Below are 72,089 nucleotides of genomic sequence, written 5' to 3'. Positions count from 1 at the left end.
GTACATAAATACCACCTAGGGGAGGGTGAGTGATGGATGGCATGCGATTTTCCATTTTGCCCCTCTATGAGGTACTTACGTGCTGAAATTATAGTATTGAATAACAACAAAAAAATACCAAAAATGCCTTAGTTTTTTTTTTTTTTTCTTTTTCCTTGGGAAAAAAAAAATGTTCTGTTTATCCTCCCATGACAGAAAGGCAGCTTGGTAAAGTGAAGTTAACAGGGAATTGAGATTTCTTGGCTTTTGCCTTAGGGTCTGCCAACAAAGTGACCAACATTGTGTCCTGGACAGCTTCTCTTCCCTTGTGTTCGGTTTCCAAACCCTAGAGAAGGAAAGGTCCATGCTTTGGCTTATGCACTCCCTGTCACTCCTGTTTATTAACACAGATCCATGCTGAGCTTCTACTTAGGCTTGGTCTCTGAGTGCTTAGGAGAACCCAGTTAGGAGAACCCACTGATCCATTATACTTAGGCTACAGATACTCAAAGCGTAGCTTCTGTTTGAGCAGACGTTTTGAGCTAAAGATCATGTTTGGGAATCGGGAGAGGAGGGATAGGATTAACACATAGGGCTGATAGCAGAAATAGAGCTTCCTTATCCTGACAGTTTGGCTTTCTTTATAGGTGACCAAAAAGACTAAATGAACAGCAGTAAGGCAGCCTCTTAACAGGCTGATGTGCCTATTAATCCAGAGCATGAATCACACAGATAAGAAGTAGCAGGGCCAGCATTTGACCTTAGTTGGTCTTGTTCTGGTATAAGCCTGCTTAGCCACAAAGCTATTTTACCTTACAGTTTAAGGGAGAACGTGTCTGCCTCCAGTTCTGCTTCCTTAGACTCTCTTAGCAGGACTGATTTCCTTCCATAACTGTATACCTTAAGGCTGGAGAAGCAATAGATTCTCTTCTGTAAAACCCTCTCCCTCGCACACCCCTGCCAGTGCAGCCATGGCAAGGATCCTCAGAGGTGGGTAATGTGCATGCATATGGTCTGCCCTTTGGTCTACATCATTCAGACAACAGGAACAACTGGTTGTATTTATCCTACAGGAGATTTAGGACTTCTTTTTAACTGTTACTTGGTCTTCTTCCCTAGAATCCTAATTCTCTCCATGACTATGGAGCAGAACAGCAGGGGACCTATCTGATGACCTTGCTTCCTTAAGTGAAGCTGAGTATCAGTTGCCTTCATTAGCAGATAAAGGGTAGATGGAGACTCTGCAGAGCCTTTTAGCCCCGCTAATTTTGATCCCTTCTCCCCAGTCCCAGGCTGTGCCTGCTGACTCAAGCCCTAGCCTAGATCCTGACCCTTGGATGAAGCAACCTTGTATGGCTCCATGGCCGTGCTTGTTGGCTCTTGTTTTCACAGGCTTTGGTCCTTAGCACTTTACACATGGCTGTTGGCTCAATCCCAAATCTCATTCCAGCTTATTTGCCTTCTGGCTGCTTTTAGCAAAATACCAACATCCCAACTGGGCCCAGCAACTTAGAATCCAGCCCAAGCCACTGGCCCACTCTACCTCTGATCCCTACAGATGGGGTATTATCCTTAGATAATACCTCCCAACTGTCATCCTAATAATCTTCCAAGAATTAATCCTAAATATTTGATAAGAGGAAAGTTAAAAACACTGACCTAATAGACTCCCTTTTGGAAATTGTGTGCTTTTTTCCCAACACCAACAACCAATATTTCAATTCTCCAACACCAACTGGGGGTCCAATAATTCGATTCAATTCTGACACTGACTATCTGAAGTTAGTGCAGATCCCATAGAGTAAGGGCTCAGTCCCACAAGACTGCCCTCATTTTAGATGCCAGGTCCTCATCTTAGAAGCCGGCTCAAGTGCAATCCCCAGACCACCCACACTTCCATCCAGCTAACTACAAATGTGTGGGTTCCCACAACCCCCTATTTGGGTTCCATAATCTGCTAGAACAACTTACAGAACTCAAGAAAGCATTCATGATTACTGGTTTCTTATAAAGGATACAACATAAAAAGAGACAGATGCATCAGACAGGGTTTTGGGGGAGGGGTGCAGTATGTAGTATAGAGTTTTCATGCCCTTTTAGTGTGGCCCATCTTCCCAACACATCCTTGTCTTCACCAACTCAGAAGCTCCCCTAACCCTATCCTTTAGAAGTTTTTAGAGAAGTGTCAGTGTATAGATGTGATTGATTAAACTATTAGCCATTGTGACCTGACTCAATCTTTAGCTCCTTTCTCTTCTAGGAGAAGTCAAGGGGTAGGACTGAGGGTCCCAATCCTCAGATCCTGGCTTGACCTTAATGGCAACAGGCCCCCATTCCTCAGCTCCCGAGTCATCTCAGTAAAACATAAAAGACAGTCATCACTCAGGTGGGTTTTAGGAGCATTATGTCAGGAAACGGGACAAAGACCAATTAAAAAAAATTGTTATACCACAGAAACCTAATAAAAGTTTAAACTTATGATGAATTAAAGCTAGCCAAGAGGAACCTATGTCATTGGTCAGAGGAGAAATGCTTCTCCAATCTGCAGGACCCTGGGGCAGCAAGAGCGACAAGGGGTTCAGTGGAGGATCTAGAACAGTTGCATTGAACACAGAGATACTGGCAGTCCCCAAGAGTTCCTGAGGACCTATTATATACCAGGTGCTAGTCAAAGCTGTGAGATTACACCTGGGAGCAAGATAAAGCACCTGTCCTCCAGCAGCAATGGTCTAGTTGCAGGAGACATGAAATTCTCATGCTGTGTCTTCAGGTTGCCCTAGGAGACTCATTCCAGCTGCAGGGTGAGGCATCTCAGAAGGAAAATGTGGGTGAGAGGAACAGGTGCCACAGGGAAGTGCCAAGAATTGAAAAAGAAAGTATTGAATCCATTAATTGGGCCTAATGGGAAGAAACAGGGTGAGTGACCTCACTATGGGACTTGGAAGTCCAAGACCTGTATCTCAGTTCCCTCTACCAGAGAACCCAAGCCATAGGAAGCCCACATGAACTTGGACCCCTCTGAAAATCGCTGGCACCCTTTAAGGTCACTACCGAGCGAAGAGGGACACCAATTCCACCATCTGTCCAGATCTTGTACCTTCTCCCTGTTGTCACATCACTGAAAGCACACTGACTGACCTGTGGATTGTTCCTTCAACAAATCAAGCACATTCTTGACTCAGGACATTTGCACCAGATGTTCCCTTCCAAAACTCTTTCTTCCAGTAGTGAAGTAGTTCACTCCCACCTTGCATTTAGATCTCAACTCAAGCATAGCTCAGAGTGGCAGAATTCTCTGCCTACTGTGTATCAGATATACTTTCCTCCCCTACACAATGTATTTCTACGCTCTCACTGTGGGCTTCCTTTTCCTATTACAACTTGATTAATATCTGTTTGTACCATCTCCCTATTTCTAAGACAACTTTACCTGAAAAGTTCTTCAATTATTTTATTTATGACAAGTACCTAACACAATGTACTTACCTAACTATTTGATAAATAACAGTTGTTTGAATACATACGGATAGTTGTGTTCTATGCAATGTGACTCTGGAACTCTGGTCAAAGATGACTGGACTAAAGAAGGAACAATGGCTTCTTACAGCCAATTCACAGGGTGGCTGGCGGACTGAGAGCTTTGTCCCACTGGAGGTATGTACTCATCACATCTTTTGTCTTTTGGATTGAAATGAGAGGTACTGAGGTAGAGGCCACTGGGACAGGAAGTATTTGTAGAAAGGCAATTGATAGGTCCCATTAGAGTATGGCTGTACAGGTTTCTTCTGCTGAGGACATAAAAAAAGTACTCAAGAGTTCCAGCTCATGGAAAGCACTGGGTCATGAGGCCCAGAGGTACTGTGGTTTCTGCTCTTTCCAGCTATTTTTTGAACCCATCCGAGCTTGTATAAGTGGCTGAGAACCCAGTTTTCCTTTTGTAATGTGTCTCCCTGCACTAACCCCTCCATGCTTTGAGTAAATTGAAAAGGTCTCTTGTTTCTTGGAAACAAAGAAATCCTAACAATATTTTCATACTTCATGTGGATTTTCAGGCCTGGTAATGCCAAGATATGTTTGGGTTACAGAGAGAAGAAATGGAGAGTCAATGAATAAAGGGACAAAGTCTAATTAGAGGGAAGGAAGTTAATGAACACCTCTTGAGGATATACTACTAATTGTGGGTGTAAATGGTCACATTTGACTTTCACATACACACAGTTAGGGTGGTTTGGGATATAAAAAACAAAAAACCTCTTTGAACTGGTTTAAAGTATAAGGGAATTTTTCCCAGGTACGGGGAGTCCAGGTCTAGTGTAGGTATAGAGCATGATTAGGGACTGAGCTTCCATTGTCCCCCATTCTTTTGTCCCCATTTGGTGTGACAGCTTCATACTCAGAGTAGCTTCCCCTATTGTAAAGGGTTCTAGACATCTGAGGCAGCATGCTTTCAGGGGCAGAGAGAGAAGTCTACTCCCCCATGTCACAGCCAACCAATACCTACCCCAAAGTCTGGGTTTTTGAATTACTTGTTCTACAGGGGAACAAGATGACCATTAGTGACTATAATGGCTCAAGTACTCTTGAATGTGGGGGTCTTCTCTACCCCTTCAAGTCACAGAAGTTGGATAGGGTAGAATTGGATACTTGAATCAAAGATAGATTGTTTTTGGAGAAAGGAAGTGAGGAAGGGTGTATTGTCACCATTCCACTGATGAGGAAATCGAACATAATTAAGTATCATGTTTATACTACAGGAACTGACCACTCAACTAACTGACCCCGGGCCAGTCTATTTTAAACCCTGTAGGTATTGCATAAGGGATAAAGGAGGGAGGGGGCAAGAGAGGAGGGAGGAATAAAAAAAGGAAAAATAGGAAACAGAGAACAAGCAAGAAATAAGGAAGTCAAAAGCTTCCTTCCCCAGCAGGCCTTGCTATGCACCCAGGCCAGCTTAAGAACCAACTGTCACCATGTGGTTTTCCAGTTCATTACTCCTTGGCATCAGCAAGTTCTCATTGGTGAGAAGAAAACAATGACTTTAAAAGGCTCATAAAGATTCTTGGACATCAACAGAGGCTTCCCCAAACATAATTTCATTACATTTGGAGAAAAGGGAATCTGCTTTTTTCAGAGACAATCTTCACTTCCAGATATATTAATTTACAAATGAACAGAAAGCAAGTGTCCTGTGGTTGGCTGAACTCCAGATATTAGGGGAAGAAAATAGCTAGAATCATTCAACTAAAGTCAAACATAACAGAGATTTCCATGCCTGACTTTTAAAGAAGCTTCTAGATTTATGATTTCATTCTGAAGTTGGATCTCTTGGTACCTGAGGCTGGAAATATTTTAAGAGGGAAGAAGTTTTCCTTCGGTCCTATGGGACAGCCTGGCCTATTTCTTTCTGCTGCAATATCAACAATATTTGGGTGTCCTGGGGTGGTATTGAGTGTGAACTGGGGACTGACAGTGGGGAAAGGCTGTGGGCCACAGCACCAAGGCCAAGGGTGGTGGTCAATAGCGTGAGCATGTAGGCCTGATAATACAGGTGAGTTGAGTTTATAAGGCTCTAGACAGCAGGTCTTGCTGAATACTCAAAGTCAAGCCTGCAGGTGATTTGGTTGTTTGTGGAAGAGTCCCACATCTGACCAGTGTTGTGGGAACCTGTATTTCCCAGAAGATATCTGGAAGGAGCTAGGTAGGTGTTGAGAGCCCTTGGTAATTATGAAAAGATTCTGGGAAGATTAAGGACACCACTGTCCAGAAGGAATATTTCATATCTAATGCTCAAAGTCCTGTTATACTACTACATTCATTGGTTGGCAGCCAAATTTTCTTCCAAACACATCTGAATTTGAATCTTAAACATATACTTTATTGGCTTAATCATGCACTTCAGTTCCCTTAGCTGCAGAATGGAGATCACATATCCAACTCATATGATTTCTGGGGGTTGGGTTGTTGTCAGGGGTAAAAGAATGGAGTAAGCAAAATGCTTAAAGGTTGAATTATACATGGAAAATAATAACAATTAATAATTTTAAAAAAACCCTCTAATAATTAATGTAATTATTAATAACACCAAAACCAACATATTAGTTTGCTTGTGATGTCATGACAAAATACGATAGAAGTGAACAGCTTAAGTAACAGAAAGTTGTCTCTTATAGTTCTGAAAGCTGGAAATCCAAGCTCAAGTTGTCAGCTCACTCAGCTTCTGGTTAGGGGCCTCTTCCCAGCTGGCAGACGGCTGCCTTCTTGCTGCATTCTCTCATGGCAGAGACAGGGGGTGGGGAGGAGAGAGAGAGTGAGAGAGGAGAGAAAGATCTCTTCTGTCTGTTTTTTAAGGGCACTAAATTTTATCAGACCCAGCCTCAGGAACTAACTATTTCCCTTTCTCCTAGTACCATCACAATGAGGGTTAGGACTTCAACATATGCATTTTGAGAGTATACAAACATTCAGTCTGTGACTATGCGTGAGCACGTGCACACACACACACACACACACACACAGACACACACGTCCCTACAATTTTCCTTGACTGAGACTATCAGGTTTTCCAAGGCTTCCAAAAGTCCTTAGTATGGCATCATAAGAGGAAGGATTAATCACATCTAAAAGGGTACACTTGAGCTTATGTTCTCCAGAGTTCCCTCCAGGGATTTGTCAAAGTTTGTGTGATCCACACTGTTTGTGTAAATCTGATCCAAAGTTTCTGTAAATCCACACTGAGTATTCTATAAGCATCACTGCCCAGAAGAAACTTTGGACTGAGAAATGACAGAAGCTCCTTCCCCTGGTAATCCATGCAACTTGTCCTGGGATTGCCATGAAAAGCTTTCATGCTTAAATTGCCTCATTTTATTGGCCAGAGAGTTGTGGAGATCATTTGTTGTGGAGATCACCCCTCCCAAGACCATTGCCATCTTCTTTCCTTTTCTATTATTTAAATTACTAAGTTATTTTCTCCAAGGAAGTGGAGAACCATTTCCAATTCATTTTTAGCTACCTGACACTTATACCCACAAATCCAACTTTGGTGTCTATGGTAAACATTACTAATATTTCATAAATATCTTTTCTACAAAATCCTAAAGAAGCCACAACATCATTTAATACAGAGCTCCACACAAACTGCTGCCAATCAACACTTGCAAATCAGTATAAAACCAGTTTCCTATATATGTTGAAGTACCACCTGGTGGGCTTATATGATGGGAGCATTCACATCTTTGATGTGGTGGAGTGTCAGAAATGTCAAAAATATTTAGGGTACCTAGGTGGCTCTATTAGTAAAACTGTCTGAAACTTTCATCTCAGGTCTTGATCTCAGGGTCATAAGTTCAAACCCCAAGTCGGGCTCCCTTAAGAAAAAAATCACTGGGAAACCTGGGTGGTTCAGTAAATCAAGAGTCTGACTCTTGACTTTGACTTAGGTCATGATCTCAGAGTCCTGGATTGATTTGAGCCCTCTGTTGGGCTCTGTGCTGAGTGGAGCTTGCTTAAGATTCTCTCTCTCCCAGGGCACCTGGGTTGCTCAGTGGGTTAAGCCTCTGCCTTTGACTGAGGTCATGATCTCAGGGTCCTGGGATTGAGCCCCACGTCAGGCTCTCTGCTCAGTGGAGAGCCTGCTTCCCACTCTTTTTCTGCCTGCTTCTCTGCCTACTTGTGATCTCTCTCTCTCTCTGTCAAATAAATAAATAAAATCTTAAAAAAAAAAAAAAAGATTCTCTCTCTCCCTCTCCTTCTACCATTCCCCCTGCTTTCTCTTTCTCTCTCAAATAAATATATAAACATTTAGATAAAAAGAGAAATTTCAGAAATATTAGATTAATGGAAAGATTACAGATGTTAGAATTTGATAATTACTTGAATCCTGATGTGTCACATATAACTCTACAGCTTTGAGTAAATCAAGACAATCCTTTATGACTTCATTGTATCATATGATGGTAATAAAAATATTATCTAACTACAGATATGGTCTCAGGTGATATTGTCTGCCAAGCCTTTGGTACAAGATGGAGTAAGTATAAATATTAGCTCTTTTCTACCATAAGCTACTCTCATATCCTGTGTGGGCTATGTTTGCACTCCTGATAAATAATTAATTAAACATTCCTAGAGTTAAAGAACCATAACACATAAAACTTTCTGTTAGTATCAATACTTTGAAGAAAGGTCCAATTCTGGAACATCAGAGTATCTTGTATTGCATTTATACTAATGGCAATAACAATTACAACTCTGAAAGAACATTTTAGAATATTCTGAAGTGTTGGAGAGCATTCAAAATTAGGCAGATACGATTCTTGAAATGAGAGATAAATGAACTTAATTCTACACATAATCAGCTTTTTCTGTGTAGATGTTGGTGAAGAAAACTCAGACATAAAAAAATAGTGTTACTGGGCAAAAGAGAAAGATTGCATGGAGCACTGGGTGTGGTGAATAAACAATGAATTCTGGAACGCAGATAAGAAATAAAATAAAATAAAATAAAATAAAATAAAATGGAAAAAAAAAGGAGAGAAAGAGGTGTGAATTTAAGACTGGAAATTGATGGGAATTTGAATGGAATGGAATGACTCACATTTGGAAAGCCCTGAATTCTACATACCAACTATTTTCTAAATCTTTCACTCTTCCTAAAATTCATATTAAAGAGAAAGGCACCTAGAAATCACATGAAGCCCAGCAAAAACCAACAGCCGAGAGCTAAAGAACTGTGAAGTTTTAAGCAGTTACTCAGTACTGGGAAGACATAATTTGGAAGTGATGTGTCATCAAATTACAGGAGTTTAGTAAAAACTATGAGTTTTTTACTGAAAAGACAGAAGTACTGTGCTTAAGAACAAAGACTAAATCCAGGGACCAAAGAAACAAAATAAAGTAAACTGACACTAGAAAGACATAAATTCAATCTAAGAAGACCTACTGTAATTTCGTTACCTTCCAGGGAAAAAACAAAACAACAACAACAACAAAAATCTCAACATTATTATGGGGAATATAACAAAATCCAGAGTGTCTATATGAATCCACAATATCATGTGTGCAATAAATATTCCCTAGCATAACTAGAAGCTAGGAAATATAGTTAATAATAAAGAGAAAACATAGACAAGAGAAGCAGACGGGCAGATGACTCAGGTATGAGATTCATAGAAGGGATTTTAATACAGATATTATAATTTTCTCAAAGAAAGCACAAAAAAGAAAAGCACAAAAGAATCAGTAAATAGTTGATTGAGCATTCTGAGGAAAGACATAAAAGCTATAAGAAATAACCTAATGGGAATTTTAGAATAGAGAAATATAATATATGAAATAATGATGCAATAATAAACCTAAATTTAGTTTGATACATCAGGGAAAGAACTGGTCAGTGGATCAGTGTAATGTGGATTCCTATGGTAGAAGAAAATACTGAAACAATTTTAACAGAGTTTCAGGAACATGTGGAATGGTATGAAATTGACTACTATGGATGTAATCAAAGTTCTAGAAAGAGAGGAGAAAGAAAGAGGTGGAAAAATAAATGAAGAAATAATGACCAGAAATGTTCAAATTTGGAGGAAAAAAAATCATTCATAGGTCCAGGAGGCTCAGGAAATCACAAGGAGATAACATAGTCAAACTACAAACAATCGATAAAGAGAAAATCCTGAATTATCCACGGAAAAATGTATATTAATTACAGGGGAATAAATATAATAATGATGACTAACTTTTAATTAGACATGATGGAGGTCAGGAGGCAGTGAAATTTCATCTTTGAAGTGCTGAAAAAAGATCTGTTGATTCAGAGTTCCATATCCAATAAAAATATCCTCAAAAGTAAAAGTATAATTAAGGTATTTCATATATATATATATATATATATATATATATATATATATATATAAAATCTGAGTAAATTCATCACCAGCAAACTCACAGAATAGAGATTATGAGACAAATTTCCTCAGGCAGAAGACAATAATACCAGGTTAAAATTCTGATTTACAAAAAGTAAGGAGGAGTGCCAAAAGTAGTTTATATAAGGCAAAATAAAACTGAACATTTTAAATCAATTTTTAATAACTTCAATAAATAATTGAATGTGTAAAGCAAAAAAATATACAAATATTGTGACATTTACAACATAAGCAGAAGTAAAATATATGACAATAGCAGCATAAAAATGTAAAAAATATTGCATTATATGTTTCTTACCTTATATTTAGAGTGATATAATACTTGTAAATAGACTGGGAGAAGTTATGCAACATTATGGTAATAAAACAACATTAAAATGATTAGAAAATAGATAAATCCAGTGGATGCTAACTAAGAAAAATGGAATAAAAACAATATTCAGTTAATTAAAAAGGCAGGTGTGAAGAAGAGAAATAAAACAGATGGGACAAATGGAAAATAAATGGAAATATATTTAAATGTAACCATGCTGATAGTTACACTAAATACAAATGGATCAAACATGCCAAATAAAAAGTAAATATTCTTGTAATGGATGAAAAAGCAAAAACCAACCTTATATTTACAAAGAAACCCTTCAAATATAAGACACTAATCTGTTAAAAAGAAATAGATACAAATGAAAATGAAAGAGAAATATTAAAATATGTGAAATACAGCTTAAGCAGCTCAGAGGAAAATTTATAGTCAATTTCTTATCCTAGAAATAAAATTAATAATCTAAGCTTCCATCTTAGGAAAGTAGAAAAAGAAGAGAAACTCAGCCAAAGTAAGAAGTAAAAACTAAAAGCTGATCAATACATATGAATACCAACATCAGAAATAAAAAGTAAGATATATTATAGATTCTTCAGTTCCACGAACATCAAGAGAATAATAAGGAAATAAATGCAATAACTTTCTTGCAATAAATTTGACATTTGGAAGAGATGGGCAGCATTTTTAAAGACAAAAACTATGAAAGCTTAGAAAAGGAGGAATAGAAAACTCGACTGTGTCTACATGTATTAAATAAACTGAGTTAAGGAGGGTATGTGATCTGATGAGCACTAGGTATTATGCAACTAATGAATCATTGAAAACTGCATAAAACTGATGACATACTATATGTTGGCTAATTAAATTTATATGAAAATAAAATAATAAAATAAATAAATAAAATTAATATTTCAAAATATCCCACAAACAAAATGTTGGATTCAGATTGTTGCACTAATTAATCTTAACAAATGTTAAGTTCACAATTAATCACTGTATACATGCAGTCTTAGAAAATAGAGGAGAAGTGGGGCATCTGGGTGGCTCAGTGGGTTAACTATCTGTATTCAGCACAGGTCATGATCATAGGGTCCTAGGATTAAGCCTTGCATCATGTTCCCTTGTCATGTTTCTCCTTCTCCCTTTGTTGCTCCCCACCCCCTCTCTGATTGTCAAATAAATAAAATCTTAAAAAAAGAAAATAGAGGAGAAGCAAAGATTTTTCAATTAATTTTATTATGTCCAAATATCTCTGATAAATAAATCAGACAAAAATATTACCAAAAAGGAGTCAGTAACTCAGAAACATAAGTGTAGAAATTCATAATGATTTTTTTTTTTGAAAATCAAATCCAGCAATATATAAGAAAGGACAATACAACATGGGCAAGAGGGATTTATTTATTTTTTTTTAATTTTTTTTAAATTTTTTAAGAGGGATTTATTGTAAGAATGCAAGGTTAGTTTAATATTTGAAAACCAATTAATGAAATTTACCACACGCACGAGAAAGGTTTTAAGTAAACTTAGCAGCCACTCATGATTAATTTAAAAAAAAAAAAATCTCACAAGTTAGAAAGAAAGAAAAGAAACTTCCTTAATCTATAAAGGGCATTTATGAAAATACTCATACGAAGTAAATAACTAAGGTAATTCTTACTTAATTAATTATTTGTTGTTTTGTAACTAAGATTAGAAATACAATAAGGATGTTCACTTTTGGCACTTCTTTTAACATCATACTATTGGTCCTTGCAAATACTGGGCCTGAAAAATAAATAAGGGGCATTAAGTTGGGCACACAAGAAGTTAAATTGTCTTTATTCATAGATGACTTGATTGTTCACATCAATAATCCTAAAAAATTTCAAAAACAAATCAAAACCAAAAATACTTGTATTAATGAGTGAATATAGCAAGGTCACTGGATACGAGACCAAAATAAAACTTGTGAATTTCTATATACTAGAAAGAAACAATTAGAAAATGACATTAACATGGAGGACTTTGGGAGATGGAGAGAAGTGAGTTGGGGGAAATTGGTGAGGGAGACGAACCATGAGAAATTGTGGACTCTGAGAAACAAACTGAGGGTTTTGGAGGGGAGGGAAGTGGGGGCTTGGGTGAGTCTGGTGGTGGGTATTACGGAGGGCACATATTGCATGGAGTGCTGGGTGTGGTGATTAAACAATGAATTTTGGAACACTGAAAAAAAATTAAATTTAATTAAAAAAAGAAAATGAAGTTTGAAAATCTATTTTTAATAGCATTAAAAGTCACAAAATACTAAAAAGATTATAGTCTGATAACAAGCAAGACATTTACTCTGAAAACTGATGAACATTACTGAGACAGAGACTTAAATGGAGAGATGTACTACACTCACAGAATGGGAAGACCCACTGATGTGTCGATTCTTTTCAGATTGGCTGATGGATGTAACACACTCTGGATTAAAATTATGGATCATTTTATTATAAAAAATTGACAAGCTAATAAAACCTATATGGAAATGTAAACAATCCTTTTAAAAAATTTATTTATTTTTTAAAATTTCTTTTCAGTGTTCCAGAATTCATTGATTATGCACCACACCCCATGCTCCATGCAAAACAATCTTTAAAGAAAATAATGGAGTTAGAGGACTCACACTCTAGTTATGAATCTTTCTAAGCTACATTATTCTAATTATTGTGTTATTAGAGTAAGAACAGAAAAATATGAGAGCTCAGTAAGAAATCCAGAAATAGATCCACAAATGTATAGTCAATTGATTTTTGGCCAAGTTATTGCACAATATAGTGGGGAAAAAGAAAGTCTTCTCAAGAAATGATGCTAGAAAAATCAGACAGTTACATGAGATGATTAAGGGAGCTTACCTCACACTACACACAAAAATTATTTTGAGATGAATGCAAGCCAAAAGTCTAAATATTCTAGAAGAAAACAAAAGAACAAAGTTGTGATCTTCTTCCTTTGAATACAAAAAGGACTAAACTTGGGGGGGGGGCAGGAATCACCAAATTTGACTTTATCTAAATGAATTACTTCTAGTCACCAAAAGATACCAGTAAGAAAATAAAAAGACAAACCACAGACTGGGAAAAATCATTGTAGTACATATATCTGATAAAGGACTTACATCCAGAATATATAAAGAACCTCTGCATATCAAAGTAAAAAGATCACAATCCAGTGAAACTGGGCAAGAGGCAAATATCCATTTCACAAACAAGAGGAACATTAGGACAAGAGGACATTAAAAAGTGCTCAAAATATTTGTCATCTGAGAAACAGATATTAAAACCACAATAAAATCCAACATAGACACAGAATAACTGAAATTAGATCCCTCACAACTCCAGACAGCAACGAGGATGTATAGAAACTGGATCACATACATTTTGGGAGGAATGTAAAAAGTTAAAACCATTTTGGGGGGTACCTGGGTGGCTCAGTCAGTTAAGCAACTGCCTTTTGCTCAGGTCATGATCCCGGGGTCCTGGGATTGAGCCCTGTATCGGGCTCCCAGCTCCACAGGGAGTCTGCTTCTCCCTCTGACTTTCTCCCATCTCAAGCTCTCTCTCACTCTCTGTCTGTCAAGTAAATAAATAAATAAAAATCTTTAAAAATACAAACAAACAAAAAATCATTTTGGGGAACATTGGAACAGTTCCTTTGTTAAGCTTTCACCTATTCTACGACCCAGCCACTATTCCTAGAGATTTATGCAAGAGAAGTGATAACATAGGTCCACAAAAAGATATGTATCAACATTTTCAAAGAAACTCTATTGATTATAGGCAGAAAATAGAAACAATCTCAATGTTTACCATCGCGGCATAGAAAAATAGGTACTCATAGAAAACTATGATAAAAAAACAATAAAAGACTAATCCCCCCCCCCCAAAAAAAAAGGCCACTGTGGGTAAATATCGGAAACATTATATTCAGTGAAAGAAACCAGATGTAAACAATGCATCATTTCCTTCATAAAAAAAAAAAAAAATCACCTGGAGTTTAAATTCAAATTTAAGGATTGGCACAAATACACTTGGGAATAGAAATTAGAGTAGCTTTTTTTTTTTTTTTAAGATTTTATTTATTTATTTGACAGACAGAGATCACAAGTAGGCAGAGAGAGGAGGAAGCAGGCTCCCCGCTGAGCAGAGAACCCGATGTGGGGCTCGATCCCAGGACCCTGAGATCATGACCTGAGCCAAAGGCAGAGGCTTTAACCCACTGAGCCACCCAGGTGCCCCTAGAGTAGCTTTTAACTAAGAGAATACATGGGAACTGACTGCCAATGATCATGAAGAAATGCTCTGGGAGGTTGAAATTTTCCATATCTTCTTTGGTGCATTATTATTATTATTATTATTCTTTTTTCTGGGGAACACATGACCAAAGAGTGAGTAGCCTAAAACATAGACACAATTCTGTAATTTTTGCAGGGCTTAGTGGGGTGGATCTTGGACTCTGTAAAATGTGTTGGGATGACCAGATGTCTGGACTGTTGTCTTACAACATGGCGATTACAGAAGCAGACTTCTTGAGGGCTATGTCTGAACCAATCACAGCCTTATTTCTGCCACATTCTATTGGTCAAATGAAGTCCTGTTCAGATCCCGAGGGAGAGAAACAGATTCCATCTCTTGATGTGGTGTGGCAGGTACATATAAGGAGAGGAGGGCCTGCTGGTAGATCTTTGGAGAATGTTTCACAGAGTTTAAACGTTTGTTCTATGGGTGTACATAATCATCTCAGTTTATCCAACTCTACTTTTAATATTTGTACATCCTATTGCACCAAATTAAAGCAGATGCACCATGGAGTTGGCAGGGATGATTTAAGTTCTAGAGCATGTTAAAAAAAAAAAAAAAAAAAAAGGACAAAGCGTCTGTGAATGTGTATCAAAGTTCACCTGTTTCCTGAATATTTATTCAGTTAAATTCTTTTTTTCCAGGATCGGTTAAAAGGACTAAAGATAGTCTGAACACCAAAGAGAAAATTAAAATTGTTCATTTGTTTTCAAGAGTTAAAATGTATTTGTTTTCAAAGAGGTAAAATGTATTCCTTAGTTACTTGAACAAACTAATCAAAACTTGTTGTGATTTGAATATGCTGGGAGAGACAGGTCTTCCAAGGTTTGTCCTGTTTTCCTCCCTTGACTTTCAGGGATGTGGAAGAAGCAACAAAGTCTAGTTTGGGGAAACAGAAGCAACAGAGATAAATGGTCTGCACTGAACCCTGCCACTCACTGATTGTTTGAGCTTGGATAAGCGGAGTAACTTTTCTGTGACTCAGTTTCCCCAACTGTAAAAGAAACAGCTGATAAAGTTGCCATCAGAATTAAGAGGGGGTCAGGGTGAAGAGATTAGCATGGTGAAAGTCAGTATGTGAGGCAGTAGGAGTATGATGAAAGGTAAAATCCTAAAAAAAAAAAAAAAAAGAAAGAAAAGAAAAGAAAAATAGAAGTCTTGTAACAAAGGAGCTACAGATCTTCTCAACCACACTTGTGGAGCCCTCCCTCCATTGAGGGCACCACAGTCACACACACACAACTGCTCTGTCTCTGAGGCGCCCAGTGGACCACAGTAGATTTTAAATATCTGAATTCTTGTCTTCATAGGATGATGTGTGGAAATGCAGATCACCCCAAGAAAGACCTTTATAATTATGAGGGCTATGAAAGAACGGGTTCCCCAGGAAGGCGTGAGTCTCTAATCACCGTAGGTATTGAACGAGAGAAGGTATGGTAACGTTTCAAATTTTGCTCCTTAATGTTGCCAGAAGAAAGTGTGCTTGAAATTTGGTTCACCCTCTAACTATGTTTGTGCCTTTGCATAGGTCAGCCTAGTGAACCTCAGTTTCATCACCTGTAGAATGTCGATAATGATCACATCGAAGCGCTGCCTTCAGAACTAGCGGTGATATATATCAGGTACCTCATCCTTCGGGGAGGCTCGATGTGCTCATCATCATGATGCTTACTGTTGTGAACGCCCTATTGTGCTTCAAGCCCTGTGCAGGAATTTGCAGCCTGCTGGGCATGCACATGTGACAAGGTGTCATTACATACAGGATGGCAAAAGTTGTGTGAAATGTGGAAGCAATTCTGCAAGTGCTACAAGAAAAAAACTGCCTGCGTAATTATGAAGTCAAACAAAAAAATTAAAAACAAAGAAAGCTCAGTGTATTCGATTATTAAATTTGGAAGATTAGATGGGGCGCCTGGGTGGCTCCGTCGGTTGGGTGTGACTCTTGATTTCAGCTCAGGTCACAACCTCAGGATCACGAGACCAGGGTTCCTTGCTCCCCATGGAGGCTGCTTGAGATTCTCTCTCCCCTCTGTCCTCTGCTCCTGCCCCTGGTCACACACACATGTGTGCTCTCTCTCTAAAATAAATAAATAAAATCTTTTGAAAAAAATCATCACGACGCTTGAAAATCGCTCTGGGATGTTTATATTTGGCATGCTTGTAACTGCGGGCTTGGGCTATTGAACCTGGTGATGGTTGTAACAGGAAGAGAACTGACTTCGAAGCCAAAAAGATGACGGTTCGAGTATCAGCCATCGTTTTGTCTGTGTGACCTCGGATCATCAGTAGATATATTCTGTGCTTCAGAGTCCCGATGCGTTCGGTGGGAGCAATACGACCGCTCTCAGCATGTGGGTGGGAGCGTGATGGGGGCTAATACACATAGGGTCATTCCGCACAGAGGCAGACATAGCAGCATCTATGTCTGGTCCCCCCTTTTATGAGATGACGTGCAACCTACAGCAGTTAGGGTGCCTTTAGTTCAAGTAACAGAGTAACTAAGAGCGTCTTGAACCATCAGAAGGTAGTCTTTATCTCACAGAATCAGTCCAAAGCTAGGTGAACACAATTGATAGACTCAGGGGCTCAATGCCATCAGCAAAACCCAGGCTTTTCCTGTGGTTCTGCTCAGCCATCCTTCCCTGGTTGGGGGCATCCCTCATCTGCCCTACAAGATGACTAGGGGACCTCCAGACATCATGGCCTTGCACAAAGATATCCAGGAGGAAGGGGATTTTCTCCTGTGTGTCCGATATGTCTTCTGGTAATGCAGAGGCTTCCCAGTATTTTGAACTCAGGACCCCAATAAGTGTTTATATGATGTATATATGTATATGTCTTTTTAAGTGATATATATATATATATATATTTGTGTATTTATATACATATATAATTAGTTTTATTTCCATTGTAGTAATTATATATGTATATATAAAAATACATACAAATACATAAATATACATATATATTTACTGCAAGAGAGATAAAACTAATCATTTAAAAGCATTTATTTATTTTAAAAATAACAAAAGCAAACCCACTGTATGTTAATGAAAGTAACATTTTAATGGCAAGCAACCATAGTTTCTAAACCAAAAACTATAGGTTTTATAATTGTTTTTAAATAAATAGTGAGAAGTGGTTTCACCTTTCTTTATTTCTTTTTTTCTTTCTTTCTTCTTTCCTCCCTCCCTCCCTCTCTCCTTCTTTCTTTTTTTCTTTTTCTTTCTTTCCACTTCTTTCCTCTCTTCCTTCCTCCCCTTCTCTCACTCTCCCTCCCCCCTCCTCCTTCCCTTGCTCCTTCCCTCTCTCTCTCTTTTCTTTCTCTTTCTGTCTTTCATTCTTTCTTTCAAACCTCTTTAATATCTGGTTCAATAAAACACAGCCACATTCGCATACCAGCTTCTGCCTGCAGGCTCTTGGCATTGCTGTATTGGTTCAAGTATATGATAAAAATCTGGCCTGACACAGACATGGAGATGGGAAAAGGAGAAAGATTTTAGTAGTCTTTCCGGAAAATTCTAGATATTTTTCTTTTCTATTACACCAAAACTCAACAACTGGTGTTCTTAAAATTGCAGTGTGGACTCTGAAACCATACTGATGAACTTTTCTTTTTTTTTTTTTCTTTTTTTTTTTTAGATTTTATTTATTTATTTGACAGACAGAGATCACAAGTAGGCAGAGAGGCAGGCAGAGAGAGAGGAGGAAGCAGGCTCCCTGCTGAGCAGAGAGCCCGATGCGGGGCTCGATCCCAGGACCCTGGGATCATGACCTGAGCCAAAGGCAGAGGCTTTAACCCACTGAGCCACCCAGGTGCCCCTCATATTTTGATTCATTATCTCTCACACTCTGACTGGATAGTTCACCTATGCATAATCCTGTAATGTCGTGCATTGGTTGTTTGGAAAATACTGCTTTACTGAGTTACACGGAACTTCCAAATGTTGACACATTTCATTATACAGTATTTAAAAACAAGTCATTGCTCATCTCATCTTCAAAAAAAAAAAAAAAAGTCTTCAATCGTCAGGAAGCTGTCACGCTCATGGTGGAAGGTACATATTTGCAAAAAATTCCATTTTTTTTTTCTTAAAAGTTCAAATTTTGTCATTGGCAACAAATACTTTCAATGGTTGAGCACTAACCTGGAGGACCCATTGTGGTCATTTTTACAGAAATATCCGCCAAGCACTCGAGTTTAAGGCTGTAGTCTGTCAGTTATTCTTTCAGGTAAAAACGAGGAGCCGTGGAAAAAGCTGGTTTGATTCGTGACTCAATTGTGCATGTGCTTTCCGGAGCACACGAGTGCGGCAGACGTGCCCTCTGCATTCTGCCCAGTGTGTTATGCAGAATATTAACAAGATTAAACTTGCGGGTCGAAATTTGATACCGTTGATATTTATGGCTTCATCAAAGATGAAACAAAACAAACTTTTTTTTTTTTTTAGCTATGAGTGTGTGGCATTGAATGCACTGAGCACGGGACAGGTGGGTGCCTCCCCCACCCCGATTCATGCTGAAGCTCCTGCAGTTTTCCCTCCCTGCCTTCTGCACCCTCAGCGCCCATTTCAACACCGCGACATGAGCACTAGCATCTTGGTATCACGAAACGACGGTGCCAGTTTTGAATCCTGGAAGCGTCCCACTTTGAGAGCCGCTGTGTTACTTAATAGGTAAGAAACACCAGCTTTATGTAAGCACACCTCCTAAAAGAAGCAGTAAAATTGTATAGCAAGGGGTTGGTTGAATAAATCTCATTGGAACATCCTCTATGTGGTCTTCTGTAACATAAGGCTGCCTATTAAAAAAAAATATGTATGTAACAATTGATATCTTCTTTTATTAAAATGTTAACAAATTTTTATTGTAGAAATTTTGACATATTAAAAAGCCAGGATAAAAAAAATTAAATGATGATTCCCCAGCTAGAGATAAACCCTGTTACTGTTTTACTGAGCATCTTTTCTTTCTTCCTATGCATTTATAGTATTTTGCAGTTTGCCTTTCTCTCTCTCTTCCTTTCTTCCTTCCCTTCTTCCTCCCTTCTCTCCTTCCTTCCTTCCTTTCTCTCTTTCTTTCTTACCTAACATTGTCTCATGAACATTTTTTTCATATCATTAAATATTTATGGACGGCATCACTCTAAATTATTCATTTCCCCTTCTGACAGGACATCACATTCTGCCTGCAGTGCGGTGGTGCTGGGTTGCCTGGTGAGACAGTTTTGAGAACTGGTGGCCTGGCATGTTAGGAATTCTTCCTCATGATGATTGCTTTCACTGATGAAGGTGCCATCCTGGGTCCTTGTGGCCTTTTGGCAACTGCTGGTTACTCATGGACATCTCATGTTCCGGGGGGCATGTCCCTGTCTTCAAATTTTTTTTTTTTTTTTTTAATCCTCACAATCCCTTAGGTGCTGTTACACTTGCCTAGCTGGGCAAGGCATCCTCCGAGTCTTTCTAACACCAGTTTCTCCTTCTTGATGTCTTTCTCATGTTGGTACAAATCATCCCCCTTTAAATGGTATTTTCTCCTCCGCGCCTTTAAACCCTGAATTTCCATGATGCCCTTTTGTTCCTATTGCAAACCTAAGCACTGAGGTCGACAGTAAGGGTCCCCCACCTGCCTCCAACCTTGATTTTCCTTCTCCTTTTTACCTAGACCCCCACTTCCCTCCGGTCCCCTGGGGACTACAGCTCACACTGGGCCAGCTTGTGTTTTTCTAAAATTTCCACAACATTTTCAGTTCTCCATGTTCTTCCAGAAAATTTGTATTGTTCCCCAGAAAAGGTAGAAAAAAATATTTTCCTTCCCTTGAAAGTGGGTGGGGCTTTTGTGGTTACCTTGACTGTGGCTGGAATGACTACTGCATTGGTTCCGAGGCTCAGTTAGAAAAGTAGGGACGATTTCCTCCTGGCTGTCTCTTGGGATATATATATCTTTGGAGCCCTGGGTCAACATCTAAGAAGACTGGCTGTCCTGAAGTCTTCTTGCTGGAGAGACCACACGGAGATAGAGAGAGGATCGGGTGCCTCAAAAGCCTCCTCTGTTGCTGGCACCCACTTTTGGAGTCTCCCAGGCCAGTGGTACAAGTGAGCAAACCTAAGGATTCCAGTTCTTGGCGTGGAACTGACCTGCTATCCCTGAGTAAAGCACACACACACTGGCCCCACTGAGCCCTGCCCTCACCACAAATTTTGTGAGCAAAATAAATGCTACCTTTGCTTAAACCACTAGATTTTGGATTTTTTTGGCATGGATTTTAATGTAGTGATGGATAACCAGAGCATACATCCTGCCCCTTCTTGCCATCCTTCTATAGCAGATAAGAACTCCCTTCTACAGTCATCCAACCCCCAGCCCGTCTTAAATACTCAGGCCATGTTCTCACATAAAACCATCTACACGATCTCTTTCCCGGTTCTAATAGCCCTGTGTTCCTCAAACGGTTATGCACTTGGTCTGTCTTCTGCCCATGCTCTTATATTTTTATTCTCTTAAAGAAATATTATTTGACTCCGATGAAGTAATGTATTTAATATCTGCATGTTAAGAAGCATAATAAAAAATGAGCAATACCAAGACAGAATATTACCAGTACCATAATGGATACCTCACCATTGCTCTGTGAATACTCTCCCAGAGAATTTTGGATCTGCCATACTCTCTTCAAAAATTATCTGTATTGGGCATCTGGGTGGCTCAGTGGGTTAAAGCCTCTGCCTTCGGCTCAGGTCATGATCCCAGGGTCCTGGCATTAAGCCCCACGTCGGGCTCTCTGCTCAGCAGCGAGCCTGCTTCCCTTCCTCTCTCTCTGCCTGCCTCTCTGACTACCTGTGATCTCCGTCTGTCATATTAAATAAAAAATCTTTAAAAAATATCATCTGTATTTATTCCTAAATGATGCATTTTTTTCATTATTTTGAATTTCATGTAAACGGAATCTTTCTCTCCATAATAGGTTTTAGCTATCACTCTTCAACCTACCTTATGCTTTAAGATATTGCTATGCTATAGAAATTTCCTCATGGCATGGAAGAATTAAAATTGTCAAAATGTCCATACCACCCCAAGCAATCTATAGATTGTTTTATCAAAATACCAACAGCAGGGCCACCTGAGTGGCTCAGTTAGCTCAGCAACCAACTCTTGATTTCAGCTCAGCTTGTGATCTCAGGGTCCTGAGGTAGAGCCCCTCATTGGGCTCCATGCTTAGCAGGGAGTCTGCTGGAGAGTCTCTCTCTCCCTCTGCCCCTCCCTCTGCTTGTGCTTGCACTCTCTTTTTCTCTCTCTAAAATAAATACATAAATTATTTTTTTAAATACCCGCAGCATTATTCACAGAGCTAGAACAAATAATCTTCAAATTTGTATGGAACAAAGACCCCAAATACCCAAAGAAATCTTGAAAAAGAAGGAAAAAGCTAGAGTTATCACAATCCCAGACCTGAAGATAAACTGTAAAGTTGTAGTAATCTAAACAATATGGTACAGACAAATATAGACCAATGGAACAGGGTAAAGAGCCCATAAATAAACCTACTCATATATGGTTGATTAATTTATGGCAAAAGAGGCAAGAATACATAATGGAGAAAATACAGTCTCTTCAAAAAGTGGTGCTGGGAAAACTGGACAGCTTTATGCAAAAGAATGAAACTGGACCCTTTTCTTATGTCATGCACAAAAATAAACTCAAAATGAACTAAAGACCTGAATGTGAGACCTGAAACCATAACCCACTCCCCCCACCACGCTGACAAAAATTAGATGGTAATCTCTGGGACCTGGACCTTAGCAACATATTTATGGATCTGTCTCCTTATGCATGAGAAACAAAAGTAAAAATAAGTTCTTGGGTATACACCAGCATAAAAAGGTTTTGGACTGTCAAGGAAACCACCAACAAAACAAAAATTCAACCTAGTGAATGGGAGAAGATATTTGCAGATGACATATCTGATAAGCTGTTACTATCCAAAATATATAAAGAACTTACAGAACTCAACACAAACAAAAACCAAATAATTCAATTAAAAAATGGGCAGAAGATCTAAATAAACTTTTTTCCAAAGAAGACAAAAGAAGGCCAACAGACACATGAAAAGAAGCTCAACATCACTCATCAGCAAGAAAATGCAAATCAAAACCACAATAAGATATTACTTCACACCAATCCATAATGGCTGGTATCAAAAAGACAAGAAATAACAAATGTTGATGAGGATGTAGAAAAAAGGAACCCTTGTGCACTGGTGGTGGGAATGTACAATGATACAACCACTGGGGAAAACAGTATGGCAGTCCCTTAAAAAATTAAAAATAGATTACTGCATATCCCAGTAATTCCACTACTGGGTATTTATCCAAAGAAAATGAAAATAGTAACTCAAAATGATATAGGCCTCCCTATGTTTATCACAGCATTATTTACAATAGCCAAGTTTTGGAAGTAATCTTAAGTAATCTAAATGTCTATTGGTAGATAAATGGATAAACAAGAGATGGTATATATATGTAATTATATATATATATACACACACACACACACACACCTATACACATATTGGTATATATACTATATATACACATATGTACATATATAAAATGGTGTTATATATACCATGTCGATGTTATATATGGTGTGTGTGTGTGTGTGTATAAAATATAATCTCTATATACCTATAATCTATATTATACACACACACACCATATAATGGAGTATTATGGAATACTGAGTATAATAGAATATTATAATGGAGTATAATATTATAATGGAATATTACTCAGCCATAAAAAATATGAGATCTTGCCATTTGCAACAATATGCATGGACCTGAAGGATATTATGCTAAGTGAAATGAGTCAGACCAAGAAAGACAAATACACAATTTCATTTATATGTCAAGTCTAAACAACAAAACAAACAAAACAAAAACAAATAGAAACAGACTCATAAATACAGAGAACAAACTGGTGATTGCCAGAGTTGGGAAGGGGAGGAGGGATAGTGAAACAGGTGAACCTCTAGTTCTAAAGTAAACAAGTCACAGAGATGAAAAGCACAGCATAGGGAATATAGTCAATAATACTGTAAAAAGATTGTAGGGTGACAGATGGTGACTATACTTATTGTGGTGAGCATAGCATAATGCATATAATTGTCGAATCACTATGCTGTACACTTGAAACTAATATAATATTGTATGTGAACTATGCTTCAATAAAAAAGAGATGTATCTATGTGTGTAGCAGTGATTCCTTTCCCTAGTGCTTAATAATCCATTGGGTGAATATACCTCCGTGTATTTATTTATTGATGGGCACTTGAATTGGGTCGGGTCCATGGTTTTTGCTACTGTGAAGAGTGTTGAATAAACATTCTTACACATGTCCTAGGTCACAGGTTCAAAAGTATCTATGCCTGAGAATACAATGTAGCATACTTGGAAATGGAAATGTTCAATCTTAGGAGATCGTGCCAGACTTCTTACCAAAGGGGTTGTGCCAATTCCACTCCCAGTAGAAAGACAGGAATATAATCACCAACAATTGGCATCATGAATATCTTACTTTTTGTCTCTCTAGTAGTTGTAAATGGTCTAATTTATATTAAACTGGTTACAATTTAGACTGAACATCTAAAGATACAGATATACATGAATTATTTTCTAGGTTGGATGTGGAGGAGAATGGCATACTTGGAGAGGGCATGGAAAATCTGTGATTTCCCCATACCTTGCCCTGTGGATCTCTTTCTTATTGATTCATATCCTTTAATAAACTGGTAAACATATTACATATTAATATAATGTATTGTTAATTACATATAGCTCGACATATTGTATATAGCATCCATTTAATTATACATGGATATATTATATACATTACTAATTATATGGAGATACTTATTTATCTATGTGTTTTCTATTTTCATTTATTTATTTATGTTTCTTTATTTAGTGTTTTCTTTCTTTCAATGGGACTGTTCAATGCTTGTATCCACATTTTTGCTGAATTTCCATATTTTCTTATTAACTTGGATTCAGGTGTCATACATTTTGGATACGGGTCTTCTGTTTGCTTTGTGCGATTTGACATTCTCAGTTGGTGACTTCTCTTTTCACTACCCGTCTGGTGCCTTTGGATGAACAGAAATGTTGGGTTTTAATGTAACTGCATCCTTTATGTCACTGTGTCTTTCTTAGTGGAGACTGGGGGGAGACTTATGTAAGACTTATGCTTGAACCTTATAAAATCATTTTAACATTTTTAATGTGATCACTTACATTTTGGTCTTCAGCACGTGAGGAGTGCTTCTAAGGGAGGCATGCATTATAAAGTAGGCATGCATTTTCATTTTTCCCCATATGAATAACCAAATAATCAACACCATTCATGCGTTGATAATTTCCCCCCAGTTACCCAAAGTGCATTCCTTGTTAAATTCCAACTTTTAACATAAGGATCCCTGTCTGGGCTCTTTCTTCTGTTACACTGAACAATTTGCAATATTACATGGTCTTTGTTACTATACATATGCTATAGAGCTAGAAGTCTGGTAGGGCAAGCTACCCCACCTGACTACTTTCTCAGAGCACCCTAGATACTTTCAGGCTTTTGTACTTCCATATAGATTTTAGCATCAGCTTGCCAAATTCTAGAACAATCTTTTGGGGATTAGATTGGATTGCATTGACTCTATAGATTACCTTGAGAAGATTTAACATTTTAAATACAGAGCCTTTAAATTGCTAAAGATGATATATCTATCCATTTATCTGGGTCTTTAAAAAGGCTTCAATAAAGTTTTATTTTAATACAGGTGCACATCTTTTACAGAATTATTTATATGTATCATATGCTTTTATTGCTATTGAAAATAAATAGTACCTTTATTTTTTCTGCTTGGATATAGAAATGCAATTTAAAAATATATTGATTTCATATGTAGCCTTTTCTCTGAACTCTTATTTTTAACAATCCATAGATACTTTAGAGTTTGCTATATTGACGATCATGAGCCATAAAATAATGTTTTTCTTTTCTTTTCTTTCTATATGTTAATCTTTTCCCTTATTCTGTTGGCTGGGATTTATACAGCAATGTGGAATAGAAACAGAGGAAGTGACCTTCTTGTCTTGTTCATAATTTGAAAGACACTCCTTCTAACAATTCAGCATGAAGAATATTTGTCATACATTTTGGGTAACTATGTCTTATCACATTAAAGGAATTCCCTTCTATTCCTTGTTTGCAAATAGCTTTTTAAAAAAATCATACATGGGCTTTATTATTTATGTTTCATGCCTGTACCATATAAGCTTTTGCAAATGACTTTTTTCACTGAGGTTAAGGCCTTTGAGATACACGTACGTTGTTGTGGGTACCAAGATTTCAGTCCTTTTTACTGTTGAGGAGCATTCCACTACATGGATGCATTTACTAGTCTGCTTATACACTCACCCATTGAAGGGCACTGGGGTAGTTTCGAGTTTGGGTAATTATGATGAACGGGTCTGCTAAAAACATTCACACATAGGTTTCTGTGTGCACGTTTTCATTTCTTTGTAGGATTAATACTTGGGAGTGAGGTTGCTAGGTCATGTGGTAAGTATATATGAAACTTCATCAGAAATTGCCAAAGTGTTTTCCAAAATGAACATGAACTTTTGTCTCCACCAGCACATGGGAGACTGCCAGTTGCTGTTCATCCTCCCCAGCGCTTGGTCTTGTTTTAATTGTAAAAAGTGTGCAGTAGTGTCCCACGTGCTTTTAATTTCCATTCTCTATTGATTAATGATGTCAAGCACGGAGTCTTGCGTTTATCTGTCATTGGTATAGCCTGTTTTGTGACTGTTCAAGTCTTCTGCCCATTTTTAAACTGGATTATGTTCTTACTGTTGAGTTTTGAGAAATCTTTACATATTGCAAATACTAGTTTTTTTATTTTTGTTTATCTCATTATCTCTCCCAGTCTTTTGTCTATGTTTTTATTCTCTCAACGCTTACTTTGATAAAGCCTAATTTATCATTTTTTTCCTTTTATAGATCATGATTTTATTACCTAATCCTGTAAGAATTAATCCCATGATTTCTTCTGATAGGTTAAATGGTTTACATTTAGATCTTTGATCTGGTTAGAGTTATTTTTTTTTAAGATTTTATTTATTTATTTGACACAGAGAGAGAGAGATCACAAGTAGGCAGAGAGCCTGATGGGGGGTGGGGGGGAGGTTTGATCCTAGGACCCTGAGATCATGACCAGAGCCAAAGGCAAAGGCTCAACCCACCGAGCCACCCAGGCGCCCCAGGTTAGAGTTAATTTTTGTGAAAGGGTGAGAATGAGGTCAAATTACTTTTTTTCTTTTTGCATCTGGATGTCCAGTATTTCCAAAATTATTTATTGATCAGACTATCCTTTCTCCATGGAATGGCCTTTGCAATCTTTATAGTACATGGAGGAGCATTTTGTAGATCCCTCTGGATTTTTCTGCAAAGAAAATTTTAATCTCTTCCTTTTGAAACTGTATTTCTATTATTACCTCCTCTTGTTTCTTTGCACTTGCTGGGCTTCCTAGCTGAAGCAGAGTGGTGGACAGACTTCCTTGCCTCATTCCCCACCTGTGGGGAAGGAATTCAATCTTTTCAACATTAAGTACGAAGTTAGCTACAGGCTTTTTTGGTCAATTCTCTTTTCCAGATTAAGGAAGAGCCTTTCTATTCCTAGTTTGCCGAGCATTTTTTAAAAAAATTATGAAAAGATGTTGAATTTTGTCAAGTTCTGTTTTCTGTATCAATTAATATGTTCATGTAGTTTTTCTTCTTTTCTATATTAAAATTGGGGATGCAATCAGGGTGTATTCTAACTTGTACATATTTCTGGATTTGATTTGCTAAAATTTTGTGGAGGACTTTTGCTTCTATATTTATGAACAACATTGTTCTATGGTTTCCTTTGCCTGCTTTTGGGAGCAGGGTAATACTGGACTCATAAAATTAGTTGGGAAGTGTTTCTTCTCTTCTACTTTCTGAAATAGATTGTAGAGAATATTTAATTTCTTCTTTAAATGTTGGGCAGAATTTGCCAGTGATATAATTTTGGCCTGGATTTTTTTCCCCAGAAGGTTTCTATGAAATCAAATACTTTCATAGAAGAAAAGAATGGAGTGCCTGGGTGGCTTAGTCAGTTAAGCCAGAGGACTCTTGATTTTGCCTCAGGTCATGATCTCTGGTGTTGAGATCCTGCCCTGCCTCAGCCTCTGCACTCAGCAGGGAGCCTGCTTGTCCCTCTCCCTCCCCCCACTTGCAAGAATGCTCTCTCTGTGTCAAATACATAAATTAAAAAAAATCACTTTTAGAAGATTTTATCCATTGATATTAGAGAGACAAAGAGCATGAGCTGAGGGGTGGGAGGGCATTCATTTGCCATATATATTTTAAAGATAGTAAGCAGAAAATATTAACCCATTTGCCAAAACTTTTATTACTATTTTTGTTGCTCTTCCTTTATTCTCAATGTTCCAAGTTTTTCTCTAGGATCTTTTTCCTTCCATTTGAAGAACTTTCTTTGGCATTTTTTTTTTTAAAGACAGTCAGCTTTTGACCCATTCATTTAGTTTCCTTTCCTCTGAGAATGTCTTTATTTTATCTTCGTTCCTAAAAGATACTTTCCCTGACTATGGATTCCTGGATTGGCAGCTCTTCTCTTCCAGCAAAATGAAAATGAAAATGTTGCCCACTTCCTACTGGCCTCCATGGCTTTACAGGAGAAACTTCCCATCATTCACACGATTGTTCTTTGTGAGGTAACGTGCCGTGTGTCTCTGGCTGCTTTCAGAATTTTTCCTTTGTCTGACATTTTCAACTGTTCGGTTATGATGTGTCTGAGAATGATTTCTTCAATCAGTTTCACTGGAGTCCATTTAGAAATGTGGAGCTGATGTAGGTGAGGAGAATCTTGGGACCTCAATGCAGATCCAATTCCCATTAAAAAGGGGGGGGGTAGGAGAAGGAGGGAGGATTGGATATGAAGAGAGTTAGACTATTCTTTTTTTTTTTTTAATTTAAATTCAATTAGCCAACAAATAGCACAACAGTTTTCAGATGTAGTGTTCAATAATTTATCAGTTGCATATATGCCCGGTGCCCGTCACATCACATGCCCTCCTTAATGCTTGGACTATTCTAAGAAAGATTTTACCAAACCAGTGGTTGTTTTTGTGCCAAGCCACCAAGTGGTGGAGTCCTACCCCTTGTAGGAGTGGTGCTGCATTAGTCCCTCCAGTGTGCTTGGTCATGGGCTGGGGACAGCCTTTGAAAAGCATAACCTTGGCACAAATATGGTGGTGGATCTGGAGGAACAGCCTCTGGGATCATCCATTGACTATGCAGCAGAAGATCTGAGCAGCACATTGTCATAGCTGCCAAATCACAGTTGCTACTAGTGGGGACCGGGGGCAACCCGGGATGCTGGTTATACTCTAGTCACTACTGATGAGAGGGTGCAGGGGTCATGTTGGAGTTGGTGAGAAGAACTGAAATTTGGGGTATATTTTTAACACAGCGCCAACAGAATTTTCTTGCATATTTTTAAATTTTACTTTTTGATTTTTTACTATGTTCAGCTAGCCACCATAGTGTACATCATTAGTTTTTGATGTAGTGTTCAATGATTCGTTAGTTATGTAAAACACCTCGTGCACATCACAACAGAATTTTCTGAAAGATAAGGGTTAAAAGCCAGGAATAACTCAGGCTTTTAGCTTGAACATCTCGGAAAGAGTCCCAGGATGAGAAAATGAAGGTTCTGTCCGAATGAGAGAGGGAAACAAGGAAGACGGGAATGGAAGAACTTGTATATGGGATTCAGCATTTGTTTGTAAAGAGTTAAGATTTAAAGAGTGAGAGAAACAGAAGCTTCGTAAAGAACACACGCAGGTTTTTAAGAAATGACAGAGGGAAATTTAAGGTTAACATGAGTGTGAAAGAATAAGACCCAGGGGAGTGAGGAGACTGGCAATTAACTGGGAGACCTTTATCATAGACAAAGCTGATGTTTTCCATTGTCTGGGTCAACATAGCAACCTTATACGTGTGTGTGATGTGACACTTAATTGGCAGCTGAAATCAAACCTAACATTGGCGTCTTTCATGAAAATGAAGCCTTAGCAGCTCCGAGTTTCCCGAGTTGAAAGCGTCCTTGGAGATTCTTCCTCCATCGCCTAGGTAAATGGGAGGGGGAATTGAGGTCAGGCAGCAGAAGAACATAATCCAAAATCACAAAGCCGTTTAATCTTAAGAATAGCAATAAGCTCAGCTCTTCTTGTATCTTGTCTCATCGCTTCCCCTCACTTGTGAATCCGGGGGAGGCCTCCAGATCTCTGTCCAATGTACATCACATCGTAGGCGCCGGAACGTCTCAGGGGAGAAGTGAGTCCATTACGATCCGAGTTCTTGAGATTCCTTACGTAGACAGTAGTCTGCCAAAATGAGTACAGGCCTAAAGGATTCACAGGGTAACAAAGTAGAAACGGGTTTTTATCCAATATTCTAACCCGATGGACCCCTCCCTAACCTCCTGCCCCAGCCCCGAGTCACGCGAGCATCAGAAACTGCTCAACCTTATTGCCACATTCAATTCCTGCTCAGCTGTGTCTGCCTCACATCTCCATAGGGCCTTCCTTCCTGATTTTTTATCAACAGAAACAATCTATTTCTTTCTATAGACTCAAAAAACTGTATTTCTCTTAGAACTCATCAGTTTCCACCCTGTATTAGAATTGGTTGGTGTAATTTTCGTGTCCTCACCATCTGTTAGCTTTCCTTCTGTAACAAACAACCCCAAAGCCTCAGCAATGTAGAGCAGTATTGATTTCTCACTCAGAGTCTCTGTAGGATGCAGGTGGACTCTGTTCTAGGATGCAGCTTTGTGAGGTAAAGCTCTGTTCGAAGTGTTTCCTCATTCTGGATCCCAGGCAGTTGGAGCAATATTTACCTGGGAGTCACCATCATCATGTCAGAATGCAGAAGAGAGATGGGGAAAATTTGGAATGCATCTTAAAGCTTTGGCTTGACAATGGTATATTTTATGTCTCCCACATCCTACTGACCAAGTCCAAAGTCAATGAGGTAAGGACAATCCAGTTTCCACAGGAAGAAGAAGCAAGCAACATGACAATGAACAGCGATGTATGATGAAATCTTTAAGAGCAATTACATGATCACTGTGTCTTATTTTCTTGGTCTTGAGTTCCTGGGAGGCAGAATCTTGGAACAATTCCCCTCTGACCTTTCTAAGGTCTAGCCATGTGGCTAATATACAGTACCTACTCAGTAAGTGTTTGAGTAATGAATAAACACTTCTCACAGCAAAACCACAGATGGTTTATTGTTATATGAGAAATATTCAAACTCTCTGGATTTTTTTTGATACATTTGTTTTATTTTATTTTATTTTAATTTTTATTTATTTTATTTTATTTTTTTATTTTCAGCGTAACAGTATTCACTGTTTTTGCACCACCCCAAGTGCTCCATGCAATACGTGCCCTCCCTAATACACACTACCTGGTTCCCCCAACCTCCCACCCCCCCCCCGCCCCTCCAAAACCCTCAGGTTGTTTTTCAGAGTCCATAGTCTCTCATGGTTCACCTCCCCTTCCAATTTCCCTCAACTCTCTGGATTTTTTAGTCCTCATTCATCTCCAGCAAATTCTTGCTTTCTGAAGAAGCAGAATGGTCCTGATTTCCAAATTTTCCCAAATTGGTATACTTCCTTTCCTATGACCTTTGAGTGTGCACGGGCCACTCTACATGAGGGAAGCAATGTGACCGGTATGGAAAGAATGGGCGACAAGCACTCAGATAGCCCTGGGTTTGAATTCTTGCCCTCTAAATGACATGCTCAGTGGCTACAGCAGGTCACTTTACCCCTAGAAACCTCATTACTCAACTAGAAAGTGGGAGCAAGAGCTCCTAATGGGCTGACAAGTGAAGAAAATGTATGTGATGTACTTTGTTCCACGGACAGTGGTTTTTCCAAAATTATCAAACACGGGATAATTTGTATGTTACCTCCTACTATTGAATTCATCTTCTTGTGGCAAATTAAGTCCAGAAGGCTGTGTCTCAGGTCCCTTGTCTGTTCTTGTCTTGCTTCTTTCATGACATGCGTAGTTTTGGTAGGAGGTCCTCAGCCCCTGTCTGTCTAGGTCCCGGTTGGTCTGTTTCACCAACTGTCGTCCTGCTCAGGGACTTGCAACCAATTATCTTCTTTGGGAAACCATATAGTACAGGTGACTCTGACAGCACAGGCCACTGACTGGGTAGGGGATCCCAGTCAGGACTCAGTTTCTCCACGTGTAACTTGGTGATGTTGGGCAAAATGACCTCATAATTATGTTCACGAGAAGATTAAATTAGAAAACAATGACCGTGATGGCAACTAGCCATTCCGGAACAACAAAGTATGAACCTCACTGCTGTGATTTGTTTTATCAGTTTGGCCAGAAAGTTTTATTTTAGTGTCATGACCCAGGGGGAAAAAATGTTTGCTTGCTCTGCCTCCCTAAGCTAGATAGTGGGTCAAATAGCCATTGGGGTTCTTTTCTTCTTCTCCAATTGCTTTGTGAATGGACAGGTCAGTTTTCATTCTGAGAAGACAGTTCTGTGTCCACCAGGAGCCAGCTGCTATAGACACTTCCCAGACAGGAGATTGGGTGGACAGTCATGTTTCTCCAGTCCAGGCTGCGAGAAAGGCTCGGGTTTGACCAGAGGCGTCTGTGTCTCTGGAGCTGCATTTTCTCATCCTCTCTCTACTGCTAACAGCAATGGGTTCTTCTTCCCAATTCTGATCGCTGAGGGAAAATTTTTCCTTGTGGCAGTGACTGACAAATCATCCCATTCCAGGAGCAGGTGAACAATGACCTGATGAAACCTTCAAAGGGGAAAACTGCCAGACAACGAGGTCTAATCTCCATACACTAGAGCCCGAGATCCACTGGTATCACATGTGGGTTTATGCATCTGAGGTACCTCCACTCAGGCACCCATGCTCCTGGGTGTGACTAAAGCATGACACTTACCTTCTCACTCCAGAACAGACTTTGTGATCTGATAGAATGTCTCAGCATCATCTACAAAGCTTTATCAAAATACATACTCCTGGCCTGAATCTCAAAGATCGTAATGTACTAGGTCACCCAGATACAAAATGAAAGAATTTCCAAGGTAACTTACCACATACAGTTTCACAAGGCAGGTGGTATGCAGTGTACTAAGGTGATCCAAGCAGATGTCCATGACCTCACCCATGGGGCTGAGGGCAACTTCCCCAGGCTTTATCCCCAACTCTTCCAGGAACCAGCTGTTACTGATGGCATGCCCATACCGCCGTGCCTGGCTCTTTGATTTTTTTTTTTTTTTTTCTTCTTGCTGCCAAGAAAATCTTTTAGGCCTTTATCCATGGTTGGTCCTCCAAGGCACTAACCCACTGGCCTTCTATACCCTACTGCTCTCTGAGATACTTCCATGGGCAATAGCCACACACTTCCAGATGGATAGGTGTAATTTCTAATGATTCTTCAAACCACATGGACTTACCTCTATGTAGAAATTCTTGTGTTTTTTTCAGAGGAACGTCCCAGAAAATATAAGGTCTTGGTTTGACAAAAAGGAATGGGTGAGATTGAGCAGGGGGAGGAGGAGAAGAAAGAAGAGCCACATCGATGGAGCAGGAAGCAGGTGGGGCTTGGGGTGCTGTAGAGCCTGGGTGTTCAAGATGCTATGTTACAGACTGATAGAGCTGATGCCACACCTGCCAGAAAGCCTTCCTTGATACCTAGCCGGAAATTACCCTTCCCTCTTCTGAATGCTGACAGCATTTCATTAACCCTCTCTGAGACTTTCTGTTTTATGGCATAGTTACCTCTGCTCACAGAATGCTCCTATCAGTAGATCATGGACAATCTAAAGAAGAAAGATCAGGCTACCATGTGGTTAAACACAGGCATAGATTTAAAATCATAACGCTAGTGTTTTAAGTTCTGATAGGTAGTGTCTCTGTGGTTTTGGGAAAGTCCCTTAAACTGATTTTCTTTAAGTTGGACAGGCCAACAGTATTAAATTCCATGACTAATGATTAAAATGGAGTATTGTGGTCATGGAAGAAAAGCACCTAACCACATGGTAAACACTCAGAATTTAGCACTTAGTTTTTTTTTTTTTTTTTTTGAGATTTTATTCATTTATTTGAGAGAGAGAGAGGAAGAGAGGGAGCACAAGCAGAGGGAGCAGCAGGCAGAGGGAGAAGCAGGCTCCCCACTGAGCAGGGAGCCTGATGTGCGGCTAAACCCCAGGACCCTGAGACCATGACCTGAGGCGAAGGCAGGTGCTTAACCGACTGAGCCAACCAGGCACCCTAGGTCTTAGTATTTTTAATAATAAGAAGAATTGGCCTTGGAAGCCATGCCTGAGTCATTTAGGGTTAGTAGGTGGGGAAGCTAGGTGGCTGCCTACAGCACTGTCCCGCGCTCCCTAGAACATAGGGCCTGAGAGTGACGGGCCCTTCCTTCCTACACCTGAACCTCGTGGTATAGGGCACATTGCCTGGGAATCCCTGCTAGGTATGGCTTCCCTTGGTTTGGAGCCAAGTAAAGATCCCTGAGGGAAACTATGCAGGCAGTAGGTTTAGGGTGACAAGACCTGAGAACAGGGGACCGGGTGGAGAAGGGAGCCCTTATGGACAAGAACCTGTCTTCAGATCTTGCTGAAGTGAAGCTGTCCACACTGGACTGTGTTCTCCCAGGGCTGGAGTTGGAGGGAGGAAAGGAGTGGTAACCACGGGGTTCGGTCCTAAAAGCCAACCTCGGGGCTAGGAAGACAGGGCACATCGGACGTCAAATTCTGTCTTATTTCACTGCTGTGGGTTTGTGTTTCAGAAAAAAAGCAATGCTGGTTAGGTGCAGGCTAATTCATATGAAAGTAGGACAATCTCTATCCAAATGCCTCCCTGCAGTTGGGGCTCACATCCCAGTGATCCATGAACGGGCTTCTGAAGGTCACTGAAAGCCGTTTTAAAAGTTTCTGAATTTGTGAGACTTAGCACACATTCTCTTGTATCAGACTGTCCCAGAACTAGCAACCAACAATGAATGAGTGAATGAATGAATGAATGAACGAACACAAACGCACTTCAAGGCCACTGAGTAAGTGCCACAGGCTTCAGTGTCCACCGCAGATTAGCCACGGGGTCCCACCTGAGGAACAGGTCGGGGAAAGAAAGTTGGGCTCATGCACTGATTTCCTCAAACAAAGTTTCGCAAAGCAATGACCCTGTGAAGCTTGGAGTTGGGGTGCTGGGGAAGGGGCAGAAAAGGATACACTGAGGTCCCTTCTCTCACGGAGCCCATATTCTGGTCACGGAAACAAAAAATAAACTCATAACCAGATTCCTAAATTAACCTCAGGTGGTGGTTCTGACAGGGGTGTTTGGCCGATCTCTAAGCCTCCTCTAAGCCTCCAATTCCCCATCTGTAAAATGGGGTGATCATGCTTCCCTGCCACTCAAGACTGTCGCAGGACACAGGGGGAGGGAGAGCAAAGGTTAGGGGAGCTTCACAGGTGAAGGCGCTTCCACTCACCGAGCGCCTGCCATCCACAGGGCCAGGCAGGACCCCTCCACGCATGCTCACGCGCGCACCCTCTGGACAACAACGCCAGCAGAGCAGCCTGATCTTTAATTTTACAGAGGAAGAAACCGCAGCTCAGAGACCCTATGCACCTCGCCCCTGGTCACACAGTTTGTGAGCGACGGAATGCAGAGTCAGGCTGAGGCCTGTGGGAGCTCCAGAGTGTGTCCTTTTCCACCAGGCTATCTTTAACCGTTCTGAAGATGGAGTTAGAGCGTGTCACATGAGGAGAGCAAACGGTAAGCATGGGAGGAGTTGAGTTCACGTGTTTACTCACCCCCATCCGCCTTGAAATCTAGAACATTAACTGTTTAGAACTTAGGGGTGATAATGTGGGTCCCTCGGTTTGTGACATGGCTTCCCAACCCCCACACCACTGGTGTTTGTGCCCGTGTGAAGTCACTTTCCCTTCCCGGGGGCGGGGGGGCGGCTAGACCTAGGACTCCCATCTAATGAGAGGATACGGAGAGGAGAGGTGGGATCACTTCTAAGATTTGGTCACAAAAGATTCTAACTCCCATCCCCCTAGTATTTCTCTCTCTGGTCTGTCATATATGAGTGTTTTGATGGAGCAGGCTACCTGGGAAGGAATGGACCAATGGCCAGCAAGTAGCTGAGGTCCTCAGTCCAGCGTTTTGAGAACTGAATCCTGCCAGCACCACAAGGTCACCTTGGAAGAGGATCCAGTCGCAGTCAAAGATGATGGTGACCTCCGTTGGGGACTATCTTGTGGCCAGGTGAGAGACCATGGATGACTACAGCCTCCTGACACCCGAGCAGAGGACCGCCCAGATAAGCCATATAGATTCTTGACCTACCTGGACTGGATGGTAAGTGCACACGTTTTTATTTGTTGAGTTTGGGGCTCCTTTGTTATATACAGCAATCCACACCTCATGCAGGTAATAGGCACGTATCCCATATATCATGTGCACCACCAGGGGGGCTGGGAGGGCATCCCATAATTAAACTCATCAATATTTCTACTGCCAAAACTATGCTTGTTTTCATTCTGCGGGCGACATGAAGATCATAAATAATATCACGTTTGTTCTGTTCAGTTTTTGCTGCCACATTAGTTTATGCCAAATTTATGAACAAACATCTGGCTTTCAGAGTTTTCTGGTTTGGGGGATTTCAGATAAACAGTCGTGGACTTCTTACACATCCCCGGGGACATTGCCAGGATCAAATGACAAGGTGCTCCGGGACAGACTTTAAAAAGCCCTCTGGTAGCTGGTTCCTGCTGTGACTGACAGAGGACTCTCAGCTTCCAAGTAAACACATGGTCCCCAAGCTCAGACACTTGCCCTCCACCAGCCAGAAGGAACTGAGAATGTGGTGACCCTCACAGGCTATTCCGGGCCCATGACACTGCTTGCCAAGCTGCTGCTGAAAGAAATGTCTATTCAGTAAACATTTGCTCAGCACCTGTCATGGAACATCATTCTGACCTAAAAGAAGGCATGAATGATTCACCAAAACCAGGACTCAGGCCAGCACGTGTGAGCCTCTCCCCATTCCAGGGCCTGACTTCCAAGAACAAAATTCAATCCTGCCAGAATGTCATCAGAAACCAAATTGGGAACTTCCCGAAGACCATATTGTGTGCAGGAAGGTGGGGGCCATATGCCGGCTTCTTGCCCCTGGGGGGCCCATGGTCACCTCCACCAACCTGTCTAGCCTCCGAATAATGAAGTCTTTGTGAGGAAGCGTGAGCCAGCTCTCTTCCAACCCCAGGCTGAGTCGAAGTCGAAGTGTCATTGGGTGTCATTTCTAGTGGTACCTGGGCTTTGCAGTACTTGAAAAGGCTGGGACCACACACTGACTGTGTCTTTATCACCATACAAGCAATCTTTGCAGACTTTGAGAAATCATACTACTGTCAGGGGTTTTATTGGAAGCATCTAACTTCCAATTTTGTAATGCTTTTACTCTTTGGGAGATGAAAAACAAAACAAAAGAAAACAAAACAAAACAAGAGGCTGAACGTTCTTGATTTTTTACTTTTCCTAAACTTTAGGCTGAGCTTTTTTTTTTTTTTAATGCAAATTAGATCTTGTTGTCTTCAATGTATCAGTGATTCCAAGATGTTTGAAAATCCTTTTCCCACCCTTGTGCACTGACATAGGAGAAGACTCTACATTTCCCCAAAGTCACCCCCCAAATTCATACATACATACTTACACACCCACCAAAAGCTGATTTGGAGTTTAAACCCTGAGTAGTGTTTAAGAATTCTGAGGGCTGGTTTTGGCAGTGGCTTAATTGTAATACTGTAGCATCGCTGCAGGCAATTTTCTTTGATTTAATTAGATGAACTGTGGTATTTTTTTTTCTCTTTTTGCAAAAAGGCTTTATTATGTAGAAATGAAATATGTATAAATTTAATTTTTAATCTTGTCACTACAGTGTGGGAAGAAGCAAGCTGATTCTTTTAATTTACCCTCTTTGTTTAAGAAAAAAATTAAATTAATCTTATCACAAGTGTTTATGAGTAATTGATTTGATTTTTGCTCTCCAGTCAGAAGTGGGGAGAGCTAAGACTGCCTGATTCATCAGCAATTTAAGATCCATATGACCATTTTCTGGTTTGTAAATACCGACAGAGAGTCAACTGTGTGCCTTCTTCTCAGAAGATGGCGGACACATTTGAGTGAGATGTAGAACAGCCCCTCATCATCCTTCAGACCAGCGACTCTGTGGCAACAGAGCATAATGGCATGAGTGCCAGTCCTTCTGGAATACTTAGAGTGTACTGCCTGGCCCCGGTGAGGGAGATAAACCTTCAAGTCCACTGTCCATACACCTAATCATTGGACCTTCCCTGCCTGCCGCTCAGAGCGGAGTCTGGCATCATTTGGGATTCCAGACACGAAGATGTTTTATTTCTTGAAGGGGTGGTACTATGGGTCTCAGACTTTGGTGAACATTGCAATTTCCTGAAGAATTTCTGCAGAATCTTGGGCTCCAGCCACAATAATTCTACTCAGTGGGTCTGAGTGGGGTCCAGAAATTGAAACAGAACCCAGGTGTTTCTCCCGAGGGTGGTTGGACAACCATGGCCAACAGGAAGGATTGCTCACACTTGTCTATGGGTATAACCTGCACTCTTACCCTGACGTTTTCAGTAGACCGACCATCGATTACTTCTTTGTGCATTCTATTACCCCTATTATGCCTTCCTTACTTATTTTGTTGTATATAGAATCATTCTATATCATGGTATCATTTTATTATCATTTATATAATTATACTACAACAAATGATGATATTAAACAGATATTTATGGCATAAAATGCATATCTATAACATAGAATACATATTTAAGACAAAAATACATATTTGTAACATAAAATACATCTAATCATAGTATGCAAATTCTATCACAGAGAATATAGCAGATACAGAGCAAGAAAAAAAAATCACATTGGTTCATTTTTGTATGAATTCTAAGTTTTTGTTTGATAAAATAATTTTTAAGCTTTTGGGGAAAAAAGTAATTATCCATTTAGACCTCTTTTCTTGACATTGGCAAGATAAACATTCGAGGTTGGATCTTTTTTTTTTTTTTTTTTTTGGTCATGGGGGGCAATTCTGGGCCCTGCAGGATACTCATTCAGCTGCATTTCTGACCTCTGTCCACCAAATGCCAATATTATCTCCCCCCCACCACACACGCACCAAGCTGTGGCAACAAAAAAATGTCTCTAGAAATTGCTGAAGGTACCCAAGGGAGCAAAGTCTTCCCTGGCTGAGAACGGCTGAGTCACCCCAAGGCCCAGGATGCCCCCAGGCCCTCTAGAGCCAAGCCACACTAGCAACATCATTGTTCAGCCTGCAGCCCTGTGAGGGTTTAGTGCCCTGGTATACAGTGGTCAGTGATGTCAAAAACGGACTTCTAAAATGAGTCTCCCTCCATATCAACAGGCATCCTTTACGATGGGGGGAATAACAGATGTTGCGTGTGGGGCCCACGTCCTAAAGGCCAAACCCAGGAGCTCCATTCGATCTTTACTGAGACAGAGGCAGGAGACCAGAGAGCAGTTTCAGAGAAGGGAACTGGGAGGCCAGGCAGAAGGGCATGGATTCATGAATGGTGCTGAGCCTTTTTGGCCACTCCGTCGTTCATGGTTTCTTTGTGCAAATACCAGCGGCCTCTGATGATTCCAGGGAGGCGGGAGCTGCTCCTCCTCCCACATAGGCGGGTCACCTGGAGCTGTGTCAGCATGAAAGCAGGTCTCAGTCTCACCCTGAACCTACCAAAAGTTTCTGAGCACGAAGGCAAGAAGGATATGCCGACTGGTTATGGAGAGGTCGGGGATGGAGTTCACGAAAGGCACGGTATGTCCTGGCAGCATTGGCTGACTCCAGACTGACGGGTGGCAAGTTCCTCTGTGATGTGGGTGCAAAACCCAAAGCCTGTCGACATATTAGAAATCCGCAGTCACAGGCTGCCGGCGTGAGCCTGCCCCTGAAGTCACAGACCTTGTTTGCTCCTGTGCACCGGTGTCCAGATAATCTTTCCAGCAGCCACATTTCTTGAATACCTTCCCTTTCAACAATGAAAACTGATCTGTGACTTCCTTATGCTTCCTAGTAAACACGGCAAAGCACATTTAGCTATTAATTCTTGCATACCAACTGCTCCTGGAGGGAAGAATGAAGCAAGCTTACTCTCAAATGCATCACTGTTTGCATCTAGGTATTTTCAGTAAATGACAGACAATCTGATTTCAGAGGTCTGGGGGGAGTGAAGACCATCAGTGGTGCCTGTTTCCAGAAATGGGGGTATTTTAAACCCCTTCATATGTGTGTCAAAGAAGGCTCAGGGATCTCAGATGATGTGTCCCGTGTGACAATGCTTGAGAAATGCGGACTAGATGCTAGGCACCGCCGCCTCATCCTATCACTGACTTCCAACTGCCTTCCATGTCTCTGCACTAATAAAATCATTAGGACAGTCACCTACATATAGAGGGCTATGAATTAGTGCCTTCCCTTCTCCTCCTCCAACGGGCTCTCATGTGGGTGTCCACATTTAATCATTACACTTCTAATCTTTTCCTGTATGTAACATTTATCTTTTCAAGACATGGTTGGGTGGCCACACACATGACATTTCCTGCTTAATGTATTTTCATTTCCCACTCTCTGGAAAAATGGTATTATGGGATTTTGCTGTATTTGGCTAAATAGTGGGTTTATTAAAATGCGTCATGTTTCCCCGACAGTCTGATCAGTTGTAGGGACTGGATGAGCCTATTTATCGAAATTGAAAACATGCATTATTTACTTCCTAGTCGGGAAGGTGGGTTGTCACACACCAGAAGCAAGAGTTGGGCGGCACTGAGGTGAAGAATCCCTCATGGTTGGATGGAACCACATGATCATTATACTTCTTTTCTTCATTTGGATGCTTGGTAGAAGTCACTTTATTTGAGTCTTTTTTAACTTTCTCTTCTTGTAATTAAATTAGTTAATTTTTTTTTTTTTGGATTTGCATTCAGAGTTCCAAGTGCCAACCAAAACATGCCAAAACATCTTTAATTGACACATATCATGAGCATATCTGGGTTTCTAGTTAACCAAGTTCATTTAGAGAAATCTGGTCAAAGAATAGTCTCTCACCCTGGAACCCAAGACACTAAGTCAAAGAGAGGACAACAGGGACTGCATAATCCATGGTTTTTGTTTGTTTGTTGTTTGTTTGTTTGGTTTTCGGTTTGGATTTTTTTCCCCCTGCTGAGATGATGAGCAGGAACTGACCATGGTCAGTGTCTCTTTGTCTCCAGGCATGTTACTACTCAGCAGGCAGACAGGGGTCGGAGGAGGAGAGTCTTCCCCTTACTCAAAGAGGGTCCAAGTGGAAACCGGAGAGAGGCAGCCATGGGGAGCAGAGGGACAGAGTGCAGTGGACACAGGGATGTGGGAATCTGTTCACTCATTTCCATTTCCTCAGCTGAAAAAAAAATAGCTTTGATTGGACATCCAGACCAGTCTAGCCAAGAGGAGTGATGTCAGCAGAAGCACAGGCCACAGGCTCATGGACTTTTCTCCCTAGGAGGCTTAGCTTTGGTCAGACCCTATAAACTTGACCTGGTGTTCTGCATTTGCAAAATGGAAATTAGAATTCTTCCTTCAGTAGGTTTGTATGAAAATTAAAGGATTTTCCACTCAGATTTTAACTCCAAGGCCGTTCTTGGGGTATAGTCCAGGAAGACTCTTCTAAGATTATTCTGCAGTCTAAATGAGTTTTAACTGAATTACAGTAAACTACCACCACCTTTGCAATTCCCCCACACAATGGCCTGTGAGGGGTCACCATTGTTCAGAAGGCGAGTCCACCCAATTTGGTGTCCGTGGGAATTGTGGTAGCTCAGAAATACGATTTCCTCCTACCTTCCCACGGTATTGATTTGGAAGGTTGGGGGAGGACATGGATCTGCACGTTAGGAGAGATTTGTAGATGGAAATGACCTGCAGACCATCTTCCTGAAGCACGCTTCCAAAATAAAATACTCATACATCTTGCATGGAATCCAAAGGCTTCCTTGATCTCATGGCACCCTTCATCCTGATTTCCTTCCACATCCTTTGTAGACTCATGTTTCCTTCCTCACTTGGCTTTGCTTTCATTCCCAGGATCTGCTCATGCCTTCTACACTCACTGCTTCTGTACGAGCATGAAGATCATTCCTCCCCACACCTGTCCTTAAAACTCTTATCAGATACAATCACATCTTGGAAGCTTCCACACCATAGAGGCACCCTACATTCAGGTCTCTCTTTCACCATGAACATTTTTTCTGTCGTGATGTGTGTTAGACCCCACTGTAATCACTTGAAAGAGTAAAAAGTCCTTTTTTTTTTTTTTTCTTTTTTTAAGTCAACCTGGCTTCAGCACTTATTAGATTGAACAAAACCGTCTTGTTTACATTGTACCTCAGGGACTTTGTGGATGAAAGTGGCTGTAGAGGGCTATCCTGGGAATCGAGCTGTCGCTTATAATACTGTTTCCCTGGAGAAAAAGACAAATGTGTTCTGAGTCCCAACTCATCATACAAGGTAAGACAAAAGCACATCTCCCCATTTCCCTGGCCAAAGTAAGGGAGAGGCATCCCCTCCCTGCCTTCACGTCACTAGAGGCAGAGAGAAACGGCACTCGGGTCCCCACAGCCATGCAGGGGACAGCAGCAGGGTCGAGGGGGCAGAGACAGAGAGAGAGAAAAAGCAAGAAAGTAGTAACCATGGAAAGATTAGATCTTCCAGGTCCATTTGGTATTTCTTCTCCTGAGTTGGAAGATGAACTTCTTTCTACTAATGATTCAGCCAGTTTTCCAAATGAGTGAGCTAAAAGTGAAAGTGACCCAATAAGGGGTGGGAAAGGGAATAAGAGGGGACAGGGAAAACCTCCTTGGGGTATCCCCCATGTCTAGGTCAGCAGGCTTTGAGTTTTATATACAACATTATATTTAAGTCTTGAAATGCCCTAGGAAGTAGACATTTTATCCCCATTTTGTGGAAGAAGAACTTGAGTCTCTGTGAGAGATAAAGGAACCTACCCCAATGCCACCCATGTCTCAGTGGGCTTCGACTAGAAACTCCATCCTCCCCTTCTAGAGTTTGTACCCACCACTCTGCCTCAGGCAGTAAATACTCAACCATTGGTGAATTCAAGTATTAGTTTCTAACAGTGGAATCATAGGACATATTTAAGATTGGGCGTGGAAATTAATGATTAAATAGGAATGACGTCTGTGCTTTATGTTCTTGTAGTTTGGGAAATGGAATGATGTTGTGATAGAACGAAGAAACAGGTTATTGGGGTACTTGGGTGGCTTAGTGGGTTAAGCCTATGACTTTGGCTCAGGTCATGATCTCAGTGTCCTGGGATCGAGCCCCACATCGGGCTCTCTGCTCAGCAGGAAGTCTGCTTCCTCCTCTCTCTCTGCCTGCCTCTCTGCCTACTTGTGATCTCTCTGTGTCAAATAAATAAATAAAATATAAAAAAAAGAAACAGGTTATTAAACAGTATATTGTCTATAAAACATACATGCACACTTAACAGTGTGTGTATCAAAACCTTAATAATGGCATTACACTGTGATCATGCTAGTAAAATCTTGGTAGTGTGATTGTGGGTGGTTTTCACCTTCTCTCGGGTACTTTTATATTGTGTTACAACAAATACGTATTCATTTGTGGAAAAGAAAAACAACCATGAATATTTAGAAATAGTTGGCATCAACGACAATAAGAACAACAAAGTAATTCTTACGGCCTGAAATGAAATCCTCACCAACGCAACCAGCACCACAACCACGAGCGCCTGCTAGCTGTGCAGAACAACAGTCACCTGTACCACCAGCGCCACCAGCAAGGACAACGCCCATGGCAGGACCACCAGCAGCCCTACTTCCACCACCTTCATATCCACCCCCACAACCACCCCCATGTCCAGCCCCATGTCTACCCCCATGACCAGCAACTATGCCTTGCCTGCCTTACCATCCAACAGGCACTATGCTGGCCCCACCACCGTAGGCTGGAACACTACCAATGCCTTCCAGGGGTTCTGATGAGGTTGGGGAAGTAGTTAACTTGCATTGAAAGACAACCTCTTTCATCCTGGTATTTGAGGGATCAGGATGGTTCTTGGCATTAGTAGGTGCTCAGTAAATGTTTGATGAGGAAAAAAATGAATAAAACACCATGTGTTAACCATAAGTGTCACTGAATTTCAAACTATGACTTCAGCACCACAGGCTGTGCAGATAGATGGAGTTAATTTGTAATGATATGGAGACACCATTTTCTTTTCATTAAAGTCTGCATCTGGTGCCTTTGTAGCCTGTATTAAATGCCATTTGTCATGCTAGGGTCTTAGAAGGGCCCCTGGACTCTGGTCCTGTTAAACATGCTCTGCCTCCCACATGCCCATTTGCTATCATGACACGCAATCAGAGCTAGATGAGTCTTCCGAATGAAATCTGCTCCAAACCTCTCGTTTTATGTTTGGGGAAACTGAGGCTGGGAAAGTAAACGTGACTTATGCATGCTCACACAGTCTCACCCTATTCCTGTCTGTCCTTAGGGTTTTCCTCTTCTTGTTACTGGGGAACAAAAGATCAGAACTTCCACAGAGAAAGGAAGACAAAAACTAATAGTCCTCTCTTTCTGTGTGAGGTGCAGGACTCGACATTTTACCCATATGGTCTCGTTTATCCCCACAACAACTCAGAAGGGTGGTGTTATCTTCTCCACAGCACAGATGAACGAAGTGGGGCACAAAGTGGGTAAATCCTGCATCCCCGTGACACAGCTGCTAAGAAGTTAAACTCAGGTCTCACTGGCTCCCCAACCCGTTCTCTCCCCATTTCACCGCTGCTAGTTTTCATCAAGTTATCTTTCTAAATGACAGAGTTGTGACGACAATCTTACTTAAAGATCCCATGGTTCCCATTAGCTATACAAGAGAATCTGAACTTCAAGGAGGCATCCAAGGCCCCCAGAGCCAGTCCCAGTGGATCCTGCTCAGCTCTGCTCTCTCCACACCACCCTCACATGTCACTGCTGTGCCGGCTGGTCTGCCACTCAGGGCTCCCTGGACCCTTAGGTTTGTGCACACACTGATCTCCCTTCCTGCGACAATGCTGCCCTCCTTCTCCACCCAAGAGCATCCTTACATCTTTCCCTTCACTATCAAATTGGAGGTGGACTTCTGTTCCAGAGGCCCTTTTCCTCCCCAGCATAATCAGTGTAACACTATCTTCTTTGCTGAGAATGATTGGTTTGTATGTACACAGCTAGACTTCCCTAACTGAATCCTGAGGATTTTTTTTAAGAATTCTTTATTCATTTATTTGACAGAGAGATAAATCACAAGTAGGCAGAGATAGAGAGGAAGAAGCAGGATCCCTTCTGAGCAGAGAGCCCAACGCGGGCCTCGATCCCAGGACCCTAAGACCATGACATGAGCCAAAGGCAGAGGCCTAACCCACTGAGCCACCCATGTGCCCAAGTTCTGAGGATTGTTTTGTGCGTGTGCCTCTCCATGGCATGGTAGCTCCTAGTAGAAAGGGACCATGTGATACTCATGCATAGAACCCATGAAGCCCATAACAGATGGCTCTGTTAGCCCACAGTCACTGTTCACTGTTTGGTCAAGTGCATCTCTCCAACTTTCTTTAGTTTCCTTTAGAATTCAGGTCTGGTGATCATGTACAGTTAGTCCAACTGCTTTTCTTAGAGCCTTGATGGAGTAGGTAGCACCGGCTTATTACTCCCACTTAGCAGATGAATAAAGAGAGGCACGGAGGGACCTTGCCTTGTTCAAGGTCAACAAAAGTAGACAGAGAAAGCACTGTGGACCCTGACTCCAATTTCATATGTCAGTTTCAGTCCTCTTTCCAGAAATGTTCAGCTGCTGGAAGACGGGCCCCCCTTTTTTGAGAGATGACAAATTATATTCACTATTGTCCTAAAGTGGTTTTCGTTTCTGATTACTTAATTTGCCCAGAGTTTGCTTTAAATGGTTTTCCACGGCAGGCTGTAGATGTTTGCGGTTGACTTTTTGACATTATAACACTTTAGTACAAAGGAAGCTACAGAAAGCAACAATGAAAACATTTACTAAGTATGTTTATAATCAAATATATCCCTCGGTAATTTAATTTGGAGGAAGCGGAGAGCCCAGCATTACAAACAGAGGGCTCGTTAATAATTCATAAGTCCTGAAACAGGGAAAGCTGGAACCGAGATTCAGACTTAGGCCATGGTTTGCTGCTCTGCACAGAACCCACCTCTGCCCAATGAGAACGGGGTTAATCAAGTAGCGGGAGCCCTCCCATGGCTTCGCGGTGGCGGGTTTTAACCACTGCTCCTAGGAGACTCAGGTTTTAAGAGGTCAGACTCTGGGATGAGGCTGGGGGTGGGTAGGGTGAGGGATACTAAACAGGTCTAGTCACCACCCCACCCCTGAACCACCGGGTCTGAGAGATGCACGTTGCAACAAGGGGCTTCGTGTGCACAGTTGTCCAGCGGGCATCCCTCAGTCAAGGCCTTTGTTTTACCTGTGGCCTTTGTGATTGAACATCTGGGAACCTGTCGATGAGCCCAGAAGAAATGGACATAAGTGAAGCCGGCTCCATTCGGTTCCCCCCTACAACCGGCCAAGCTTCAGCCCAGAAGCACGCACAGAAACGCAGTGTGCAAATATTCTTCTGCATGCCTCGTGTTAGCATCTCAGCCCCATTGTGAGGGGCTAGTGATGCTCCTGTTGGTGGTGGCCACCTTGGGGGGAGTGAAGGCCCAGAGTGGCCATGGCTTGATTAAATCCCAGCCCCAATTTGGGGTGAAGATGAGAGGAGAGGCCTGGGATCCCCTCCTGTGAGCGGCTCCATGTCCGCAGAAAAGAGAAGAGGTATGTGTTCTCTCACATTTGCACACCTTCCGGATTATTTCACGCTCTAAAGGATGGGACGAAGAAACTTAGTCAGTTTCTTCAGCACTTAGTCATTTAAGGAATTACAAAGAGTTTAGGAGACAGTGATCAGATGAGAGCAGGTCATTTATGAAGGGAAAGCAACTGTCTTTGTGCGGGAAACGTCTTAAGTGTGGGAAAATATGCAAACCTTATGCGTGGTAAGAGAAACGTAAATGGAAACTATAGTGAGATATTTTTATCTATCAGATTGGCAGAGGTCAAGGGGTCTCGTGAAACACTGTGGGGGCAGACCAGGAACTGAGTGCAAGACATGGGCACTGCTGGGAGCCCAAAGGGCGGCCATTGGTCCAGAGGTGACGTTCATAGCACTCTGCCATAGTGATTTTATGGCAACAGTGTGTAAAGATGAGTGTGTAAAGACAGCTGTGGCAATGCTCAGTGTGGAATCAAACTACTGTCAACAGCATAAATATTCATTAAAAGCTTTTTGTTACACACATATGTGCACACAGTAGAACAGTGGACAGTTTTTTAAAAGAATGAAGAGACTAGTATTTCATTCTTCCTGTATTGTCTCTGTGTATACATGCAAACATATCATTTGAACACAAACTTCGTCCCTTCATATGTAAATACATACGTGCGTACACACATGCATACGTATTTGCACAAACACACAGAGCACACTGATACAGAACTCTCCATGGAAGGCTCTGTCTGTTGAAAAGTGGATTAAAGATTCGTTCAAGGGTACATGTGCATGGGATATCCCCACCTGTGTAAAAATAATTCAAAAATCCTATATGTGCATGACCATTACGCACGCCCTCCTGCCTGGTTTCCACCAGGCTGCAGGGGATGCAGAACTCACAAGCAGGCCTGTGTCAAGGAGGGAGAGGCATACCCCTGCAGTATTAACTGTCAAATACAATTACCTACTTAGACATGAGTATTTTAAAATATGTGGAAGCTTGGATCGAAATGCCCATGAAAAGAAATTTGGAGAAAATACAATTATACTATTTTATTTATTTGAAGGTAATTCATATCCCCCAAAGTCAGTATTTTCCTTCCGGGTTGACTTTTATGTTTTTTATTATTATTATTTTTTTCTTTAGATGTCCTGATTTTTCATGCTGCCTGCATCTCAGTCAGGATTCTCAGAATTCTCTCCTGCAGGTCCTCCGTGAAGCTCAGCGTTCAGAATTAAGTGCAAAATGCCAAGTGTGCCAAGGCTATCACAGACTAGAACACAGCTATCCCCTCCCTTTCCAGAGACACTACCACTGTTAACATAGCCAAAGAGCACAAAGCACTGTGAGTCGTCTGATTCCCATGTGAATGAAGTCCGACTGTAAACTAAGACACTAAATAATTTTCCTAATCGGCACCTAAGTCTTATCTATCATCTTGTCTCATACAGTTGGTCCCTAGGATCCAAGACTGGAGCCTTACTTGACTCAGATATGCTTTCAATTCCCTCACTTTAAATCATTTTCCTCTCACATTCCGCATCCCCTCTCTTGGTCCCTTTCAATCACAGCCCCTCACTATGCCTTCCCTACTTACAAAGCAGATGTTTCCTGGCTGAGCCTTGACTGTGATACATACATGTATTTTTTTTACACTGTGTCACCAGTGGTACCATCAGGGCTCCTTTTTCAAAAAGATGCTGATTGGTCGAAAATGGCTTCCAGTAACTCAGCCTTTGTTTTGTAAAAACATTATTGCAACATTGTATAACACTTTAGAAATGTTTCAAATTTAGGCTGGCTGGTGATTTAGCAGACTAGGGGGCTAGCATATGGAGTCTGCTATGCTCAAGAGGCTGTGGTTTCGGTGCTGACACCACCAGGCGAACCAAGATTAGCGATCCCGCGGACCTTCTCACATCTGAGATGCCCAGGTCACCAGGTGTGTGGTTACCTGCTTGGACCAGGGGTGAAGTCTTGTGGTCCATGGGAGAGACAAAATTTAGATATCCTAAGGCAATAGGTTTCTAATAAGCTTGGTATATATTCTTCTTTTTCTCTTCCTTTTCTTTTTTTTCCTTTGCTTTTTCTTTTCTTTTTTTCTTTTCTTCACCTTTCTTTTATCTCCCTTCCCTTTCTTTCCCTTTCCTTCCCTCCCTTCCTCCCTCCCTTCCTTCCTTCTTTCCTTCCTTCCATCCTTCCTACCCTTCCCCTTCCCTTCTCTTCCCTTCCCTTAGCACCTACATTGTGCCAGGGACAGAGCTATTTAAGACACAGAAGTCCTAAATCCTTCCCTCAAAGTGTTCATAATTTAGTCAAGAAACAGGAATGATAATACAAATTACAGGTCAGCTTAAGAATTGCAAGGTGTAGGGGGGCACCTGGGAATGAGAGATTGAGAAGTTGATAGTTGTTTTGAGTTTAGAATCTTCTCCTACCTATACATATATACACACACACACACACACACACACACATATATATATAGTAATTAAATTAGCATTTATTAAGCATCATAGGACATAGAAGAGGAGTAGAGCACTTCCGGCAGAGAGAACCATGTGCAGAATCACTTGGAACAACATCGAAAAGGCCACAGGTTGGAAATCACGTCTTTTGCTTTGGCTCGTGTGTGAACTAGCTGCGTGGTCAGGGGACGTGCATTTACCTGCGAGCCCCAGGCTCTGAACCTTCCGAGGGGATGTCCACTTGCTTCAACCTAAGCCGCCTGTCGAAGGCAGAGTCCTGTAGAGAACCATCCCCCTCGCTGCCCACTGTTGTCTTGAGCACCACCCGAGGTGGAGAGTTACAACGATGACAGATTTGGAGCTCAAAGGCAGTCGGTCCCACCTGACTGTGGCTTTGCTCGTTGTCAGTCCTGAATGCTTATTCCGTGGCTATACCCTGCAAAGAGACTCGTTTCGTCATTTGTCAGAGGTGGGCAAGAGCATATAACTGCCTCATGGGGATGGTGTCAGGGTCAGTTGTGGGAAACGGACGCAAGTCCAGAATGTGCTTTGTGGATGGCAGTAACCCCATCAGCTTCACTCTCGTAACACTAATATTGGGGTGCTTGATTTCAGATCTGGACAGATCTGAGGGTCAGGGAGCAGTTCTTTGTCTTCCACCCAAGACTTCTCCCAGGCCACACAGAATCAATGTAACTGTTCCTCTCCACGGCAGCTATCCATGGGCCTGAGGGTTGCTGTCTGACAGCTGCATTCTCTGTCCTTTCTCTCCAGTCTGCTTCTGGGCCTTGGAGGGCAGAATCTGATGCACTGAGAAGGATGTGATTTTTTTCCCAAAGGCCTCATTGAGGTTAAGTGCTGTCTCATCTCATGCATTTTCTTGAGGACTCCTTTTCCATAAAGCAAGATGTCAGAAAGGAAGAGAAGGCGATCTCTGAGCCCTGCCTTCCATTTCCAGCCGATGCATTCCAGAATTCGCTAAATTGTTCTCTGAAGTTCTCCACAGTTTTGATGGAGTCCCATGGAAGGGAATCTAGGGCCATGCAGACAAATGGTGAGGGAGGGTTATCCTGAAGGAGCCCACATCCAGGAGCACACATAGAGGAAGAAGGCATGGTCCTTTGTAATTCTCAAGGAGAAAAATCATGGCATCATGCCTCCTTTATTGGCTGACGATCTGAGTGAGGCTGAAGATGGCATCAAGAGAAGGAAGGAGTGGCTAGGAAGGTGGTTGGAGTTCAGCCCAGCATCCCTGAATGAGGAGATCTGGATGCGTCTGGCACTCAGCTGTCTCCCTGATCACATGAGACCTCCTTCCTCTCCAAGGGACATTTGAGATGACCAACCTTTACCTTGCTATGATATCCAGACTGAAAGAAAGGACAAAAACAAAAGGAGAAAGACAGGCGGGATGTTTTACTTTCCACCGGGATGTATGCTTGGCACTTCACTTCTGCAACAAAAACAATGACAGAAATCCAAGAGCAGTGGGGAGCTCCCACCTGCTGGAGAGAAAATCTGTTGATGGTGGGTGGGGGAGGATGTTGCCAAATCAGTGATCTTAAGGGCTTGTCCCTTCCAAGTGTTCCACCTGTCCCACGCACTCCATAGTAGATTGACCTGTGGACATTTCCCAAAGGACTTTATATAGGAAATGACAGCATCCAGGCATGAAAGCGTTCTCCCTGGGACCCCGAAAGGAGGACAGTGCCAGGGATGGGCTCCTGGGGCTCAGAGCTGGAACAGGAGACACCACTCACCCAAGGGGGCATGATAGGGTGGGTACAGGAACAGGTTCCATGAAGGCAAGAGAACCACAATCTTACCTGGAAGGGGGGATGTCTACTCAGCCACTTTGTAATGCCCCCCCCCCCCACCAAGCTTCTGATAGCTCTTCTCCATCTGCTAAACCCACGAGAGTAAATGCTTCATAAGAAAAGGACACAGACCCATCTTTTGTTGTTTCCTCATACCTCATAAGAATTCAGTTAATGTATGTTGAATAAATGAGTGCAGGAATAAAGTGCCAAGAAGGAGGAGTGGGCAGAGAGAGCGGGATCAGGCTCAGATTGGGATGGGGAACCAGAACAGAGCAGGGAAGGGCTGTGGCCACAGTGGGTGCCAGACTCCCCGGCTCCCTTTGATCTGGGACAAGCTCGGCGTGGTCGGCCCACTGACACCCTGTGGAACCCGTGACAGCCAGGCTGGGCCGGTGACAGCCCTGTTATTCCGCAGGAGCCTGTTGTCATCGGCAGGGAGGCCGACAGGTCTGGAGGGAAGTGAGCCTTCATTAAGGGAACGGTGCGGCTGGGGCCTCGTGTTTACTGGAAGTTGAGCAAAGTGACACCATTAGAACAGAGTGGAAATTAGAGCGAGAAGGGCCGGTTCGGAGTTGGAGGGGAGAACAGCCCCACAGCGGCTCAAGCCAATAATGCCTCTATTTGGATGCCATTAGTGGGTTTGGCAGGCAAGCTCACCATCCACTTCAGAGGACCACGGCACAGATTAAGGGAGGCTGATGCTAATTTGCACATATGGAAATGCTTTTTCTCGCCGTGGATGGCTCTGTTGTGGACAGATGGAATTAGCAAGAACTTCGAAGTCGTGAAGGCACACACATCAAAAAAAAAAAAAAAAAAAAAAAAAAAAAAAGCCAGCCTCTCTTTTCTTTCCCACTTTTTCTTTCTGTTGGCCTCTCTCCCTCTTCCTTCCTGCTTCCTTTCTACCAGTCCTCTGTCCTCTCTTCTCCTTTTCCTTTTTTTTTTGTGAGAACCTTCTGATTGCACAAGAGTGAATAAAATTGCCCAAGAGTGGCTCCTGGCATTAATAATGCATTGATCACATTTCAGTCACAAACACTTCTCGAACAGGGAGCTGCCCCACATCAGAATTAAGTGAAGTTTGGGGAGCCAGAAAGCACTGGCAAGTGAAGGCTGGCCTTCAGAGAGCCGGGGCCTCCCTCTGTCATTGCCCTGGGGATGCTGAGCTGGGGTGTTCCAGTGTCCCCCTTCCTGAGTCCCCAGCCTCTCCCATCCCAGTCCACTTTCCTGTCAGCTCCAGTGGGTTCCTGTCCCCAACCGTCTCATGCTCATCTGAGAAAGGGCTCTTCTGAGGCACACAGTTTGCTTCGGGGCTGAAGCGATCAGTCCCCGGGGATTACCTTTTATTATTATTTTTCTTTCTTTCCTGTACTCTGTGCCTTTGACTGGGAAAGGTCTGTAATATTTTATTTATTTGGCAGACCAGCTAGGTTTAGTGTCCCTTTAGAACTTGACGCATGAAGGGGTCTATCTAGCTGAGACACCTACCTGGATAATTATCCCTTTTCAGGGATTATCAAACTTTTTTCCATAAAGGGCCAGATCGTAAATATGTTTGGCTTGCCAGGCCACAAGCTTCCCTGGCATGTACGAAAGCAGCCATAGAGAAGATAAAAATGAATGGGTTCCAATAAAATATTATTTACACAGACAGTGCATGGGCCAAGTTGACCCAAAGGCCATAGTTTGCCAGCCCCTGGTCCAGGGAATCTTTAATGGTAGAAGTCACACAGTTCTGTCTACTCACAATCTGCTTTCAAACTCATCCAAGGACTCAATGAATACAAGTTTTGAACGTGAAAGGGCTATTCTAATCCTGCTCTGTCTCTACTGACATCAGAATGCTTCACCCCTGGGCCCCACGCGTCCCAATGACCCAGCGAGAAGGCCAAGGTTGTTTTTGGTACCCCCCCACCTCTGACTGTGGGACCCCTGTCTCAGTGCCCGTGGTCCTGGGCCCCAAATCCACCATCCTGATGTTTTCCTCCTCTCCCTGCATGAACATCAGAAGTGAACACGTTCCCTTTGCTCTCCTTTGAGCTCAGTTCTGTGAGACAGGGACAAGGCAGACCCTCACTGTTGTGCACAGGACCTTCCTTCAACAAATCCTGACCAAGGGGCTCACTGATGGCTGGAACAGTGCTACGAAAACAGGAAAATCCGAAGGACTCGTATCATCTCTGTTGGTGTTTTATTTGTGTGTGTGCTTTTTCCTTCAGAACACATGGAGTCAAGTCTCTTGCTCACCTAGTGATCCACAGTGGCTGACCCCGTCCTGCGTGCAATTCCCCATGAGGCCCTCCCAGGATCATAGCTATCAGGTGGAGGATATTTCTCCAGGTCTGCAGTATTCCAAGAAGACAGTATCACTAGAAGAGCATGCGGATAGCCATATTCAAGTTCATCTAGCATTATCCCAGCCATTGGATCATTAGATCATAGTCCATGAGGGCAAGGGCTAACTTGTTTGTATAATGCACAGATATTTTTATGTATGCATATTCAAATCATATTCATATGTAGAGTTGCTTTTATTTAGAGAGAGAAAAGATATACAGATACGTAGGCACAGAAATTTTTATAAAATGGATAAATGAATGTATGAGAAAAGGATGGATAGATGGATGGATGGATACTATGAAACGGCAAGCCTTAGAAATTAGCTAATTATCCAAATTATCTAAGCTCATTGTTTTTCCTGTTTTTTTTAAATAATCCACATTCCCTTTGGTTAAATGAATTTAATATGAACTTCATACCCTCTCATGTTCTAATGTGAGGAAAAATTAATTTATAAAAACTGAAGTGCTTTGAAGATTGCAATGTTTAATGTAGGCATACGGTAGAGGGGTATGTGTATGTGTGTGTGTGTGTGTGTGTTACCTTATCATTTAATTGCTATTTGCAAATGTCCAAGAAATTTAATGTGGTCACTAAAAATAAACTGTTACTATAATGATTAGTATAACTTGGAATTCAGATAAGTTAAAAAGTATCCTTTTTGTTGTTATTGTTACTCTATATCTGTTCTCACAGAAGTTCTGGAAGGCTTGTCTTCTCTGTCATGTTACTGTTCACCTTTTATGTCTTGTTGATGTTGTAACACTGGTTCAAACTGTACACTTGTAAAACACCAAAAGAAAAAAAAATCCCCTGGTGAATTTTTAATATGAGACTGAATTTTAAATTACCAAGTGCTCTGCACACTTGTCCTTACACCAACTTTAGATCTATTGGCCTTTCCAGGCATTGGATATAATTCTCTTTGGCGTCTTCCCCAAACTGGCAAGAATCAGTCTCAGATAAGTCCAAGTTGTTTGCATGGCCTAACTTCTATTTAATTGGAAAAATAGACTCAGGAAAGTTTTTCCTCCTCATTACTCAGGAATGCCTTGTATTAGTGGGAAAGAGGTGTTCCATACAATTTGAAAAATGGTGCAGAAACTGAGCTTCAAATGAGCACATGCACTCTAGGACCTGAATGCATTAAAAAAAAAGGAAAGAATAAAAAGAAATGCTACAAAGGAAGAAGGGAGTTGCCGAATCAACTGTGGATTGTAGAAAATGCAAACAGGAGAAGAAACAAAGGCCAGGTTGCCACTAACTGGCTGTGTAATTTGGGACAAATCTCAGAAAGTCATCCTCAGATGGATGGGGGGCCAGGCAGGGAGGGGATGGGAGAGAGAGGGGGGAAAGGGAGGCAGGAGGGGAACGGAGAGGATTCAGGGAGATGGGAAGGAAGAAATGAGGGGACAGGGGGAGGGAGGGGAGAGAAAGGGGGGAGGGGATGGGAGACAGAGGGAACAGGATGGCAAGGGATAAAGAGAGGGGGAGGGGAAGGGAAAGAGGCAAGGGAGAAGAAGAGGCAAGGGGAGGAAGGGAGAGGGGAAGGAGGGGAGAGGGAGGAGGGGAGGTGGGTGGGAAGTGAGAGCCAGAGCAATTCAGGCAATCCATCTGCCTCAAAGTCCTGTCTCCTCTTCCAGGTCCTATTGTGGACTGCATCATCACATCCTAATATCCTGCCAGCCATGGTAAACTATGGAATGTCCCATTTTCCCCATCCCCTTCCAGACCTCTGTTCTACTGACCTGTGGTTACACTCACAGTCACACTCAATACCCACCTGTCCTTTGTCCCCTCTACCCACTGAAACACTGCAGGCAGAAGACAGCTTTAATTTACATTCTTTTTTAAAAATATTTTTTAAGGAATTGAGTATTGTTGACACACGATGTTTCAGGTGCATAGCATGAGGATTCAACAACTTTGTACATTACGCTACACTTACCACAAGGGTAACTCCTTCTGTCACCATGCAACATTACTACAATACCATTGACTATTCCCTATGCTGTGCCTTTAATTCCCAAGACTTATTCATTCCATAAACCCGGAGCCCCTATACTAGCTGCCTGCCAATGCTTTTGCCCATCCCCCATCGACCTTCCCTCTGACAACCATCACTTTGCTCTCTGTGTTTCTAGGTCTGATTCTGCATTTGTTTATTCATTTTTGTTTCTCAGATTCCGCACATAAGTGACATCATATGGTCTTTGCCCTTGTCTGACTTATTTCACTTAGTATAATACTCTCCAAGTCCAACCATGTTTTCCAAATGGCAAATATCTCATCCTTTTTTTATTTTTATTTATTTTAAAAATTATTTATTTATTTATCTATTCATTAATTCATTCATGAGAGACAGAGAGAAAGGCAGAGGGAGAGGGAGAAGCAGGCTCCCCACTGAGCAGGGAGCCTGAACTGGGGCTCAATCCCAGGACTCTGGGGTCATGACACAAACCAAAGGCAGACACTTAACCAATTGAGCCACCCACGTGCCCCTCCCCATCGTCTTTTATGGACAAGTAATATTCCATCTCATATATACACCACTTCTTCTTTATACATTCGTTTATTGATGGGCACTTGGCTTGCTTCCATATCTTGGATATTGTAAGTAATTCTGCAATAAACATAGGAGTGTAAATATCTTTTTAAGTTATAATGCATGTAATTTTTTGAGTAACCCAATAATGCAATTACTGGGTCATAGGACATTACTAATTTACATGCTACAGATAACTGGACCATAATCTATCCAGGACTAAGGAAATCACATTTTATGACTTAGGCTGACGTTTTGTGCCTAAACTTGTTTTCCAGCTACAGACTATATATATATATATATATATATATTTTAAAGTTTTTTGTTGTTGTTGTTATTTATTTATTTATTTTTTTATTTGACAGACAGATCACAAGTAGGCAGAGAAGCAGGCAGAGAGAGAAGGGAGGAAGCAGGCTCCCTGCTGAGCAGAGAGCCCGATGTGGGGCTCGATCCCAGGACGCGGGGATCATGACCTGAGCTGAAGGCAGCGGCTTTAACCCACTGAGCCACCCAGGTGCCCCCCAGACTATATATTTTTTGAATGATGTAAGGTTCTTGCATGTCAAAGCCAGGAAAAGGATGACAAAATATACAAGGTCTCTTAATTATTTACTAACTAATCTTGTATTTTCATGATTTTTTTGGATTACAAAAGAACTATTTGACCATTATGAAAAAAAAAAAAATCTTGGACTCCAGAATAATAAAGAAGTAAAAATACAAATCACCCATAATCTCACAATTACAAAAAAGAATTCTATTTGTCCTTAGAAATCTTTATGAGTGCTTGTGTTTGTTTATAATATAGACATTGCACTGAATATAACTTTTATATTTGCTTCAACTTTGTGTTGTAGACATTTTTGCAAGTGTTCAAATTATTTTAAAACCCACCTTTTTATGATCTATTTCACATTATGGTGATATAAGAATTTGCCACTCAGGTATCATTGTAATTTAGGCTCTTCTTTTGTTGTTGCTGGTGATTTTATTTTATTTTTTTAAACTTTTAAAAAAGATTTTCTTTATTTATTTGAGAGAGAAAGAGAGAGCACAGTGGAGGGAAGCAGACTCCCTTCTGAGCAGGGAGCCTTATGTGGGGCTCCATCCCAAGACCCCAAGATCATAACCTGAGCTGAAGGCAGATGCTTAACTGACTGAGCCACCCAGGCACCCTGATGCTGGCGATTTTATTAAACAAACAAACAAACAAAAAACCCCCACAAAAACAAACAAACAAAAAACTCCAATGCTTATCTTTTTGCAAAATCTGGTCTCCATTTCTTCTCCCTGGAATAGTTTTCTCCACCCAACCTTATTTTTGCCACGACCTGTTTGAGAGTTTCCTCTTTGGTGAAGTGCTTTTCAATCCTTCAAAATATAACCAATGACTTTTTTACATTGTGCCTCTCATACCTGCATAAATGTCCCTTAGTTCATATATACGTGTGTGTGTGTGTGTGTGTGTGTGTGTGTGTGTGTTTCTTGTGTTGCACGGTCTACCCAGCTGACCAGTTCTCTCTGGGTGAACATGGATCTGCTCTTCCTGTCCACCCTCAGAGCTCACCTGCAAGGTGACGATACTAGTGCTTGCCTCTTAGACTTGAGGGGAGAATAATAGATGTAAATAGAGATAATGAGGTAATACATGGAAGATGCCAAGAACAGACGCTGGCGTACTGCAAGTCCGCCATCACTCCTTAGTTTCACTGCTGTGTTAAGTTGGCTGAAAGTACGTCGTTTGCCATGACGATGTGAACCCTTGAAGAAAAAGCACACACACACACACACACGCACGTGTGTATACAGCCTCATTACCTAGCGTGGTGTCTGGTCCTTAGAGCTGGGGCATCATTCATTGAATCAAATAGCTAGAGTTTAATTTTGTTAACATTAACATCATAAGGCCTTTTACTCAATGCATATGCTAATAAAATTGTTATTTATAATGAGATTTTGCATCTACTATAAAGCATTTATTTATAGATCTCACATTCACGTATATTTTAGGATTTTATAAATCAAACCTTATTTTATCTAAAAGACTCTCATATCACTACAAAAAAGACTTTAGAGACATTCTAATAATTGCCGTATGTTCAGGGAGAGAGGCTCTTTTCATCATACAAAAATGAAGTTAGTTAATTGAATGGTTATGATGGCTACAGAAGGGGTTTATAAAAGTCACAATTAAGAGGAGCCCACTGTAAGAAAAGGCAAAATGTATTTTCTTAGCCTCCCATAAGCTGCATTTTCAATGCACAGATTTAAGAAAAGTCCCTTTCCAAATCCTCTTTTGTCCCACATGAAAGGGATGATGACTTTTACACAGCCGACTCGGGCTTTAAAAAAAATGAAATAAAAGGAATGTTTCCTCTAAGTAGAACATCATGGGGCTCGTCACCGCGGCTTCATGCCATTCCCTGTGCAGCTGTTTTTATTTATTCCTCCACTTCCAATAAAACCGATGCTTTATTTCAAGGGGCAATCCATAATTAACTTTTCAACTGGTGGCAGTGGTTTCTTTCCGTGCCACCAACAGTGTTGAACTCAGCCTTACAAAAATAAAAGTAACAATAAAAGGCCCGGTGGATACACTTTCACTGGGCCCCAGGAGGTCTATTCCCCGAAGAGTACCCCAAGGATGGAGACATTTTGGGACGTGGCTTGGCTGAAGGGTCTTGTAACAAAGGTGGCAGCTCCAAGCTCAAGATTTCCCTCCTTTTCCCAAGGAGATGCCGGGAAGATACCAGATGGCAGCAGGGAGGGAGGGAGACAGAGACAGAGAGACAGAGAGAGGCATGTACCCCTGTGTCTGTCTGTCCAGCTACCCATCTTCTTGGCAAGGTAGCACGAAGCCGGACCGTAGTTTTCTCCTCCACAGGAATCATGAGGAACAATTCAAGAAACAACGGAAAGAGAGAAACCACATTTTTATCGAGGATCTCCTGAGAGCAAGTGAGGTTAGTCAGGAAGATGCAGAAAGCAAACGTAAGAGAAGGAGCCAGTCCGATCTCCAGGTGGCCATCTGTGCTCTCTCTTCTCGGACACACGGAGCCCATGCAGAGACGTCCTGGCCCCTTGGTGGTGATACTGGGTGAATGTGTTTTTGCCCACACCGTGGTGTGTCACCCATTGTCCAGATACTGAGCATGCCTGAGTCCTCCCACGCCTATACCCAGCCTCCGGAGCCTGGGAAGGCAGACACGTTGCAGTCGTGATCCGGAGGAAATGGGAGCCCTGGAAGGATTTTGTGTTCAGGAGCCCCCCAAGGGGAGCCCAAGTCCTTTGGCAGGCAAGGCCCCTGGAGAAGACGTGACAGGGAGCTGTGTGCAGCCTCTGGGCCATGGGAAACTCTCCCCAGGAGGGTAACGAGGTGCCTAGGCACAGACCACACCAGGCATCAGGCCGGCCGGAGCTCTTGCCCTTTCATCGCCCCTTCCTGCCTGTAACAAGCAACACCCTTGACCCTCCCATGCCCCCTCTGTACCTGAGACAGGTACAGGGGGAGAAATGAGGTCACGTTCACAGGCACTGAGGGGTCTGACATAGGGGGATTTTTCAGGCAGCCTGCGAGTTTTCTCCGTACTTTAGTTTACGAATAAAGTGAGTCTTCAGCTCAGGAGAGAAATAGAAATCCCAGTTTTCTCTCCTCCTCATGCTCGGAACTGAGCCCCTCGCCTGCGGCGGCTTCCCACCCTCCCTGCTCTTCCATCACCTCTGCCTGCTCTGGTCGAACTTACCTAAAATACGTATCTGAGAAATACAAACCCAGGGTTCAACCACATGCCGGCTGTGCAATCTTGGCCAAGCAATTACACCCCTCTGTGCCTCAGGCTTGCCACCTATAAATTGTGGGTAATGATGGTGTCTACCATATTTTTCTTCTATTGTAGTAATATTTTCTTCCCTGTTACTTGTGTAAATTCCTTAGCAAGAAGCACATGCCATGTCCACATTCACCACGTATTGACACCCTCAGTGTACGCTGTTGTGTGTACCCCCGTGAAATGGGACATAAAATGGCAGAACAGCCACGTGGGTCACATCTGTGTGGGTGCTGGTGCACGGGGGGGGGGGGTCACTGGCATGACCCGGGCAGTGCTGTGGATCTACTAAATGGGGGATCCATTTTCCACTGTAGCTCCAAGCAAGACATGCTCCTACCCTTCAAGGGGGCTTACTCTGCCCTTCGGTCACCCTGTCACCTCAAGTCACTCTCCCGGGGCAGAGAGAATGGTGCCATAGCAGCCTCATGGGCGCTGAGTTCATCTCAGCACCTTTATTCTCAACACATCAAGCACAGAGCTGGCCATTTGCAGAGGGTAAGGGAGGAGAGCAAGTCTGCCTGTAGAAATGCCCTTTATTAATGACTGCTTTTTAGCCAAGTGTCAAGCAGAGAATGTGGCTTTGTACAAATGAAGGCACAGAAGCAAAAGTGCCCTTTTTAGTACAGCTCCAAGGTAAGGGGACAGGAAAGACCAGAAGACAATGGAGAAGCCATCGTGGCCCAGCACAGACACAAATCCCCAGCAGCACATGTTAGTTTAGGAGAGAAAATGGACAGTGACATTGAGCTCGTTATGTATCAGTGCATTCAGAAGTCGCACAAAACTCTCGAAAAGAATGAGAGCATGTAATTCTCAAAACCTTCTTTTGTTGTCTTTGCAGAGTGCCAGGTTAGAAAGCCCCTCCTGATGGTGTGAGCTACAGCTCGCTGGGCCAGGCAGCTTCACCCTGACTCTTATCAGGAGGTTTTCACCTGAAAACAATAGGAAGCCCGACTCGGTCGGACTGGGAGATGCGTTACATCCCAGGGAGCAGAACGGCAGAGAGGCTCCAGGTAGATCCACTCCGTCAAGGCACCGAGGATGCAAGTTCCTTCTGTTTTCTGCTTATCTTCCTTATCATTTCTAGAATGTCCCCAATCAGCCTCCCTCCAAGTTCAATACGGCTGCTTCAAAGCCAGCATCACACACAGACCCAGCAGTGAGGGTGGGCTAGTGTTCTAGATCTTCTGTAACAAAAGACCACCTATGGGGTCTCTGGTCTCATAGTTTTGGAGGCTAGGAGTTATGACCACTCTGAAACCTGTGATAAAGAATCCCTCCTTGACTCTTCTCCTCTCCGGGGTTTGCCAGCAAGCCTGGGCATCTTTAGCTTATAGCGATATTGCTTCCACCTGGCCCCCAACACCACAAGGCTATTTCGTTCCTCTGTGTCTCTGTCTCTTCACATGCTGCTCTCTTCTCTGTGTCTCTTCTCCTCTTTTATGAGAACAGTAGAAATATGGGATTAGACGTTCAACGTGCTCCAGAATGACCTCATCCGAACGTAATTAATTACATCTGCAAAAGGACACTATTTCCAAATAAGGCAATATTCTGAGGTATTGGGAGTTAGGACTTCAACACATTTTTTGGAGGACACAATTCAACCCACAGCAAGGGGTTGCTCCTCTCTGTGTCTCTCTTAAGAAGAGGGGAAATATTTCTCAGAAATAACAAGTTCTGCTCTCACAGTTTATTGGCCAGCATTGGGTCCCATGCCTCTGCCTCACCAATCACCAGCCAGAGGAATGCCATTTCCACGACTGATTACCACTGACTTTGCTCCCCAGCTTTACTGAGGTGTAACTGACAAATAAAATTGTATATATCTAAAGAGCATACTGTGGTGATTTGATACACATATACATTGTAAAATGATGACCACAATCGAGTTAGCTAAGTACCCATCACTTTTTATAGTTACTCTATATATGTGCGTGAGAAGGCTTAAGATCTGCTCTCTTGGAATATTTCAAATACATGATACAGCATCATTACCGCTAATCACCATGCTGTATATTAGACCCCAGAATGCATTCATCTCACAAATGAAAGTTTACACGATGAACAACATCTGCCTGCCCCCCCCACCCCCGGCCCTTGGGAACCACCAGTCTACTGTATGTTTCTATGAGTTCATTTTTTTTCTTTTTCTCTGTTTTTTTAACTCCACCTATAAGTGAGATCATGTAATATTTGTCTTTTTCTGTCTGGATTATTTCACTTAGTTTATGCCCTCTAGTTTTTTCCATATTGTCACAACCAGTAGGCTGTCCTTTTCTGATGCCTGAGCTACATTCCAGCACACACACACATCCCTTCTAAAGGGTAGACTGCTGGTTTCCAAGAGAGCTATGAACATGCTATGAACATGAACAAAGGTGATTTATTTACTCAAGGTGTCATAGGGTCGGTGCCCTCATCTCTTGTAGTCCTGTGAGTTCAGGTTATCTGTGAAAGTACAGGTTACTTTCCTTTCTTCCCCTTGAACAAGAACACATTCTCCAGAAAGAAGTCCAAGCTTCTCAGGGCCCTTCACATCCTGTGATCTGGATAATCAAGAACTCTAATGACCACTGATTTTCAGTCTTCAGTAAGAAACACAGTGTTTCCCCTCCCAGCACAAAGCCAAAGCTTGACTCACATCCACCTCCTGGGGACAAGTTCCAGATGGTTCCTCATTCCTCAGGGTTCCATCTTCCCATCCTTCGGGGGCTTGGGCAGAAAGCCTTTGATATATTTCTCAGACTAGCCCATTTCCCTTGCCCCCAGGGCTCAATTCCTGTATCACTTCCTTTAGAAGTGTAAGAATTGTCAGGCAATTTCTTGGACTTCCTCAGACAGAGGGAATCCTCCTCTGTTCTTGGCTTTTCGGGGTCACTCCTTCACAGACAACAACTCTCAGCATCGATGCTTGCCCTGATAGTGTCTGTACCGACATCCACTTCTCAGGTCAGACTGGCGTTCCTTTGTACGATGCATGACTATTTATCTCGCCACCGCTTACCCACAGGCCAGCAGCAGGAACAGAGGCTCCCAGGAAACGGGTCATTTTCAGGCACTGTGCTATACGCACAAAGAGAGTCCTGAGAAACATGCACGAGACAAAGACCAAGCCAAGAGGAGTGGTGAGCCGCTCGTGCTGGAGAAGCAGCCTGGGTCTCACGCACCCTGCCTCACATAGCCCTTCCAAGAGTCCTGGGTGGTATCTGTCCCTTTGGTAAGTTAAGAAGCAGAAGCCCAGGGAAGAAAAAGCCATTCTCCAAGGTCACAGAGCTGGTATGTGGCAGAACTGGGGGTCCGACGCCGTCCTCCCACTCTTACGCCAATGTAGCAATAGGCATGCCCACGACACAGCGGGGTGGACGCTTTTCCTTGCCTGCATTATTGGAATTTTGCTCTATGTTTGCAGGTTTGCTGAACACAGCTGGGGACAAGGCTAGGTATTAAATAGCAAGCACACAGCAAAACTTGGATTTCTGGGCTGCCAACACGGACTGGCTAGAAATCCACCAGGGTATGGAAATTAGATACACACACAGAAGGCTCCTGCAATGTGTCCACTGAGTTTGTCCAAGCAGCTGCTTTCTGGAATCAACCCCAGTGCTGTGCATTAGCTGTCATGGTGGGTGAGACGGCTCTTCCCTAATAACCTCCCCAAGAGTAGAGGGTCAGAGAGGGGACTGGTGTGTGCAAACCCCGTTTCGCTCTTTCCTAATTCTTATCCTCAAAAATATTGTAGCCTTCTTTTGCGCACCCCCTCCCCCGTCGCCCCCGCAGTGAATATGGCTATGACCCAGTCCTCTTCCCCTCTCTGGGTCAGATTTTGGAAATTCAGATAGTTAACCAGCTGTGGGCATAGCATGGCCTAAACAGCATCGCCCAACTATAAAGCGGCAGCATCCTAGAGGAAAAATGCCACGGGGTATGTAGGATGCATGCGGGGCAGGCCGCGATGGCTTTGGGTCTCAGCTATGAGGCTGGGCAGTTTAATGAGCCCCTTAGATCAATTTCCTCATTTGTAAACAGGGATGATGCAAGTCGCGGGATTGGTAGAATTACATGAGAAATGTCACATCCCTAAAGGCTAGGGCTCTTGACCCATATCAGCTTGGTGTGTGGACATGTGACCAGTGAATGGTCATTCTTACACATAACTGTATAAAACAGAGTTCCCAGCACATAATAGATATTTGATAATTATTAGTTATTTTTCTAACAAATAAGGTGAACACCTGATTATGATGAGTAGTAAAGGAGAAACAAGCAGCCTTTGAGGATCCCAAGAGGAGAGAGTGGGTAGATGAAGCTTCCTGGGGTCCCCGCTGGGTCCTAAACACTCACTGAAAATCTATACCCACTGTCCCTTGGTTTGACAGTGAATGCCAGCCACTGCTGTCCCTGTAGCTGATGGAGACCCCAGCTTTCCAGCTTTAGCAACAAGACAGACCACAGCTGTGTGCAAGCTGTGTGCATAGGAAATGTGCAAAACTCTGAGTGTAACCTTAAGTACTTGGTCTGGCTGGACAGGCATTTTTGGGGTAATAAAATAGTCCAGCATGCGGAGGACACAAGCCCCACACCCGCCTTGAGCCTGGGATTACTGCTTGACCACTTACACATCCTTGAATTCAAGAAACGGTGGGCTAGTATGTTTCCACTTCATTTGCCAGGTTTGGCAGCGACAAAAACAAGTCATTTCACTGTTTGTCTTCCAGTCACATGGAACTTACAAGAAAAGATAAATCAGTGCCCTGCTCCCTCCTGATTCTGCCCTTTGACTGAGGTTTGTTCACAGGTAGCATTACGGTCGCTGATGTTGTCTTTTAAAAATGAAAGCACAGGGGCGCCTGGGTGGCTCGGTGGGTTGAAGCCTCTGCCTTCGGCTCAGGTCATGATCCCAGGGTCCTGGGATCGAGCCTGCATCGGGCTCTCTGCTCCATGGGGAGCCTGCTTCCCCCTCTCTCTCTGCCTGCCTCTCTGCCTACTTGTGATCTCTGTCTGTCAAATAAATAAAAATATTAAAAAAAAAATGAAAGCACATATTTGGCTTAAGGGAGTTTGAAATCAGTGACTTCAAGGAAATGTAACCATGACTTTGGAGAGGCTTACCAAAGAGAAAAATATATTTGGGGGAGGGTGGGTCAGGTTAAAAGGATTCTGAGACTGTAGGTGCTACATGACACCTCCATTCCTGTCTCTTGAGAACAGGGAATTTTTGTTGACTTTTCTGTCCCTTGGCTCTCCCACTGCTGGGGACACAGGTTGAAGGTGGACAGTGTGCTTCACGTATCCCCTCTTCTTGTCTTTACTTGTGGCCTCAGTGTACCTGCTGGGTGGCAAATGTCTTCTCAGGTGCTAAGGGAGGGGGGGAGGTCACTGTCCCTGTAAGACTCCCCGGTGTCCACACACAGAGCAAGTTGCCCCCCATCCCTGAGGCTTTCCATGTCTATGTCTATTGGGCGACTTATAAAAGCTACCTCCCACTGCCCTTCACAGGGTTGTCGACCAGTGTGCTAGGAACGCTGTAGCCAACACCACACACTGGGTGGCTTAGAGCAGCAGAAATTTATTCTTGCAGATCCAGAGGCCAGAAGTCTGAGATGCAGGGGTGGGCCGGGCTGGGAAGGAGACTCTGCTCAGGTTTCTCCCTAGCTGCTGGTGTTGCCAGCCATCTTCCGTGTCCCTTGGCTTGTAGAAGCGTCACCCTGATTTCTGCCTTTGTCTTCATGTGACAGCCTCCCTGAGCAGGGATCTGTGTCCAAATTTATCCATTTTATAAAGACACCCCTCCTAGCTGATTGCCACCCATTCTAATGATATCATCATAATCTGATCTTCTGCAAAGATGGTCACATTCACAGGTACGGGGAGTCAGGACTTCAATCTCTTTGGGGAACACCATGATGACAGAGCCAAGTAACCCCGTTTAAGATGCTCTGGGCACAGTGCTGGTCCCGGGCACGGCTGAGGAAGTGTTGACTGAAGCAGTGAACGAATGACGCCAGGAGCCCGGGCTGCTTTGTCCCCGCGTGCAGGCAGATCCAGTACCTGATGGGCAGAGCAGCGCTTGGTATAAAGTTTGCTCTGAAAGCAACAAGAGCCTTTCGCCGATACAGGGAGCCGCTCTTCAAAGCAGGAGGCTCCTTCCTCCTGTGCTCCTTTCCCAGCAGCCTTGCAGCATCTGCGCTCTGGGCGCCTGTTCAAAGGACGCCTTCCTGCCCCGGCCTCCACCTCACACGCTTCGTGCACGAGGCCGACAGCAGGGATCTCACCTCTGGCCTCAGCCTGGCTCCACCTGCCGACTCCGGACGTGGGAATTGTTAGCTTTTAATTAAAGTCCCCTTTGGCACTCTGGCTCCCGTGCGAAACATCAGTGGCAGGAGCGACATTTATTGGCTGAATGCGTTTATTTAAAGCAACGAGTCTCGGAGTACGTTTTGCCCTATTAAGGCCTGGGTTCAAGGGGAGCCTCCGAGCAGAAATGAACTCCCTGTTGGAGACCAGACCCCCAACGCCGGCCCTGGGCCTCAGACGACAGCACCGGAGAGCCTAACCCTGCACACGGGTGCCTGTTGAAAGGGAGCCCGACATTAAAGGCAGAGAAGGAGAAAGCCTCTTTACTCTCTCCCCAAGCATGAGGCTTCTAGCTGGGGGTCAAATCCGAGGTAAACAGACAGCGAGCGGGCGAGAGGGGGCTGGCTGCGCATTCCCCAGGCCCTCCTGACTCTGGCACCGACAGGCGGGGTCCTCGGAGCCCCGAGCTTCATGAATTCTTTATAGAAATAGTTCACAAAACTGTTCACCTTTCTGGCTTCTGATGAAATGACAGCTTGCTTACTCACAGAAAGGAAAGGAGGGGTGGGAAAACAAAACAAAACAAAACAAAACAAAACAAAAAAACCACCTTCCACATTTGGAAATGGAAGGCTACTTTCTAGTCTATTCACTCAACAAACAGAAACGCGGTCCCATGCAGCCCTTGGACGCGGAGGGTTTGTCTCGAAGGGACTGACTGCCGGTCCCAGGGCAGCTTGGTAACCTTTCCGGGACTCAGTTTCTTAACTGGCAAATGGAACGAAGGGTTATCCGTGTCTCACACACACCCCGTCGGGACGACCGTAAGGAGCGCTGTTAGGTGTGTGGAGAAGCCTGTGAACGGGCTCGGAGATGCATTTATGGTTGTAAAGGGCCCTGCCCTGGATTCCTGAACATCACAGGGAAGATGTGTCTCTTATTCTCCCGGGAACCAGATACGGACTCAGCCTCCGTTGTCCACCTATGACAGTGTCCCTCCCAGACCAGGCGCGGGGTGGGGGGGTTCTGTCCCTCTCTCTCCCTGACTCCTCCTCCTCTTCCCTCTCCTGCCTATGTGTAGACGGTAGGTTGAGTGACTGTGAAATGGTGTGCCCTGTCCCCTCGGCCTGGACCATCTGACTTTCTGATTTCTCCATCTTTTGGGGGGTATCTCTCCACGAGTAGCCTTCAGTCCTGCGCTTGTGCACACCTGCTGCTAACCCAGGAGGAGAAACCTGCAGAAATTGAGAGCAAGTGTTCAGAAACAACTAGACGTATGGCATGGAGCACTGGATGCGGTGCATAAACAATGAATTCTGGAACACTGAAAAGAAATAAAAAAATAAATAAAAATTTAAAAAAATAAAGTATGAATGATGCACCAGTTTAAAAAAAAAATAGAAAAGAAAAGAAACAACTCTACGCTGCTCAGAGATGCAGAGTGATTCAGAGGCTTTGGCTTACTGAAGAGGGTAAATGCGGACAGGCCCTGGGGCACAGAGTGGGAGGTTAGCGCAAGATAAATACCGGGGGGCCGGGGGAGGTTGTTCAAAAGGAAGAATTCCAAGATGGCGAGCACAGAGAGAAAGCCCAGCACTGGGCTTCTCTGAGGGTGGGGCCCAGTGGGGCTACGCTGGTTGTAGGAGTCAGGAGCAGAAGCTCACGGGGTGAGCACTGTGTGTGGCCTGCAGAGCAGAACTATGTTCTGGTGGGAGGGGAGTGGAGAAGGGCTGGTTCTGCTCCCCCAGAAAGTTCCAGAACACCTCTCTAGGATGCAGCTAAGGCCTCATCTTGCCCAGCCCTTCCTTCCTCCCTGCCTCAGTTATCAGAACCCTTCCCCTGGGTCACTCTCTTCCCTCCTCCATCAGAGCCCCTCTCACAAGGGGGGGTGTAATTAGCTGTCCAGGAGCCCCCCTTCTTCTGCCCTGTGACCCTGGGCAACTCAAGGTCAAGGGATTGCATCTTATTAATTCTTAGGACCATTTCCTTGACAAATGTTTGATGACCCCCTACTGTGTGCCCCGTGCTCTGCCAGGCCAAGGGGAGGGTGGTGGGCTCTGCTCCTAGGAAGTTCATGGTCTAGTTCAGGGACAGAAAAAGGCGAAGCTCAAAGACATCCAAGGACAATGACACGGCTGGAAGCAGAGGAGATCCAGGTCTGCCTGTGCGGCCCAGAGAATTTCTCAGAGGAGACCACTCTGTTTAGCAGCCACTGAAGGGGCAGGAAGGGAGGGAGGGAGGAAAAGGAGGAAGGAAAGGCCTGTTGGACTAGCTAGAATCAGCCCTCTCAACCCCACCTCTCGAAACACAGCAGACTCAGTACACATTTTCCAACAAGCAAGCCCTCCTGGATTTCTCCGTTCGCATTCCCTGCAACAGTCCATGAAACCCTGGTCGTTTGTCTCCATTCTCCCTTAGAACACATTCCAGTAAATCTTCCGTCCCCACTTTTCTGCTCAGAATTTTTTATTACTTTATTACCAAGGCAACTGATGATGCTGGTTGTGCACCCCAGCACCAGTCCATATCTTCTTCTGATGGGACGTCTTGCAGGATGACCCCATTGACCCCTCCTGCTTTCTGGATGCCTTCCCTCTGCTGGGTCTCCTCCCCCCCCATCCATCTCATGTATTGATCCTGCCACACACCCAGATCTTTAGACATGGGGGTAGCCCAAAACTCTGTTTCCAGACACTTCTCTTTTCTCCTAAGGTGAAATACATCCCTTCATTCCTAAGGTGATACCACCTAGTCAAACAGATCTCCCCAGTACAGGCCTCTGCCTTCGACCGTCAACAGGCATTGGCGGCTTCCTTCTCAAGAGCCCTGCACAGTGCTCCCAGGAGGCCCAGCTGCAACTGCTTCCAACCTAAACTCCTGATTTGTTTTCACCTCCCCTAGTCTTCTTCATCTCAGGAACTTATACTTCTTCCCACTTCTGAGCTAGCAGTCCTACAGGAAGCCTTGCTGCTTTTTCCTCTCTCTGTCAGAACATTCTGTTAGCTGTGCTTCCAAAATCATCCAAACTATGATGACTTCTCAGCACGTTCCCAGTTTCCACTAGGTCTGAGGATAGGACATCCTCGCCACCCACCATTTACACTGTGACAGCCTGACTGGCTTGGCCACCGTCTATCTAGAGCTGTACTATCCAGTATGAGAGCCATCAGGTCCATGTGGCTCAGTGCACCTACATTCCCCTTAGTTCAAGTATAGTTAGATGTCCAGTTTCTCCATATCAGCAACATCTCATTTATCAGTAACCCCCCAGTGAGCCAAGTGGGGCTGGTAGCAACTGTTTTGGACAATGCTGTCATACAGCATGCTCATTATTGCAGAAAGTTCTGTTACTTTAGTCTATTCTCACTATAGGAGCCAGAGAGAAGTGGTTGTAACATATTGGTATCATTTTAATCCTCCGCTCAAAACTGTTCAGTGGTTTTGCATCTTACTTGGAGTAAAAGACAGTTTATTCAGTGGCATGCTCTCACTCATTAGCTTAACTCCATCTCCTGCCCTGGTATCCCTCTCCTGCTGACTAGTCTGCCATATCACACTGACCTACCTAATCCTACCTAAACATGCTTGTGCCACAGGGCCTTTGCACCTGCTAGTTACCCTGCCTAGAATCTGCTTTCCCTTGAAGTTCACATGACTCACCCCCTCATTCCTTCTAGTTCTCTGCTCCCATGTCATCTTATCAGTGAAGCTTCTGCCTCATTTTGTTTTCTTCAGAGAACTTACCACCATTTGGCATCATGCATATTTACTTTATTGTTTATGTGTGAAATAAATTGCATGCCTTTTGTAAGAAAAAAAAAATCTGCTTAACTGTTGTATCTCCAGAGCCCAGAATAATGCCCAGCACATAATAGGTGTTTAAAAATGTATTTTCTGAATTAATGAAGATATTAAATGAAGAAAGGCAGACAGGTGAGAAAATGCATTTCAATGATCCACAAAGTTAGGATATGTGTGTGTTTATTATGTAAGTATGATAGACAAGATGTCCCCTTGCTCTGAAATTGCATTATCACATGGATCTTGGGATCAGGACTACATGTTCAGAATCATGGAATGCAGTCCAGAGTGTGTGATTTCAGATCTGTTTTTTTTTTAATTATTTTTTACTTTATTTTATTTATTTGACAGACAGAGATCACAAGTAGGCAGAGAGGCAGGCAGAGAGAGAGAGGAAGGGAAGCAGGCTCCCTGCTGAGCAGAGAGCCCGATGCAGGGCTCGATCCCAGGACCCTGGGATCATGACCTGAGCCGAAGGCAGAGGCTTCAACCCACTGAGCCACCCAGGTGCCCCTCAGATCTGGGTTTTGATAGATATCGTAGAAGATATGTATTTATCACAACGTGACAATAAAATGGAGAGTTTGTACCTTTCCATTTCTCAGACGTTTCCCCAAATCCGTATTTCAGCAGGAAAACCTGTTTAACTATCAATGGAGGACGTGCTCTGAGCTGGAGCCCTGCCCCAGAGGATCTCACTTCATTAAGATGCACAAGGCATGCTTGCTGCTGTAATGAACAGGCCCTGAACTATACCATGGCTACAATGTGATGAACCTGTAACTCTCACTCGTGTCAAGTCTGAGGCAGAGATTCCCACTGGCAAGCAGCTCTACTCCAAGGGACGATTCATGTTCTTGACTTGTATCTTATGATTTCATCATCTTGAAAACACGGTCTCCTGGATCACCATATACACCTGCGTTTAGCCAGAAAAAGTTAAAAGCAAGAGGAACTGCATATGGAAGGTGTTCTTGGAGTGGGTCTGGAAGAGGTGCACCTCATTTCAGTTTTCATCCTATCTCCTAGAACTCAGTCATGGCCACAGATGTCTATAGGGGGTCTGGGAAATATAGTCTGGCTGTGTTCACAGGAAGAAGAGGAAATGGTGAACCTCTCATCACTCTCTCACAGGGAAATTGTGCTGTATATCCTGTGAATATGCCAGGGGACTTAGCAATGGGCATAAGAGAGAGAGATTCTTTCCAGTTGATAGATTTTGGAAAGGCCATAGGGCAGAGATAGATTTCAAGATTTTATAAGACAAGTCAACTGGGACATACATCAGTAAGCTTGTGGGTGTGCAGGCACCAGTGAAGTTTTCCTTTTTGGAAAGAGCCAAACCAAGAAGAATGATATTCTATTTGGAAGATGGGTTGAAACAAAATTCCAGAATTCTTGGGTTGCTGGGCTTGTTTGTCTATTCTCAACACTGTCCAGGTCTGAGATATACTTACTGGAGCCACCTGAGGCCCGTGAGACATGGAGTAGGCAGGGAGCACGGTCCACACCCAGTGGAAGAGGGAACAGACTGAGAGCAGGGAGAGCAGGGGGCAACTTACTCAGGGCCCTCACATCAGTCAAGGGTAAAGGCAGATCTAAGCCCTGGATCCCTAAATCCAGAGCTTTCCAACACTCTGCCTGCTTTGAAAGAGCCCGGAGCACCGGGAAGCCTTATCCTCAGTATCATTAAGGTTTTCAAGGCTCAAGCCTATCAGACCTCTGAAGTTTATTGCATTTCCATTTGTCCCATTCAGATAATAAAGCACGCAAAGTAAAACCAAATTAAAATTTGAAACATGGTTACATTATTAAAATATTTTGACTGCCCTTCAGCTGTTCTCTCCAGCTTCTGATCTTATCTCGTTGGCATTTTAATTGCAGTGGGCACAGATTTAAAGTGACAGTACCTGCCTTAATGTATAGACCAGTATATCAAAGACAATACCACATGGTGGACCTTAGGGCCAGGCTTCAGGGAATCTATAGAGGGTCTATTCCCAGCTTTTTCAGATTTCTCGGCCAAGACAGAGCCTCCCTGGCATGATGTGAGGCAGCTGGGAATTCTAGCAGGAAAGGAAGGATGTATTTTTCAAAGCTTATCATCATTGTAAGGATAATGACTGTTCATATATTCCTGGTGTGCTCCCACATCCAAAATCTCATCTGTTCTTCAAAACAGCCCGGAGCCCAGGAAAAGGCCTATTGCATAGTAGGTGCACGGTGGGTGTTAGCAATGTTATGGATGAGTACTCCACGGAAAGAAATATAATGTGCATCATTATCCTCATTGTAGATACATGGACACTGCTGTTCAGTGTTTCAACTA

This window comes from Martes martes (genome assembly GCF_963455335.1).
Source record: "Martes martes genome assembly, chromosome: 7".
Lineage (NCBI taxonomy): Eukaryota > Metazoa > Chordata > Mammalia > Carnivora > Mustelidae > Martes > Martes martes.
This window is presented reverse-complemented; position numbering follows the sequence as displayed.